General features: G+C 36.0%; 2 protein-coding genes across 2 annotated transcripts in view; one reads left to right on the forward strand and one right to left on the reverse strand.

Annotated features, from left to right (window-relative positions):
* Positions 1–1,758: 1,758 nt before the first annotated feature.
* Positions 1,759–38,468, reverse strand: LOC137023732 (glutamate receptor ionotropic, kainate 2). The gene is made up of 14 exons (XM_067390780.1): positions 38,362–38,468; positions 31,828–32,009; positions 29,143–29,196; positions 28,458–28,631; positions 14,740–14,883; positions 12,599–12,706; positions 12,399–12,512; positions 11,968–12,174; positions 10,261–10,484; positions 7,603–7,721; positions 7,144–7,361; positions 4,490–4,715; positions 2,064–2,314; positions 1,759–1,923 (listed from the first exon to the last, which is right to left on the reverse strand). The coding sequence occupies exons 1-14, from the start codon at positions 38,390–38,392 to the stop codon at positions 1,759–1,761; spliced, it is 2,217 nt and encodes a 738-aa protein (XP_067246881.1). The 5' UTR covers positions 38,393–38,468.
* A 29,908-nt stretch (positions 38,469–68,376) lies between these two features.
* Positions 68,377–72,089, forward strand: part of sim1b (SIM bHLH transcription factor 1b) — an 11,938-nt gene continuing 8,225 nt past the window's right edge. Inside the window, exons 1-2 of the mRNA XM_067390781.1 lie at positions 68,377–68,489; positions 68,678–69,020. Of these exons, the coding sequence (XP_067246882.1) occupies positions 68,846–69,020 (175 nt within the window). The 5' untranslated portion in view covers positions 68,377–68,489; positions 68,678–68,845. The remainder of the gene's footprint in view (positions 68,490–68,677; positions 69,021–72,089) is intronic.

Here is a 72,089-nt window from a genome sequence, read left to right on the forward strand (position 1 = left end):
TTGTGTGACAAAACTAATCAAAACTGTCTCTAATGTTTATTTTTATTTATAAAACTAGAGTTCCAGGAACTTTCTCTCAAGGTTGTGTGTCACAAACGTTCTCAGAACGTTGCAGGAAGGTTTCTGTGAGACAAAACTAATAAGAACTCATACAGAACGTTATATAATGGTTAAAGAAACATTTCCAGAACGTTGTTTTTTGGGTTATGTTCTCTTAAAGGTTCTAGTTTATGTGACAAACGTTCTAAAAACATTGCAGGGAGGTTTTTGTGTAACAAAACCAATAAGAACTTTCTTTAGTTTTTTATAGCTTTTATAACCAAAAACTAAAGTTCCACAAATGTTATCTCAAGGTTGTGTGTCACAAACGTTCTCAGAACATTGCAGGAAGGTTTCTGTCAGACAAAACTAATAAGAACTCATACAGAACGTTATATAATGGTTACAGGAACGTTTTGTTTTTTGTTTGTTTGTTTATGTTCTCTTAAGGTCCTAGTTTGTCTGACAAAGGTTCTCAGAACGTTGCAAGAATGTTTTTGTGTGACAAAACTAATGAAAACTGTCTCTAATGGTTATTTTTGGTTATAAAACTTCGTTCCTATAACGTTCTGTCAAGGTTGTGTGTCACAAACGTTTTCAGAACTCATACAGAACGTTATATAATGGTTACAGGAACATTTCCAGAACGTTCTATTTGTTTGTTTTTTTGGTTATGTTCTCTTAAAGACTCTAGTTTATGTGACAAAGGTTCTCAGAACGTTGCAATAAGGTTCTTGTGTGACAAAACTAATCAAAACTGTCTCTAATGTTTATTTTTATTTATAAAACTACAGTTCCAGGAACTTTCTCTCAAGGTTGTGTGTCACAAACGTTCTCAGAACGTTGCAGGAAGGTTTCTGTGAGACAAAACTAATAAGAACTCATACAGAATGTTATATAAGGGTTAAAGGAACATTTCCAGAACGTTGTTTTTTTTGGTTATGTTCTCTTAAAGGTTCTAGTTTGTGTGACAAACGTTTTAAAAACATTGCAGGGAGGTTTTTGTGTGACAAAACTAATGAAAACTGTCTCTAATGTTTATTTTTATTTACAAGACTAATGTTCCAGGAACGTTCTCTCAAGGTTATGTGTCACAAACGTTCTCAGAACATTGCAGGAAGGTTTCTGTGAGACAAAACTAATAAGAACTCATACAGAATGTTATGTAATGGTTACAGGAACATTTCCAGAACGTTCTCTTAAAAATTTTCTCTTAAAGGTTCTAGTTTATGTGACAAACATTCTAAAAACATTGCAGGGAGGTTTTCGTGTGACAAAACTAATAAGAACTTTCTCTAATGATTATTTTCAGTTTTATAGCCATAAACTAACGTTCAGAGAACGTTCTGGGAACCTGTCATTATCAGGCGCTCTTGAAGGCAGCAATAAAGGCAGCATATGATCATTTCTCTTCAGTGACGTGAGCATCAAAACTGATCCGTTTAAAACATTTACTTAGTTTCACAGCATCCTACGTGTCTTTCACAGAGAAAACAGAGAGAAGCAACACAGAATGAGAACACAACGCATCGCCGAACGTCAGAGAGACTGACGTCTCTGGTGTTTGGGACTCAAGATACAAGCCGATAATCGAATGCTGCTCTGTGAGGGGATGTGGTTTGCTCACGTATCCGGATTTCCACAGGAAACATCTTTGTGTCCTTCGTTTGGACGAGAGTTACAGGAGAGTCCCGCAGGATTTCGAGGCTTTTAGTCCATTCAGGCCATGGTCTCTTTCCCCGGGAGCCTCCTGTCGTTAAAGGTATGCATGTTAATAACCTCCTCTGTTTTGACGATGGCGGGCGGTTGAGGTTTCTGTTTCCGCCGCCGCTGGCATTTCAGAGACACCCTGAGCTCGTCCACCATCGCGCTGCAGAACGAACGCTAGGACAGAGAGAAGATCAACACTTCAAACCTCCTCTTCAGATCAAGCCCGTGTTATTGGTTATACTTTTAAAATAATGTGTGTTTAAATTCTGTAAACATGATTTTTCTTAAATAAACAAAGCAAGTGTTGGCGATACCTTCTCGATCTGAGCGTTCTGCTTGGATTTGTACAGCACCTCGCCGACGGCCACGAACACGGACAGCACCAGCCCGGCGGCCAGGACGATGAAGATGCCGCCGATGTTCTGCACGCCGAGCGCACTGGCCTCCTTACTCTCCTCCTCCGGACAGCCGTTCCCTCTCCACCACTTCTCCTTCATCATGTGCAGCTTGCCCTCCTCCTGCAGCTGCAGGATGGCGATGGTGATCTTGTCTCGATACGGGGAGCCTGCGGAGGGAGACGGAAGAGGGCTGAAACTCATCTAGTGAGTTTAAAACCGTTTGAAGTTTCAGCATAAATCAAGCTCTGCGTGACAAAAATATTAGAACTTATTCAGAATCTTCTCTAATGGTTATTTTTAGTTTTAATAATCAAAAACATTCCAGAGCCAAACCTTAAGAAACATTTTAAAATATGAAAGAATTAAATCATTTTTATTCTTAAAAATGTTATTTTAGTGGTAAAATCTAAATCGTTCTTTTAGTGTTGTGAGTGCTGATGAACTATATTCTTTTTTAAAGTTGTTTTGTTTTACTTTCAGTGTATAATGACTTAAATTGTAGTCTGTACCTAAAAAAAAATGTATTTATACAATTTTTTGTGTGTTGTCATGTTCACTTCAATTGTCAGTTTTCTTTATTATGTTAAATAAATAAAAAAAAGTAAAAACACAAATAAGAATAAGCAAATATAAAATATACACAACAAATAAACAAATAAATAAAAAGTAACTAAAATAAATGTAAATAACAAGTACATACACAATTAATTAATTAAATATAATACAGGTAAATAGTCAAATAAATAAATATAAAACAAGTAAATACATAAACATAAATAAATAGATTAAGGAATTAATATAAAGTAATAAAATAAATAAATATAAAAACAAAAATGCAAATAAACAAATAAATAAATATTTAAAAATAAGTAACTAAAACATAACAAAAACAAGTATATAATGATTAAATAAATACACAAAATAATAAACACAATAACCAATAAATACACAAACAAACACAAATAAAAACAAATAAATAAATAAATATAAAAACATGCAACTAAAAAATAAAAATAAAAAACAAGTTCATACACAATTCATTAATTAATTAGATATTAAACAAGTAAAAAGACAAATAAATAAAAAATAAATAAATAAATATAAAAACAAGTAAACACATAAATAACTAAATAATGAATTAATATAAAACAAGTAAATCCATAAACAAATATAAAAAACAAATACACAAATAATACATAAATATTAAAAACAACTAAAAATATTAAAAACAAGTAATTACAATAAATAAATATAAAAAATACACACACAATTAAATAAATAAATAGGTAAATAACCTATAAATACACAAACAAACACAAATAAAAACAAATAAATAAATATAAAAACATGCAACTAAAAAATAAAAATAAAAAACAAGTACATACACAATTAATTAATTAATTAGATATTAAACAAGTAAAAATACAAATAAATAAAAAATAAATAAATAAATATAAAAACATGCAACTAAAAAATAAAAATAAAAAACAAGTACATACACAATTCATTAATTAATTAGATATTAAACAGGTAAAAAGACAAATAAATAAATATAAAAACAAGTAAATACACAAACGCATAAATAACTAAATAATTAATTAATATAAAACAAGTAAATACAAAAATCCATAAACAAATATAAAAATATATTGAAAAACAAGCAACTAAAAAAAATATAAAAGAAGTAATTACAATAAATATAAAAAAGTACACACACAAATAAAAAAATAAATAGGTAAATGAATGCACAAAAATAAACACAAAACCAATAAATACACAAACATAAATAAATATAATGAGTCTAAATGATTTTCAGAGCTAATCAACATAATGACACAAATGCTGAACATCCTGCACTTCAGTCCTCATTTCCGTCTCCACGCTTCAAACATCATTACATGAGATGTATTATTTTATGAAAGCACTGATGTTATTCCAGGAATGTTTATTTTGTCCCGCAGAACGAGCGGCAGTGAGTCAGATGTAAAGCCTCAATCCGCAGCGGGACGCGTCAGATCAAAGCGTGCGAATCTCGAACACCCAGCGCTCGGCTGCCAGACGCCATTCAACGCCTATTAGCCGCGAACACAGATTCTGGAGCGAGTTTGCGTGTCGTACGAGTCTGAAGCATGTGTGCGCTTAACAGGATTACCCAGATGGGAGTGGGAAGAGGATTTGCACAGATAAAGATGGATAAATATTTCCTTTTCTATTTTCTCCACCCCCACACAACTCCTTACAAGATATTAATGTTTATATAAAGCCTCTCGTCAAGAGCGCTCAGATCATCTGCTGTCGAACGGGAGAATCATGGGAAATGAAACTAGATAAGTCTGTTTTACCCATGGGCGTTCCCACGCCGTACGCCTTGGAGTCGATGAGGCCTCCGACCTGCGTGAGGTTACAGTTGCGCTGGGTGACGAACTCGATGGCCGTGGACTCCATCAGGAAGGCGTAATCGGACGTCAGCACTCGATGGATTCCCTCCTCCACGCTCTTCACTATCACTGACTGACGACGGCTGTTCATGAACTCCCACATCTTATCGTACGTGGAGATCTTGGTTTTCTGCAGCCGCAGAGACACAGATTACTCTCAAACACTTAATATTCAGAAATGTTATCCACATAATGACACATAATGTCTTCTGCAGAGCTGCTTTACAGCTGAAGTTCATAATTGATGAATTCTGCAAGATTGATATTCAACTCAAATTAATTAAAATGTACCTGAATTGAATCAGCATTGAACTGGATTGAGCTGAATGACTCTTTTTGTTTGGTAGAGCTGCTTTATAGCGGAATTGAATGTTTCAGAATTGATTAATTTTGCAAAATTGACTCTGATATTCAACTCAAATTAATAAAAATTTAACTGAATTGAATCAGCATTGAACTAAATTGAGCTGAATGACAATATGCTTTATAGATGAATTGAATGTTTTATAGCTGATAAATTTTGCAACATTAAAACGGTTGTTGAACTAAATTGAATAAAAACTTCAGTGAATTTTGTTGAATAATGAACTATTGTCTTCTGCTGCTTTACACCTGCAGCTGCTTTACACCGGAAATTGTTTAATAATTGATGAATTTTACATTGACACTGATATTCAAGTTGAAATGAATCAAAATTGAACCAAACTGAATCAATATTGAAATGAATTGAGTTGAATGACTCTTTTTGTTTTGTAGAGCTGCTTTATAGCTGAATTGAATGTTTCAGAATTGATAAATTTTGCAACATTATAACTGTTATTGAACTAATTTGAATCAGCATTGAACGATTACGTTGAATAATGACGCTATTGACTTCTGAATAAAAATGGAACAGAATTAGGTTGAATAATAACAATATTATAGAGCTGCTTTACAGCTGAATTGAATTTTTCATAATTGATTAATTTTGCAAAATTGATATTCAACTCAAATTAATAAAAATTTAACTGAATTGAACTAAATTGAGCTGAATGACAATATGCTTTATAGATGAATTGAATGTTTTATAGTTGATAAATTTTGCAACATTAAAACTGTTATTGAACTAAATTGAATCAGCATTGAACTGAATTGAGTTGAATAATGACGCTATTGACCTCTGAATACAAATTGAACAGAATTACGTTGAATAATGACAATATTGTAGAGCTGCTTTACACCTGAAATTGAATTTTTCACAATTGACAAATTTTTCAGCTCAATTTTTTAACTGAATTGAATCAGCATTGAACTAAATTGAGCTGAATGACAATATGCTTTATAGATGAATTGAATGTTTTATAGCTGATAAATTTTGCAACATTAAAACGGTTGTTGAACTAAATTGAATAAAAACTTCAATGAATTGAGTTGAATAACGACACTATTGTCTTCTGTAGAGCTGCTTTACAGCTGAATTGAATGTTTCAGAATTGATCAATTTTGCAACATTATAACTGTTATTGAACTAAATTGAATCAGCATTGAACTGAATTGAGTTGAATAATGACACTATTAACCTCTGAATACAAATTGAACAGAATTATGTTGAATAATGACAATATTGTAGAGCTGCTTTACACCTGAAATTGAATTTTTCATAATTGACAAATTTTTCAGCTCAAATTAATAAAAATTTAACTGAATTGAATCAGCATTGAACTAAATTGAACTGAATGACAATATGCTTTATAGATGAATTGAATGTTTTATGGTTGATACATTTTGCAACATTCACACTGTTGTTGAACTAAATTGAGTAAAAACTTCAATGAATTTTGTTGAATAATGATCTATTGTCTTCTGTAGAGCTGCTTTACACCGGAAATTGAATTTGTTTAATAATTGATGAATTTAAAACACTGACACTGAAATGAATCAAAATTGAATCAACAATGAACTGAATTGTGTTGAATAACGACACTTGTCATTATATTGCTCTATAGCTGATTTAAATGTTTCATAATTGATAAATTTTGCAATATTATAACCTTTATTGAACTAAATTGAATCAGCATTGAACTGAATTGAGTTGAACAATGACGCTATTAAGTTGAATAATGAATATTGAATATTGTCTTCTGTAGAAATGCTTTACACACTGGAAATTGAATTTGTTTCACAACTGATAATTTTTACATTGACACTGATATTCAAGTTCAAATTAATGAAAATTGAACCAAATTGAATAAAAAAAATTCATAATTGATGAATTTTGCAATATTAACGCTGTTATTGAAATGAACTGAATAAAAATTGAACTGAATTGAGTTGAATAATGACATTGTCTTCTGCAGAGTTGCTTTACACCTGAAATTTAATTTAATAATTGATGAATTTTACAACATTGACACTGATATTCAACTGAAATGAATCAAAATTGAAACTAAATTGAATCAACACTGAACTGAATTGAGTTGAATTGTAGAGCAGCTTTACACCTGAAATGTTTCTGCTCTGAATCACTCTGAACTGTATGAAGCGCTACAGAAATCAACGCGAATCTCCACCTGCAGTACCTTAAAGAAAGTCATGGTGGCGCCGTCCTCCACCAAGCCGTAGAGGATCTTGGTTTGCTTGGCCAGATCATCCGCCGAGTCGATGGGCGACTCCATGCGCTCCACGGTCAGGAAGGCGGCCAGGTTTGCCGTGTAGGAGGAAATGATGATGAGCGTGAAAAACCACCAGATTCCTCCGACGATCCTGGTGGACAGAGCCTTCGGCATGAGCTCCGACCCTGACGAGAGAAAAAACGTCAAGATATTTTCTTCCCTTGGGATTTTAAATTCATATTTCAATCATTTAAAACACGTTCTCTGATGACGGCTGATGGTCACATGACATGCATGTAAACAGATCAAATAGAACACGATTAAAGATCAGAAAACTCTGAACAAACACAACTTCAGTTTCATGAAGACCTTCATTAAGCTCTGGTGTAGCAGCTCGGCTCCAGCAGGAGGCGCTGAGGGACTCACCTTGCCGCATGAGCGCTCCGACACCAAACCAGAAGCTGTTGAGCAGCGTGAAGTTATTCTCCACCACGTCTGAGTCGGGGTTGCAGGGGTGAGGGTTATACCACTCGTACGGACTGAACCTGAGTGTACAAACTGACGTATTTACTGTCACAGCACACACACACACACACACACACACACACCCTCACATCAACACACACACCAGACATTAAGACACTACAGGCAAAACACTACAGCGTTTTATTCATTTCTGAGACAAGATATTTTGGCAGCATTTGTGGCACACTTTCATCTGAACACTGACACTAACATGGACAGATATCAGCTGATCAATCACCACACAATCCTCACAGAGCAGAACGACAACAAGTGTTTATTTTCTGATCTACTGACGCTGCTTTTAGTCATGTTTCTCTTTCTATGTCTTTGTGTGCGAGTCTGTTTGTTGTAGTGTGTGTGTGTGAAAGAGAGAGTGCGTTTTAAATTAAAGTTCTGAATGATTTAAAACAAGTTATATGACATTATATAATTATTGTGCATTATTTCATAGATCCCGTCAGTCCCGACGGCACGCGTGTGTGACGCTCCAGGAATGTCTGTGTGTGTGTTTGGGATCTGGAGGGACTGGTGTGTGTGTTTAGAGCTGAATTGGGGCTTTTCTAATCAATACAGCAGTTGAAAACGTCAATATTACAATTACAGAGCCGAGCGGAAACTCAATGACTTCCAGTTCAACAACACAAATAAAGCTGGAATCATCAGGCCTCAGGAGGAAACTTACCCAGAATGCCTCACTAACACACTGTGCATATTCCAAACTAACTTAGGTGACAGTCGTGGCTTTTCTTTCGTGTCGTCTCGCCAATAACATTAAACATCGACGCCGAGCGTAAAAACCTGCGGGGCGTTTGAAACGGCATCAGCGTCCCGGAGGTCTTTAGATCAGGAAACTGATTTCATTAGTGTCACGAGACCCGCTGTGAGATGTGGCCATAAACTGAGAGAGATATTACAGAGAGAGACACTCATGAGAGAGGATGAAGGTGGGAAGTAAGTGATTATGGGATATCCAGAGGGTTTAACAGACACACGAGGAGCTGACGCTCAGTCACAGGAAACGCTGCCGATTCTGGACGTCATTATTTCACTCTGGTTTAAAGTGAAGTTTGTCTTCCTCAGAACATCAACATCATGTGCAGAGCTGAACTCGCTTGTACTGTAAACATCACGCCTTCACTACATGAGTGTGTGTTTATATATAGATATATTGAGAAAATGCAGAATTTGGGTTATTTTTATATATTTTATATATTTATTTTTCTTGCCAGTAAATATAACAATTGGCTGTAAATAATGTGGTATGGAGCAATTATATTTATTTTATGTTTCTTGCCACTAAAAACAATCACATTGGCTGTAAATAAATATATTATTATTATTATATAATATGTTTTTTCCCTCTTGACACTAAATATAACAATATTCTCTGTAATTAATGTGGTGTGATGCAATTATATTTATATTTTATATTTATTAAATTTGCCACTAAATATTATAATATTGGCTATAAATAATTCAGTGTGGTGGAACTATAATTATATTTAATATTTTTTTTTACATTTTTTTGCCACTAAATATAACAATTTTGGCTATAATTAATGTGGTGTGATGCAATTATATTTATTTTTTATATTTATTTTATTTTTTTTGTCACTAAATATAACAATTTTGGCTATAATTAATTTGGTGTGATGCAATTATATTTAGTTTTAATATTTATTTTAATTGTTTTGTCACTAAATATAACAATTTTGGCTATAATTAATGTGGTATGATGCAATTATATTTATTTTTAATATTTATTTTAAATGTTTTGCCACTAAATATCATAATATTGGCTATAAATAATGCAGTGTGGTGCAATTATAATTATATTTAATATTTATTTAAAAAATGTTTGACACTAAATATAACAATTTTGGCTATAATTAATTTGGTGTGATGCAATAATATTTATATTTTATATTTATTTACATTTTTTGCCACTAAATATCATAATATTGGCTATAAATAATGCTTAATTATATGTATAATGTATAATTATATTTAATATTTATTTCACTTTTTTTTTTAATAAATATAACAATATTGGCTGTAAATAATGTGCTGTGGTGCAATTATATTGATATTTTATATATATTTAATTTTTCTTGCCACTAAAAACAACAACATTGGCTGTAAATAAATACATATATTTTTATTATTATTTCGCTTGCTACTAAATATATAGAAATATTGGCTATAAATAATATGGTGTGATGCTTTTTTTATATATATATATTTTATTTTCTTATTCTTGTCTCTAAAAACAGCAACATTGACTGTAATTAAATTGCTATATATATATATATATATATATATATATATATATATATATACACACATATATATCATTATGCTTGCCAGTAAATATAACAACATTGTTTGTAAATTATGTGGTGTGATGCAATAATATTTCACAAGTTAGGCTACTGAAATCTCATGTTTTTATTAAACTGCAGAGAATTTGAGACACACGGCCCCGTTTCCTGAGAGCGAGGATGGATGAGGATGAAGACGGACGCGTGGTCAAACACTGACGCGAGGGTCACATGTTACCTGGCTATGACAAACAGCACACAACTGACACCCAAGCAAGCCAGTAGAATATACATCCAGATATCAGGGGAGAGAGGGTTGAGGAAGGAGAAGACGCCGGGGTTGGTGCCGTTGGGTTTGCGGTACAGGATGCTGATGCCCAGGGTCATGAAGGGTTTGGAGAAGTCAATCACCTTCTCTCGGACGTACGTGATGGTCAGCGGCGCCACGGCCAGGTCTGCTTTCTGTCAATCACCAACACAACAGTTAACAGTGTTTCAAACTCATCCGGACACTTTATTAGCCAGAAAATCCTTTCCTGGTCAAAATCACAAGAACACAAAACAAGGGTTAGACTGAGGTTTCAAATGGGATTATGAACGTAAAGGCCAGCGAATTTAAAATCCGTGCGCGGGATCAAACCGAACGTGTGGCGCGGCTCGCGGCGCTGGAGAATCTGATCATTAATTCATGTTGAGCATGTCCCTCGATCGCTGTCATCTCCGGTTCTTACACACGAACAAGCTCAGACTACAGCGTCCGTTAATAAGACCTCCGGAGACACGCGGGCGGCTCCCAGAATCTCCAGACGGATCTCGGCTTCTTTTCCAAGTGAAATCACTTCAGAGTTTCTCTCACACTAGTGACATGTTGTTTACTCATATGATGATCACTCACTGCTATTAACTAAAACTTCAGTGTAAAAATATCAGTGTTCATTGAAATAAAGCTGAAATAATATTTAAAATTTATTAAAAGAAATTTAAAAATTTAAAAATACTTCTGAGAAAGGAATTCATGCTTATAAATTTTAGATGAAACAAACTAAATAAAAAAAAAATAGAAATAAATTAAAGTGAACTGAAGCACTAAAATTACTAATTGGAAATTAATAAAAACTAAAAATGAACTTAACAAAATAAATAAATTAAACCTAAATAGAAATATTTATTAATAATAATAATAATAATAATTTGTTAATTAAAATAAGGCTGAAATAAAATAGAAATATAAGATGAAAAAACTAACAGGAAATAAATAAAAACTACAACTAAAATAAATATTAATTAAACCTAAATATAAATATTTAAAGAAAAAAATAGTAATAATGACAAAAACAATTAATTTTGTTAATTAAAATAAAGCTTAAATAAAATATAATATAGAAATATTAGATGAAAAACTTAAAATAAATGAGTTGACAACTGAAGGACTAAAATTAATTAACAGGAAATAAATAAATAACTAAAACTATAATAAAAAGTAAAAATTAAACCTAAATAGAAATATTTAAAAATAATAATAATAATTTGTTAATTAAAATAAGGCTGAAATAAAATAGAAATATAAGATGAAAAAACTAACAGGAAATAAATAAAAACTACAACTAAAATAAATATTAATTAAACTTAAATATAAATATTTAAATAAAAAATAGTAATAATGACAAAAACAATTAATTTTGTTAATTAAAATAAAGCTTAAATAAAATAAAATATAGAAATATTAGATGAAAAACTTAAAATAAATGAGTTGACAACTTAACAAAACTAAAAGTAAAATAAATATAAATTAAACCTAAATATAAATATTATATTTTATTATTTTTACTACTAATAAAAATGACTAATGAAAATTAATAAAAAATGTAAATGAAAATTAAAAACTAAAAATAAAAGTGAATTCAGAATATTAATAAAAACTGTAATATCGAACAGTTTTACTCACGTGATCCATGAGCTCGCGGATCATGCCGTTCCACTGGCCGGTGCTCTCCTCGAACGCCCCGTATTTCCCGTCCTCCACTAACCGGATCTCGTAGCGGAAGCCCAAGATTCCCGAAAGCTCCCGAAGCAGGTCCACACAGAATCCCTCGAAGCGGTCGTTTCCGTACAGGGGTTTATCCGACTTCTTAAACATGACGTACGGCTCCTCCTGAACACACAGACGGAAGAAACAAAACATCATCGTGTTTATTAGTTCGTGGATTTTTTCAAAGTGAGTTAAAAATCAAAGCAGGAAAATATTAGCTCATCCCAAAAGGTCATTTTTAGGTTAACTGCTCAAACAGCAACATTACACACTGAAGATGAAAGATGAACATGGAAAAAAGCAGAGTAGGTGTGTGTGTGTGTGTGTGTGTGTGTGTGTGTGTTTACCAGTATGGTGGACACACGCAGTGATTTGTTGGCCAGCGAGTCTGTGATGTTGGTGATTTTACTCTTGTGATTCTCTGTCATGTTCAGTCCACGCGGAGGATCCCACGTCCCAATCTGTGCAAGAAACACACACACACATGCATGAATGAACTCATATACACTTAGTCGTGCATGAAGTACACACACACACACACACACACCTTCTCGAGTCCGTTCTCTTTGAGACTGATCACGTCCAGGTCAAAGTCTGTCCTCAGGCCGTTGGTTTTGTTGAAGAGGATTCGCCCCGTCAGTCCGTCCCATGATGCCTGCGGAGACAAACACACACACCACAGGCTTTATCACACATTTACACACACACACGTTCACAAGCATCAGAGACATCGAGGGTTTACTGACGCAATCAACAGCAGAAGATTCTCATCTGAAATGATTAAACATGAACTGCAAACACATTATTTCACTAAAGAGCCTGAAGAGAATCAAATTATCCAAATTCATCATTATTCTGTAGCTGTGAGATCATTTCTGTCCCAGTGTTCCCTAAAAACATGACAAAATATACTTTCGTGCATTTAAAACAATTCTCTCTGTTTTGGTCAAGCTGTGTATCTAAAGGCTATTGTTTTTTTTTGTTTGTTTGTTTTAAAGGACAAGGCATTTAATATTTCTCAATTTCAACAGGAAATATAACAATACAGGAAAGAAAACTTCACTTGTAAAACTAATAAATAAATGATAAGTATTATCTTAATTAATATAATATTAATTAATTAATTAATATTTCTTAATAATATTTTTAAAGCTAATTAAACTCACTAAATATATATAATATTAATTAATAATATTTTTAAAACACATTTATATATTTATTTATATATATAATATTAATAATTATTATTTTAAAAACATTAATTAATAAATTAAACAAATTATTATCAAATTAAACTAATTAAATATATATACACACTGTATATATATTAATTAATAACAATAAAAACACATTAATAAAGTAAACTCAAATTACTATCAAATTAAATATTTTAATTTAATAAATAAATGATAAATGATAGATAAATGATATATATATATATATATATAATATTAATTAATAATAATTTAAAAACAAAAAATAAACTCAAATTATTATTAAACTAAACTCATTTTATATATATATATATATATATATATATATATATATATATATATATATATATATATATATATACACACTGTATATATAATATTAATGAATAATAAAACACATTAATAAATTAAACTCATTAAATAAATATATATATATATATATATATACACACACACACACACATATTTAATTTTAATTTTATTATTATTTTAAAAATTAATAAATTAAACTCATTATATATATATATATATATATATATATATATATATATATATATATACATATATATATATATACACACACACTGTATATATAATATTAGTTAATAATAAAATATTAATAAATTAAACTCATTCAAATAATTCTAATATATATATATATATATATATATATATATATATATATATATATATATATATATATAGATACACACATACACATTTAATTTTATTATTATTTTAAAAATTAATAAATTAAACTGTTAACTGAAATGTTATTGAACATTTCAGATTAATCATTTTTACTGTTGTATGTCATTTAACTGGATAATTCAAATAATTAATAATGAAATAATTAAGTCAAATTGCAAATAATTTAAAATTAATAGTTTTACGATGAATTTACCTAATTTTTTCTATTCATATCTTTAGGTATAAATGTGAGAGATGCATCTGGAATGTATCTGAATAATTTTTGTTTTTCTTTTAATATAATTCGGTCAATAAGTTATAAGGTGAAGTTTCACATTTACAGCAGAGTGTCTTTCTGTGTGAATCTTATTGTGTGTATTTCTCAGGCCTGCGAGTGAAACGTGTCTCTGTTTCTGTGAAAGACGTATTGTTCTTCACTTCAAAGACGGAGAGAAGACTGCAGGTATGAAGTGTCATTTTCCCAAATTACCCACAATGAGACCAAAGATCTGAGGAGAGACGCACAAAACACTGTCTGAATCTGAACATGATTGAGCCAAACAAACACCTCGATATCGACATACAAACAAACACACCTGCAGTGATTTATGTCTGAAATGCAAACACACACTCTTCCCGCTGACACTGACTGAACTGAGACATGTTTAGCATGTGCATGAAACACTCCACTGTAATTAGATCTAAACTCATAATTTCAGCTCACTTTGAAACAACACAGATGTTTGTAACAGTGACAGTTCCTGATATGTGTGCATGTTTGTACCTCTTTGATGAGGCTGATGAATCGTCCACCGAAGCGCCAGGGTTTGTGTCTGTTGCACTGCAGTGAGCTGACGGTGATCTGCGGCGACTGCTGGACGGCCACAGCGACCACATGAACCGCGTCGTACATGAGAGCGGCGTCCGTCTGAAACACACACACACTCTCTAACATCTGATCACAGACAGAGAGTCTCAGTCCTTCAGTCTCTTCATCCGCTGTGTTTGTATCTGCTGTTTTCTGTCCTTGAGCTCAAACAGACGTGTCATTAATCACAGACCAGCTGTGATTGTGTCTGTACCTGAGCACCTGTTATACACAGACATCTGATGGCCTTGTCTCATACATCTCATCTCATACAATGCTTTTACCAACTTTTGGGTAAAAAAAGCAGTTCTTGACTATTCAGAATGATTTCTGCCGATACTGATTATTCAGAATGATTTCTGCCTAAACTGATAGTCGATTATTCAGAATGATTTCTGCCGATACTAATAGTCGATTATTCAGAATGATTTCTGCCGATACGATAGCCGATTACTCAGAATGATTTCTGCCGATACGATAGCAGATTATTGAGAATGATTTCTGCCGATACTGATAGTCAATTATTCAGAATGATTTCTGCCGATACAATTATTCAGAATGATATCTGCTGATAGTCGATTATTCAGAATGATTTCTGCCGATACCGATAGCCGATTATTTGGAACGATTTCTGCCAATACCGATAGCCAATTATTCAGAATGATTTCTGCCGATACAATTATTCAGAATGATTTCTGCCGATACCGATAGCCGATTACTCAGAATGATTTCTGCCGATACGATAGCAGATTATTGAGAATGATTTCTGCCGATACTGATAGTCAATTATTCAGAATGATTTCTGCCGATACAATTATTCAGAATGATATCTGCTGATAGTCGATTATTCAGAATGATTTCTGCCGATACCGATAGCCGATTATTTGGAACGATTTCTGCCGATACGATAGCCGATTACTCAGAATGATTTCTGCCGATACGATAGCAGATTATTGAGAATGATTTCTGCCGATACTGATTATTCAGAATGATTTCTGCCGATACTGATAGTCAATTATTCAGAATGATTTCTGCCGATACAATTATTCAGAATGATATCTGCTGATAGTCGATTATTCAGAATGATTTCTGCCGATACCGATAGCCGATTATTTGGAACGATTTCTGCCAATACCGATAGCCAATTATTCAGAATGATTTCTGCCGATACAATTATTCAGAATGATTTCTGCCGATACCGATAGCCGATTATTCAGAATGATTTCTGCCGATACGATAGCCGATTACTCAGAATGATTTCTGCCGATACGATAGCAGATTATTGAGAATGATTTCTGCCGATACTGATTATTCAGAATGATTTCTGCCGATACTGATAGTCAATTATTCAGAATGATTTCTGCCGATACAATTATTCAGAATGATATCTGCTGATAGTCGATTATTCAGAATGATTTCTGCCGATACCGATAGCCGATTATTTGGAACGATTTCTGCCAATACCGATAGCCAATTATTCAAAATGATTTCTGCCGATACAATTATTCAGAATGATATCTGCTGATTGTCGATTATTCAGAATGATTTCTGCCGATACCGATAGTCGATTATTCAGAATGATTTCTGCTGATACTGATAGTCGATTATTTGGAATGATTTCTGCCAATACCGATGGCCAATTATTCAGAATGATTTCTGCCGATACAATTATTCAGAATGATATCTGCTGATTGTCGATTATTCAGAATGATTTCTGCCGATACCGATGGCCAATTATTCAGAATGATTTCTGCCGATACAATTATTCAGAATGATATCTGCTGATAGTCGATTATTCAAAATGATTTCTGCCGATACCGATAGTCGATTATTCAGAATGATTTCTGCCGATACTGATAGTCGATTATTCAGAATGATTTCTGCCGATACGATTATTCAGAATGATTTCTGCCGATACCGATTATTCAGAATGATTTCTGCCGATACCGATTATTCAGAATGATATCTGCTGATAGTCGATTATTCAGAATGATATCTGCTGATACCGATAACCGATTATTCAGAATGATTTCTGCCGATACTGATAGTCGATTATTCAGAATGATTTCTGCCGATACAATTATTCAGAATGATTTCTGCCGATACCGATTATTCAGAATGATATCTGCTGATAGTCGATTATTCAGAATGATATCTGCTGATACCGATAACCGATTATTCAGAATGATTTCTGCCGATACTGATAGTCGATTATTCAGAATGATTTCTGCCGATACAATAACTGATTATTCAGAATATCTGCTGATACCGATAGCCAATTATTCAGAATGATATCTGCCGATACCGATTATTTAGAATGATTTCTGCTGATACTGATAGCTGATTATTCAGAATGATATCTGCTGATACAGATAGCCAATTATTCAGAATGATATCTGCCGATACCGATTATTTAGAATGATTTCTGCTGATACTGATAGTCGATTATTCAGAATATCTGCTGATACCGATAGCCAATTATTCAGAATGATATCTGCCGATACCGATTATTTAGAATGATTTCTGCTGATACTGATAGCTGATTATTCAGAATGATATCTGCTGATACAGATAGCCAATTATTCAGAATGATATCTGCCGATACCGATTATTTAGAATGATTTCTGCTGATACTGATAGTCGATTATTCAGAATGATATCTGCTGATACCGATAACCGATTATTCAGAATGATATCTGCCGATACCGATTATTTAGAATGATTTCTGCTGATACTGATAGTCGATTATTCAGAATATCTGCTGATACCGATAGCCAATTATTCAGAATGATATCTGCCGATACCGATTATTTAGAATGATTTCTGCTGATACTGATAGCTGATTATTCAGAATGATATCTGCTGATACAGATAGCCAATTATTCAGAATGATATCTGCCGATACCGATTATTTAGAATGATTTCTGCTGATACTGATAGTCGATTATTCAGAATATCTGCTGATACCGATAGCCAATTATTCAGAATGATATCTGCCGATACTGACAGTCGATTATTCAGAATGATTTCTGCCGATACGATTATTCAGAATGATTTCTGCCGATACCGATTATTCAGAATGATATCTGCTGATAGTCGGTTATTCAGAATGATATCTGCTGATACCGATAACCGATTATTCAGAGTGATTTCTGCCGATACTGATAGTCGATTATTCAGAATGATTTCTGCCGATACAATAACTGATTATTCAGAATATCTGCTGATACCGATAGCCAATTATTCAGAATGATATCTGCCAATACCGATTATTTAGAATGATTTCTGCTGATACCGATAGCCAATTATTCAGAATGATATCTGCCAATACCGATTATTTAGAATGATTTCTGCTGATACAGATAGCCAATTATTCAGAATTATTTCTGCCGATACGATTATTCAGAATGATATCTGCTGATAGTCGATTATTCCGAATGATTTCTGCCGATACTGATAGTCGATTATTCAGAATGATTTCTGCCGATACAATAACCGATTATTCAGAATGATTTCTGCCAATACAATAACCGATTATTCAGAATGATTTCTGACGATACAATAACCGATTATTCAGAATGATTTCTGCCGATACAATAACCGATTATTCAGAATATCTGCTGATAGCCGATTATTCAGAATGATTTGTCGATGCCAATAGTTTGATTTTCTTGAGGAAAAAAAATTCCCCCAACTAATACTGTAAACTATGCTCATTTGATACATTACTGTAATATAAGAGGTTACAATTAACAACAGAACCCAAATTATTATATTCCATTGCTATTTATTTTCAGATATAGTAATAATTATTATATTTTATGATTATTATACGTTGCGATTATTGGATGGGAGGCACTACAAATAATGTCTGGTGAAATTTTTGAGACAAAATTCAAGGACAAAGTAATTCCTCACCATTCGAGTCCTTTAAGAAAATGACAACAGTGTTATTGTGCTCCAGATGAATATAATAGTCAGGGTGAAATGTTTGTCTGATGACATTCACACATCCAACACACACTGAGAGCATCACAGAACGACAGCAGCACATTTACCGCAGTGACACTCAGAACAGTCGTGAATCCAGTTATTTAGATGCGATAAAGACGTCATTGTGTTTGGAAACACTCACACACTCACAGTCAATGTCAATACATGTATTTTCACTTTTATCCCTCACAGGCAGGCAATGCTCAGACTAAATAAAACTCCATCAGATGCTGCAGATCGGTTGTCACGTCTCTCAGGTCGACTCAGTCACAGGAAACACAAGAGGACGCTTGTTTACTACTGAATAAATCGATCAAACGAACCCCTGAGAGAGTGAGAGAGTCTTAAAGAAACCACAGACAGACGTGTCCCTGCTGGAAAGGGCATCTGTGTTTGTCTTACAGGTAATAAAATGTGTTTCTCTCGCTTGCACACACACACACACACACACACACACACACACACACACACACACACACATATACACACACACACTCACTATATTCTTGGTGGCTGGGCAGAATTTCTACAAACTGTGAGTGTGTGTGCAAGTGTGAGTGAGTGAGTGAGTGAGTGTGTGTGTGTGTGTGTGTGAGTGAGTGAGTGAGTGTGTGAGTGAGTGAGTGAATGACTGAGTGTGTGAGTGAGTGAATGAGTGTGTGAGTGTGTGTGTGTGTGTGAGTGAGTGTGAGTGTGTGAGTGAGTGAGTGAGTGTGAGTGCGTGAGTGAGTGAATGAGTGTGTGAGTGAGTGAGTGAATGAGTGTGTGAGTGAATGAGTGTGTGAGTGAGTGAATGAGTGTGTGAGTGAGTGAGTGAATGAGTGTGTGAGTGAATGAGTGTGTGAGTGAGTGAGTGAGTGTGTGAGTGAGTGTGAGTGTGTGAGTGAGTGAGTGTGTGAGTGAGTGTGAGTGTGTGTGTGAGTGTGTGTGAGTGAGTGTGTGAGTGAGTGAGTGTGTGAGTGAGTGAGTGAGTGAGTGAGTGTGAGTGAGTGAGTGTGTGAGTGAGTGTGTGAGTGTGTGAGTGAATGAGTGTGTGAGTGAGTGAGTGAGTGTGTGAGTGAGTGAGTGTGAGTGAGTGAATGAGTGTGTGAGTGAGTGAGTGAATGAGTGTGTGAGTGAGTGAATGAGTGTGTGAGTGAGTGAGTGAATGAGTGTGTGAGTGAGTGAGTGTGAGTGAGTGAGTGAGTGAATGAGTGTGTGAGTGAGTGAGTGAGTGAATGAGTGTGTGTGTGAGTGAGTGAATGAGTGTGTGAGTGAGTGAGTGTGTGAGTGAGTGTGAGTGTGTGAGTGAGTGATTGAGTGTGAGTGAGTGAGTGAATGAGTGTGTGAGTGAGTGAGTGAGTGAATGAGTGTGTGTGAGTGAGTGAGTGAATGAGTGTGTGAGTGAGTGAGTGAATGAGTGTGTGAGTGAGTGAGTGAGTGTGAGTGAATGAGTGTGTGAGTGAGTGTGTGAGTGAGTGTGAGTGTGTGTGAGTGAGTGAGTGAATGAGTGTGTGAGTGAGTGAGTGAATGAGTGTGTGAGTGAGTGAGTGAGTGTGTGTGTGAGTGAGTGTGAGTGTGTGTGTGAGTGAGTGAGTGAATGAGTGTGTGAGTGAGTGAGTGAGTGAATGAGTGTGTGAGTGAGTGAGTGTGAGTGTGTGTGAGTGAATGAGTGTGTGAGTGAGTGTGTGTGTGAGTGAGTGAGTGAGTGAATGAGTGTGTGAGTGAGTGAGTGAATGAGTGTGTGTGTGAGTGAGTGAGTGTGTGTGTGAGTGAGTGTGAGTGTGTGTGAGTGAGTGAATGAGTGTGTGAGTGAGTGAGTGAATGAGTGTGTGAGTGAGTGAGTGTGTGAGTGAATGAGTGTGTGAGTGAGTGAGTGAGTGAATGAATGAGTGTGTGAGTGAGTGAGTGTGTGTGTGAGTGAGTGTGAGTGTGTGTGAGTGAGTGAGTGAATGAGTGTGTGAGTGAGTGAGTGAATGAGTGTGTGAGTGAGTGAGTGTGTGAGTGAGTGTGAGTGTGTGTGAGTGAATGATTGTGTGAGTGAGTGAGTGAGTGAATGAGTGTGTGAGTGAGTGAGTGTGTGAGTGAGTGAGTGTGTGAGTGAATGAGTGAGTGAGTGTGTGAGTGAGTGAGTGAATGAGTGTGTGAGTGAGTGTGTGAGTGAGTGTGAGTGAGTGAGTGAATGAGTGTGTGAGTGAATGCGTGAATGAGTGTGTGAATGAGTGTGTGAGTGAGTGTGTGAGTGAATGAGTGTGAGTGAGTGAGTGTGTGAGTGAGTGTGTGAGTGAGTGAGTGTGTGAGTGAGTGAGTGTGTGAGTGAGTGTGAGTGAGTGAATGAGTGTGTGAGTGAGTGTGTGAGTGAGTGTGAGTGAGTGTGTGAGTGTGAGTGAGTGAGTGAGTGAATGAGTGTGTGAGTGAATGAGTGAGTGTGTGAGTGAATGAGTGTGTGAGTGAGTAAGTGTGTGAGTGAATGAGTGAGTGAGTGAGTGAGTGAATGAGTGTGTGTGTGAGTGAGTGAGTGTGTGAGTGAGTGTGAGTGAGTGAGTGAATGAGTGTGTGAGTGTGAGTGAGTGAGTGAGTGAATGAGTGTGTGAGTGAATGAGTGTGTGAGTGAGTGAGTGAGTGTGTGAGTGAGTGAATGAGTGTGTGAGTGAATGAGTGTGTGTGTGAGTGAGTGAGTGTGTGAGTGAGTGAGTGTGAGTGAGTGTGTGTGTGAATGAGTGTGTGAGTGAGTGAGTGTGTGAGTGAGTGTGAGTGAGTGTGTGAGTGTGAGTGAGTGAGTGAGTGAGTGAATGAGTGTGTGAGTGAATGAGTGAGTGTGTGAGTGAATGAGTGTGTGAGTGAGTAAGTGTGTGAGTGAGTGTGAGTGAGTGAGTGAATGAGTGTGTGTGTGAGTGAGTGAGTGTGTGAGTGTGAGTGAGTGAGTGAATGAGTGTGTGAGTGTGAGTGAGTGAGTGAGTGAATGAGTGTGTGAGTGAATGAGTGTGTGAGTGAGTGAGTGAGTGTGTGAGTGAGTGAATGAGTGTGTGAGTGAGTGAGTGTGTGAGTGAGTGAGTGAGTGTGAGTGAGTGTGTGTGTGAGTGAGTGTGTGAGTGAGTGAGTGTGAGTGAGTGTGTGTGTGAATGAGTGTGTGTGTGAGTGAGTGAGTGTGTGAGTGAGTGAGTGTGAGTGAGTGTGTGTGTGAATGAGTGTGTGTGTGAGTGAGTGAGTGTGTGAGTGAGTGAGTGTGTGAGTGTGTGAGTGAGTGAATGAATGAGTGAATGAGTGTGTGAGTGAGTGAGTGTGTGAATGAGTGTGTGAGTGAGTGAGTGAGTGAGTGAGTGTGTGAATGAGTGTGTGAGTGAGTGAGTGTGAGTGTGTGAGTGAGTGAGTGTGAGTGTGTGAGTGAGTGAGTGAGTGTGTGAGTGAGTGAGTGAGTGAGTGAGTGAGTGTGTGAATGAGTGTGTGAGTGAGTGAGTGTGAGTGTGTGAGTGAGTGAGTGAATGAATGAGTGAATGAGTGTGTGAATGAGTGAATGAGTGTGTGAGTGAGTGAGTGTGAGTGTGTGAGTGAGTGAGTGTGAGTGTGTGAGTGAGTGAGTGTGAGTGTGTGAGTGAGTGAATGAGTGTGTGAGTGAGTGAGTGTGAGTGTGTGAGTGAGTGAGTGAATGAATGAGTGAATGAGTGTGTGAATGAGTGAATGAGTGTGTGAGTGAGTGAGTGTGTGAATGAGTGTGTGAGTGAGTGAGTGAATGAGTGTGTGAATGAGTGTGTGAGTGAGTGAGTGTGAGTGTGTGAGTGAGTGAGTGTGAGTGTGTGAGTGAGTGAGTGAGTGAGTGTGTGAGTGAGTGAGTGAGTGAGTGAGTGTGTGAATGAGTGTGTGAGTGAGTGAGTGTGAGTGTGTGAGTGAGTGAGTGAATGAATGAGTGAATGAGTGTGTGAATGAGTGAATGAGTGTGTGAGTGAGTGAGTGTGTGAATGAGTGTGTGAGTGAGTGAGTGTGAGTGTGTGAGTGAGTGAGTGTGAGTGTGTGAGTGAGTGAGTGTGAGTGTGTGAGTGAGTGAGTGAGTGAGTGAGTGTGTGAATGAGTGTGTGAGTGAGTGAGTGAGTGAGTGAGTGAATGAGTGAGTGTGTGAATGAGTGTGTGAGTGAGTGAGTGTGTGTGTGTGAGTGAGTGAGTGAGTGAATGAATGAGTGAATGAGTGTGTGAATGAGTGAATGAGTGTGTGAGTGAGTGAGTGTGTGAATGAGTGTGTGAGTGAGTGAGTGTGAGTGTGTGAGTGAGTGAGTGTGAGTGTGTGAGTGAGTGAGTGTGAGTGTGTGAGTGAGTGAGTGAGTGAGTGAGTGTGTGAATGAGTGTGTGAGTGAGTGAGTGTGTGTGTGAGTGAGTGAGTGATTGAGTGTGTGAGTGAGTGTGTGAGTGAGTGAGTGTGTGAGTGAGTGAGTGTGTGTGTGAGTGAGTGAGTGAATGAGTGTGTGAGTGAGTGTGTGAGTGAGTGAGTGTGTGAGTGAGTGAGTGAGTGAGTGAGTGTGTGAATGAGTGTGTGAGTGAGTGAGTGTGAGTGTGTGAGTGAGTGAGTGAATGAATGAGTGAATGAGTGTGTGAATGAGTGAATGAGTGTGTGAGTGAGTGAGTGTGTGAATGAGTGTGTGAGTGAGTGAGTGTGAGTGTGTGAGTGAGTGAGTGTGAGTGTGTGAGTGAGTGAGTGTGAGTGTGTGAGTGAGTGAGTGAGTGAGTGAGTGAGTGTGTGATTGAGTGTGTGTGAGTGAGTGAGTGAGTGAGTGAGTGTGTGAATGAGTGTGTGAGTGAGTGAGTGTGAGTGTGTGAGTGAGTGAGTGAATGAATGAGTGAATGAGTGTGTGAGTGAGTGACTGTGTGAATGAGTGTGTGAGTGAGTGAGTGAATGAGTGTGTGAGTGTGAGTGAGTGAGTGTGTGAGTGAGTGTGTGAGTGAGTGAGTGTGTGAGTGAGTGAGTGAGTGTGTGAGTGAGTGTGTGAGTGAGTGTGAGTGTGTGAGTATGTGAGTGTGTGAGTGAGTGTGTATGAGTGAATGAGTGTGTGAGTGAGTGAGTGAATGAGTGTGTGAGTGAGTGTGTGAGTGAGTGAGTGTGAGTGTGTGAGTATGTGAGTGTGTGAGTGAGTGAGTGTGTGAGTGAGTGAGTGAATGAGTGTGTGAGTGTGAGTGTGTGAGTGAGTGTGTGAGTGAGTGAATGAGTGTGTGAGTGAGTGAGTGTGTGAGTGAGTGAGTGAGTGTGAGTGTGTGAGTGTGTATGAGTGAATGAGTGTGTGAGTGAGTGAGTGAATGAGTGTGTGAGTGAGTGTGTGAGTGAGTGAGTGTGAGTGTGTGAGTATGTGAGTGTGTGAGTGAGTGAGTGTGTGAGTGAGTGAGTGAATGAGTGTGTGAGTGAGTGAGTGAGTGAATGAGTGTGTGAGTGTGAGTGTGTGAGTGTGTGTGTGAGTGAGTGAGTGTGTGAGTGAGTGAGTGAGTGTGAGTGTGTGAGTGTGTATGAGTGAATGAGTGTGTGAGTGAGTGAGTGAATGAGTGTGTGAGTGAGTGTGTGAGTGAGTGAGTGTGAGTGTGTGAGTATGTGAGTGTGTGAGTGAGTGAGTGTGTGAGTGAGTGAGTGAATGAGTGTGTGAGTGAGTGAGTGAGTGAATGAGTGTGTGAGTGTGAGTGTGTGAGTGTGTGTGTGAGTGAGTGAGTGTGTGAGTGTGTGAGTGTGAGTGTGTGAGTGAGTGTGAGTGAGTGTGTGAGTGAGTGAATGAGTGTGTGAGTGTGTGAGTGAGTGAGTGTGTGAGTGAGTGAGTGAATGAGTGTGTGAGTGAGTGAGTGAGTGAATGATTGTGTGAGTGTGAGTGAGTGAGTGTGTGTGTGAGTGAGTGAGTGTGTGTGTGAGTGAATGAGTGTGTGAGTGAGTGAGTGTGTGTGTGAGTGAGTGAGTGTGTGAGTGAGTGAGTGAATGAGTGTGTGAGTGAGTGAGTGAATGAGTGTGTGAGTGTGTGAGTGAGTGAGTGAATGAGTGTGTGAGTGAGTGAATGAGTGTGTGAGTGTGTGAGTGAGTGAGTGTGTGAGTGAGTGAGTGTGAGTGAGTGAGTGAGTGTGTGTGTGTGAGTGAATGAGTGAGTGTGTGTGTGTGTGAGTATGTGAGTGAATGAGTGTGTGTGTGAGTATGTGAGTGAGTGAGTGAGTGTGTGAGTGTGTGAGTGAGTGAGTGTGTGAGTGAGTGTGTGAGTGAGTGAGTGTGAGTGAGTGAGTGAGTGTGTGTGTGTGTGAGTGAGTGAGTGAGTGTGAGTGAGTGTGTGTGTGTGTGAGTATGTGAGTGAATGAGTGTGTGTGTGAGTATGTGAGTGAGTGAGTGAGTGTGTGAGTGAGTGAGTGTGAGTGAGTGAGTGTGTGTGTGTGTGAGTGAGTGAGTGAGTGTGTGTGTGTGTGAGTGAGTGAGTGAATGAGTGTGTGTGTGAGTATGTGAGTGAGTGAGTGAGTGTGTGTGTGTGTGAGTGAGTGAGTGAGTGTGTGTGTGTGTGAGTGAGTGAATGAGTGTGAGTGAATGAGTGCGTGAGTGTGTGTGTGAGTGAATGTGTGTGTGTGAGTGAGTGAGTGAGTGAGTGTGAGTGTGTGAGTGAGTGAGTGTGTGAGTGTGTGTGTGAATGAGTGTGTGTGTGAATGAGTGTGTGTGTGAGTGAATGAGTGAGTGAGTGTGAGTGTGTGAGTGAGTGAGTGTGTGAGTGTGTGTGTGAATGAGTGTGTGTGTGAATGAGTGTGTGTGTGAGTGAGTGAGTGAGTGTGTGTGTGTGTGAGTGAGTGAATGAGTGTGAGTGTGAGTGAATGAGTGCGTGAGTGTGTGTGTGAGTGAATGTGTGTGTGTGAGTGAGTGAGTGAGTGAGTGTGAGTGTGTGAGTGAGTGAGTGTGTGAGTGTGTGTGTGAATGAGTGTGTGTGTGAATGAGTGTGTGTGTGAGTGAGTGAGTGAGTGAGTGTGAGTGTGTGAGTGAGTGAGTGTGTGAGTGAGTGAGTGTGTGAGTGTGTGAGTGAATGAGTGTGTGTGTGAATGAGTGTGTGTGTGAGTGAATGAGTGAGTGAGTGTGAGTGTGTGAGTGAGTGAGTGTGTGAGTGTGTGTGTGAATGAGTGTGTGTGAGTGTGAGTGTGTGAGTGAGTGTGTGTGTGAATGAGTGTGTGTGTGAATGAGTGTGTGTGTGAATGAGTGTGTGTGTGAGTGAATGAGTGAGTGAATGAGTGTGTGAGTGAGTGAGTGAATGAGTGTGTGAGTGAGTGTGTGTGTGAGTGACTGTGTGTGTGTGTGAGTGAATGAGTGAGTGAGTGTGAGTGTGTGAGTGAGTGAGTGTGTGTGTGAATGAGTGTGTGTGTGAATGAGTGTGTGTGTGAATGAGTGTGTGTGTGAGTGTGTGAGTGAGTGTGTGTGTTTGTGTGTTTATGTTTTGTGATGATGTCCACGCAAAAAGGTTCTGTCAGATTTTACTGGTCTTGTGGGGACATCTGGAGAAATTTCAACTCAAAAGGAGACGAAAATATGTAAACACACACACACACACACACACACACACACACACACACACACACACACACACACACACACACACACACACACACACGTTTGTTTTTGTGAATTGTGGAGTCTTTCCATAGGCCGCAATGCATTTTATACTGTACAAACCGTACTTTCTATCCCCCTACCCTAAACCTAACCATCACAGGAAAACTTTATTTTCTCACAAAAACATAATTTAATATTTTTATTAATTAATTTACATTGTGGGGACCGGTGGCTGGTAATATAAACAATAAACTGGTATATATAAACAAACTCACAAACACACACACACACACACACACACACACACACACACGTCCCAATTAGTGTGAGAGATCCTTCAGGCTCACAAATAGATTGAGTGAATGACAATCTAAACACACACACTGTTATTAAGAGGATGCTGCTGCTCTCATTACTGGTCTTGTGGATAATGTGTGTGTGTGTGTGTGTGTGTGTGTGTGTGTGTGTGTGTGTGTGTTACTGAGCTAATGATGGCTTCCAGCTCAGACAGAAGAACTGGAGATGATTCTACAGTGTTGTGACATCTGCATGTGTGTGACATGTTAGAATCAGCCGTGTGTGTGTGTGTGCGCGCGTCGAGCTGATCTCTGACAGATGATGATGATGATGATGATGAGCTCTTCATCACTACAGTGTTTAATTATAACCAATCGCTCTCTGCAGCCATAAATCACAGCACACATTCTCCCAAATGGACTGAAATCGCTGTGGCGACCCTCGTCCCATCACAGCCCTCCTGCCGCACGCTAGCAACAGAGATTCACCACACGAGCAACCGTTTCCAAGGCAACCCCGCCTCACTGGCAGCAATGGTTGTCAAGATGATAGAGAGAGAGAGAGAGAGAGAGAGAGCAGGTGAAAGAGGAAATTCTCTCTCTTGAGTTTCAGTGAAACACACACCTAGTTTTAACTTAATAAAAATATTAAAATCAGTTTTAACTCATCAGCATATCTGATCAGGAATGCGTTTTCAAAAGTTGCCAGATTGTGTTTTTTCACTCGCCGGCAAACAGACGGAAGAGTGTCACCATAGCAACAGCAGAACACTCCAGCATCAGAACTGACATCATTTTACCCTGTGAAGCCCGACAGATGAAATAACAAACAGAGCCGTTTATTGAACATTTAGACAAAATATGAAAAAAAAAATTTTTTTGTAGAGTATCATATTTGATACATCAGGTTTCATGGCTCATATAGAGAGTTAAGTATGTAGTATGATAAGTTTTGATCATTTGGAAATGTGTGTATGAAATATAATACAGCAGGCTTTATAGGGTTAACACATCATTATAGATTAATCATCTGATCTCACATCAGTTATTTCATCTCTTTGTTTTTAAACGATAGCAACAAACCGCAAGTGAACTACAGCCGCACACACTGAACTCATCCTGAAGGATAAGTAATAGCCCTCCTGCTAATGAATTCCATTATCCGTCCGTCTGATTACATCTGAAGAGCAGCTTTACTCATGCAAATGAGGCCAGACGAACATTTCTCCGAGAGAAAGTCATAAACATCCGTAATTCTAATGAAGCGCTTCATCAGCTCACGTCTCCAGCCTCAGATCGGTTATTTATTATTTAGCCGAGTCCTTTATCTTCTGATATTAATAATAGTTCAGCCGGCGAGATGATTTAGTGCAGATTTGAGTCGGGTTTGAGAGCAGATTCCTCCGGGAGATTCGCTTAATATCCGAACGACTCTGGGCTTTTCCAGCTCGGAAGAAACGTTTAACATCCCAAACGCAATAAACTTCTCTGAATCACTGATTGATTTTATGTGAAACTGCTGACACACACACACACACACACTCTCACACACACACACACTCAGGTTTAGCAGCTTGTGGTTTCTGACTCTTTAAACTGTGTTTCTTGAGCCGTCGTCTGTTTGTTCAAGGCTTCTCAGAACCAATCAAACACTTCACACTAGAGACACACACACACACACACACACACACACACACACTCTGAGTCTGTCTGAGAAAGCAGAACAGAACGAAAGCAAGAAGTAAGCACAAAGACGCATAAAGATCTTTCAAACGGGAAGCATCACTCTCTCTTCAGGATTCACACACACACAGCAGTGTAATGAACACACACACCGTCATGAATCCGTCCAGCAGGCCCGAGTCGGGTTTGGGCGGCGCCTGCAGTCGCTCCATAGACCATTTCTCAATGATGGACGACACCTGCGGACTCTCCGTGTTCAGGATGCGGAAACCGGTCATGTTCACTCCGCTGAACCGATACGGCTCCATATCCAGAGCAAACAGATCCTGCGGAAACACACTTATAATCAACATCTGTTTAACTAAAACTGTGAAAACATTTGTGCTAAAGCTGAAATACAATAACATAATATTATATCCATATAAACCTCACAGGAGCACAGAGTAAGAGCGTGTGTTCAGAGTTCAGACAGACGGTCAGTGAATCAAAGCTTCATGAGTCACACAGGACGAATCAGGCGGATCTGAGACTCTTTTTCTTTGAACGGATCAAAACTCCAGAGGGCTTCTGACGGCAGCCGAATCTGAGATGGGTTCAAAGTTCCTCTTTCAAAACTCTCCAGCAAAGACTTGAGTGCTTTTAGACTCCATCAGATTCTTATCGATGCGCCGTGACTCACAAAAACAAGAATTACATCTACGATTTTAACATGAATCAAAATGACACCAGGTCACCTGAAAATGGAGCTTTAAGTCAGATTCTGAAATAAAAGATTCAATATTCTCCTCTGTGAACAATGTGTGTGTGTGTGTGTGTGTGTGTGTGTGTGTGTCTCACCAGAGTTGTAAAGATGTAATGATAGTATTCAGTCACCATTCCCATTGAAAGAGCCTGCGGAAAAATAAAAAAAATTAAATAATAAAAACATGAATGGTTCATATTTCACCAAATACAAAAGAAAATAAAACAAAAAATAACATTTTACAGATTTTTATGAGATTATTTTCCTGAGAATCAAGCACCACAAACTTTGAGATTTTTTATAACTCTCATTTTTCCCAGTAAGGATTCTCTTTATATTCTCATAACTGCAATATAATTGTAATTTAAATTACCATAAATTAAATTTAGCACAACAAATACTATGATCTCTAAAAATACGTTTCTCACATTACTGTAGAGATTCACCCACATATAAACCCAGCTAACAAAATATGTTCAAAGAATATTTTGCTAACGTTTTTATTAAGTTATGGAAACGTTATTTCTGAATTTTTTTCTGAATGTTCAAAACAACCATTTTTAAATGTTTTTAAAACATTTCTTGGTTATACAAATGTTAACGTTGCATTTTATCATTCTTCAAACATTATGGGAACGTTACTTTTGAATGTTCTCTGAACATTCTGAAACAAGTAGAAACATTTAAAAAACGTTATACGAGCGCACAAGTATGATGTTTATATAATGTTTTTGTTCTAACGTTTTGAGAACATTATTAAAGATCAGATAACATTGAAGGAACGTTCTATTAACGTTACTAGACAAATGTTTGTTCATAACATTGAGAGAACCTTGCCAGAACGTTCTGAGAACATTATTAAAAATCAGATAACATTGAAGGAACGTTCTATTAACGTTACTAGACAAATGTTTGTTCATAACGTTGAGATAACCTTGCCAGAACGTTTTGAGAACATTATTAAAGATCAGATAACATTGAAGGAACGTTCTATTAACGTTACTAGACAAATGTTTGTTCATAACGTTGAGAGAACCTTGCTAGAACGTTTTGAGAACATTATTAAAGATCAGATAACATTGAAGGAACGTTCTATTAACGTTACTAGACAAATGTTTGTTCATAACATTGAGAGAACCTTGCTAGAACGTTTTGAGAACATTATTAAAGATCAGATAACATTGAAGGAACGTTCTATTAACGTTACTAGACAAATGTTTGTTCATAACATTGAGAGAACCTTGCTAGAACGTTTTGAGAACATTATTAAAGATCAGATAACATTGAAGGAACGTTCTATTAACGTTACTAGACAAATGTTTGTTCATAACATTGAGAGAACCTTGCTAGAACGTTTTGAGAACATTATTAAAGATCAGATAACATTGAAGGAACGTTCTATTAACGTTACTAGACAAATGTTTGTTCATAACATTGAGAGAACCTTGCCAGAACGTTTTGAGAACATTATTAAAGGCCAGATAACTTTGAACGAACGTTCCATTAATGTTACTAGACAAATGTTTGTTCATAACATTGAGAGAACCTTGCCAGAACGTTTTGAGAACATTATTAAAGATCAGATAACATTGAAGGAACATTCTATTAACGTTACTAGACAAATGTTTGTTCATAACGTTGAGATAACCTTGCCAGAACATTCTGAGAACATTATTAAAGGCCAGATAACTTTGAACGAACGTTCTATTAATGTTACTAGACAAATGTTTGTTCATAACATTGAGAAAACCTTGCCAGAACGTTTTGAGAACATTATTAAAGATCAGATAACATTGAAGGAACATTCTATTAACGTTACTAGACAAATGTTTGTTCATAACGTTGAGATAACCTTGACAGAACGTTTTGAGAACATTATTAAAGATCAGATAACATTGAAGGAACGTTCTATTAACGTTACTAGACAAATGTATGTTCATAACATTGAGAGAACATTGCCAGAACGTTTTGAGAACATTATTAAAGATCAGATAACATTGAAGGAACGTTCTATTAACGTTACTGGAAGAACGTTTGTTCATAACATTGAGAGAACCTTGCCAGAACGTTTTGAGAACATTATTAAAGATCAGATAACATTAAAGGAACGTTCTATTAAAGTTACTGGAAGAACGATTGTTCGTAACGTTGAGATAACCTTGCCAGAACGTTCCCTGTTCACTGGGAAGGTTTATAACTGGAATCAGATCAGAGAACACAAAAGGCTGAGCAGATGATCGGCTCCTCAGAAAGACCTCCATCAGTGCGCAGCGTTTTTAATAAGTGAGAGACGCTTCATCAGCGCTGCATCTTTAATCAGAGATCTTAAAGCCCTGCGGCCAAAACGCCTCGTTTAATTACATTCCCATTTTGGTTTGAGGCTTTTGTAATAATGTCACACTAATAGAATTTCTAACACTGAGATTTAACATGTGAAATATGATTGGAGGAGACGAACAATCATCGTTCATACTGAAGACGTGAATTAAACGGCTCTAAAAATGAGAAGAATGATCCAGGCTGAAAGAATCCCCTTACATCGAGAAGTTTCTGGCTGTATTACTGTAACGAGAATCTAACGAGGAACAACACTGAGAATAATGAGAATTACAAACAAATTCAAAAAGTAAAACATCTGGTTACAGAGAGGGAAATGAGCTTAACTGTCATCAAAATGATGCTGTCATAACAAAAAATTGGTGGAATTTTCAATTTTCCGAGCAGAACTTATCAGAAACGTCTCAGCAGTCGTCTGCAGGCGGGATGAAACGGACGGTCACCTGTTTGAGTATCCATGCGGCCATCTCGTGACTGCAGTCAAAGATAACGTGGAACTCCTTGGCTTTCTTCATCTCTTTGAGCAGCGGTTTGGCGTCCTTGGTGTCTGCGGCGAGCTGTCGGATCTTCAGGCGGATGTTGTATCTGGATGGAGCTTTAATGAGCTCCTGCAGGCGGATGAGACCTGCGGGGACACGACAGCAGAATGCTGACAGAGCACTACAACAGATCGATATCTGACAGCATGTCCCACAAACACACAATGCACACAAAAAAGCGCCTCTGCACCACAGAACAATCTAGAGATTTACACTTTACTTCACCGCTGGCTATCAGACGTGCTGTGGATTAGTGCAGAAAGTTTATTAAAGAGAAAGGCATGTTATTTAACAAAACGTATGTTTATTTAAGGGAAATGCATGTTGATTTAAGAGAAATTCATGTTATTTAAGAAACATGCATGTTTATTTAAGGGAAATGCATGTCGATTTCAGAAACATGCATGTTTATTTAAGGGAAATGCATGTTGATTTCAGAAACATACGTGTTTATTTAAGAGAAATGCATGTCTATTTAAGAGAAATGCATGTTTATTTAAGAGAAATTCATGTTATTTAAGAAACATTCATGTTTATTTAAGAGAAATGCATCTTGATTTCAGAAACATGCATGTTTATTTAAGGGAAATGCATGTTGATTTCAGAAACATGCGTGTTTATTTAAGAGAAATGCATGTCTATTTAAAAGAAATTCATGTTATTTAAGAAACATGCATGTTTATTTAGGAGAAATTCACGTTTATTTAAGAGAAATTCATGTTATTTAAGAAACATGCATGTTTATTTAGGAGAAATTCACGTTTATTTAAGAGAAATTCATGTTATTTAAGAAACATGCATGTTTATTTAAGAGAAATGCACGTTGATTTAAGAGAAATGCATGTTTATTTAAGAGAAATTCATGTTATTTAAGAAACATGCTTGTTTATTTAAGGGAAATGCATCTTGATTTCAGAAACATGCATGTTTATTTAAGGGAAATGCATGTCTATATAAGAGAAATGCATGTCTATTTAAAAGAAATTCATGTTTATTTAAGAGAAATTCACATTTATTTAAGAGAAATTCATGTTATTTAAGAAACAAGCATGTTTATTTAAGGGAAATGCATCTTGATTTAAGAGAAATGCATGTTATTTAAGAAACATGCATGTCTATTTAAAAGAAATTCATGTTTATTTAAGAGAAATTCACATTTATTTAAGAGAAATTCATGTTATTTAAGAAACAAGCATGTTTATTTAAGGGAAATGCATCTTGATTTAAGAGAAATGCATGTTATTTAAGAAACATGCATGTTTATTAAAGAGAAATTCATGTTATTTAAGAGAAATGCATGTTTATTTAAGAGAAATTCATGTTATTTAAGAAGCATGCATGTTTATTAAAGAGAAATTCATGTTATTTAAGAGAAATGCATGTTTATTTAAGAGAAATTCATGTTATTTAAGAAGCATGCATGTTTATTTAAGAGAAATTCATGTTATTTAAGAAACATGCATGTTTATTTAAGAGAAATTCATGTTATTTAAGAAACATGCATGTTTATGTAGGAGAAATTCACGTTTATTTAAGAGAAATTTATGTTATTTAAGAAACATGCTTGTTTATTTAAGAGAAATTCATGTTATTTAAGAAACATGCATGGTTATTTAAGGGAAATGCATCTTGATTTAAGAGAAATGCATGTTTATGTAAGAGAAATTCATGTTATTTAAGAAACATGCATGTTTATTAAAGAGAAATTCATGTTATTTAAGAGAAATGCATGTTTATTTAAGAGAAATTCATGTTATTTAAGAAACATGCATGTTTATTAAAGAGAAATTCATGTTATTTAAGAGAAATGCATGTTTATTTAAGAGAAATTCATGATATTTAAGAAGCATGCATGTTTATTAAAGAGAAATTCATGTTATTTAAGAAACATGCATGTTTATGTAGGAGAAATTCACGTTTATTTAAGAGAAATTTATGTTATTTAAGAAACATGCGTGTTTATTTAAGAGAAATTCATGTTATTTAAGAAACATGCATGTTTATTTAAGGGAAATGCATGTTTATTTAAGAGAATGCATGTTTATTTAAGAGAAATTCATGTTATTTAAGAAACATGCATGTTTATTTAAGAGAAATTCATGTTATTTAAGAAACATGCATGTTTATTTAAGAGAAATTCATGTTATTTAAGAAACATGCATGTTTATTTAAGGGAAATGCATGTTTATTTAAGAGAATGCATGTTTATTTAAGAGAAATTCATGTTATTTAAGAAACATGCATGTTTATTTAAGATAAATTCATGTTATTTAAGAAACATGCATGTTTATTTAAGAGAAATTCATGTTATTTAAGAAACATGCATGTTTATTTAAGGGAAATGCATCTTGATTTAAGAGAAATGCATGTTTATGTAACAGAAATTCATGTTATTTAAGAAACATGCATGTTTATTAAAGAGAAATTCATGTTATTTAAGAGAAATGCATGTTATTTAAGAAGCATGCATGTTTATTAAAGAGAAATTCATGTTATTTAAGAGAAATGCATGTTTATTTAAGAGAAATTCATGTTATTTAAGAAGCATGCATGTTTATTAAAGAGAAATTCATGTTATTTAAGAGAAATGCATGTTTATTTAAGAGAAATTCATGTTATTTAAGAGAAATTTATGTTATTTAAGAAACATGCATGTTTATGTAGGAGAAATTCACGTTTATTTAAGAGAAATTCATGTTATTTAAGAGAAATTCATGTTATTTAAGAAGCATGCATGTTTATTAAAGAGAAATTCATGTTATTTAAGAGAAATGCATGTTTATTTAAGAGAAATGCATGTTTATTTAAGAGAAATTCATGTTATTTAAGAAGCATGCATGTTTATTAAAAAGAAATTCATGTTATTTAAGAGAAATGCATGTTTATTTAAGAGAAATTCATGTTATTTAAGAGAAATTTATGTTATTTAAGAAACATGCATGTTTATGTAGGAGAAATTCACGTTTATTTAAGAGAAATTCATGTTATTTAAGAAACATGCATGTTTATTTAAGAGAAAAACGCATGTTATTTAATAAAACACATGTTTATTTAAGAGAAACACATCTTATTTAAGAGAAATGCATGATATTTAAGAGATCAAATCACGGAAAATGGATCTGACAAAAAAAAGTTTGATGTGTCCTGACCAGCCTGGTTATGACATCACCGCGAGCTCATTAACATGTGACCGCCCACATCATACACACTAAAATAACATGATGAGACACAATCTTTGAGATGGTTCAACTAGAGCTGTGAATGAACGAGACACTGAGGAAACAGGCGGAAGAGAATCTCACCTACTCGTTCAGGCGAGACGAGACGAGTGTGTGTAGGAGTGTTCAGGTCAGATGTGTGTGTGTGTGTGTGTGTGTGTAAAAGAGAGACAGACAGCTCGTCTGATGTAGGTGTGTGTGATGATTGATGCTGTGTGGGTGAATCTCACCAAAACATCTCAATCTCACATTTCACCATCAAATATAAAGAAAAAAATGTGAAATTATATTTTGCATAAATAAAATAAAGCTTTTTTGCATTGTGACATTATTTTTGTGAAAAATAAGCACATTTAAACATTTTAACAAATTTTATCAGCTGCAATTGTCTTCACAGTCTGTCAAACATAAACGGTCCTGAATCTCACACACACACACACACACACACACACACACACACACACACACACACACACACACACACACACTCCACTGCAAAGTAAAATTTGTCACGATCAGTGTGTGTGTGTGTGTGCGTGTGTGTGTGTGTGTGTGTGTGTGTGTGTGTGTGTGTGTGTGTTTCTTGGGCAGGTATAAAGTGATCTGATCACATGTGTGGACATGATGTCGCTCCGCTGGGACTCGTCTCATTGCAGCAGAGCATCCTGGGATACTCAGAGGGAGGGGCTGCGCAGAGGCTTCATGTGACCTTAACAACGGGTAACTAATGGTCGCCTGGCAACTGCCTCCTTTACTACTCTAGGTGAGATTGAGGACATTAGCAGAAGATGCAGTAAAAAATAATAGATCAAGCCTTCAGAACACACACACACACACACACACACACACACACGCACACACACGCACACACACACACATTAAATACTGCATAAATTGGGGGAAAATTAGTTTTTTTTCTAATATTTGTATTATTTTATATAGAAATAAATGGTTTTAGAGGAGAATATTCTTTAGCACAATGAAATGCCCTCAAATTACAAAGTATTAAAGAAAAAACATTATTGAATTAAAATACAGAACATCCATTGAAAGAACACGTTTTGTTCACTGATGACCGCGACCCCTGACGTGAAGCAGCACATCACACAGAACACAGCGTCTAAACCTCCACAGGCCTGCAGAAACACAGAGATGCTGCTCAGCCCACGCCGCGTGTATTTCTGAGCACGAGCGGCGTCTCCGCACACAAGAACAGGCTAATCTCCTTTCACACATCGAGCTCTCGCGCGGAGCGACCGCAGACGGCTGCCAGTGTTTTCTAAAAATACGTGTTTGATGTGGACGCCTCGGGGTCACTAATAAACACTGAATCGAGTCTGAATCCCAGCGTCACGGTGGCCGGTGCTCATGTTTACACACGCCGGGGCCCGTTTGATTTGCCAACAGCGGGAGCCGCGGCTGAATGCGTAATTAAAACAAATGATTCCAGCTCCCGGTTTGATTCAATTTGCGTGATTACAGGCAAAACGCTTGGAGAACGTAATAAAATTCTTTCTATTAATTAGAAAAGACTAATGACTGAAACGGCGCGGTGTGATTCATGAGGCGTTTGGCGCGAGTGAGTGATATCTGTAGCGCCGCTGATACGACTGTAAGCAAATGAACGGATCGCTTATAATCATGAATGCTATTCTTCTCAAATAAATCGAACAACACCTGCTCTATTTTTAAGGTTCTCTAGACTTGGTTTAATCAGTCTAATGAATTATTCACTGGTGCACATTATGCTAATTTTCTATAAGCATAAAACACCCAGATGACCTACTAGGTAGCTGATAAATGGACTTCTGTTTTCTTTTTATTTATTTAACATGGAGATTTTAGGTTAAAATTAACATATATGCATACGCGAAAATGTGTATTTTAGGTCCTGTAATATTTGTAATATTTTTGTCCTCAAAAGTAATTTTAAAAAGTCTTCCTGAGTGATAAATATATATTTTAAAAAGATTAAATAATCCAAATAATTTACAGTAAGCTGTATTAAAAATTTTTAGAAGAAATATAAACAAAAACATATTAAATAAGGGAAAATGTGTATTTTAGGTCATGTATTTTATTTTTGTCCTCAATAATAATTTAAAAAGTATAAATAATCTAAATAATATACACAAAACTATTTATATTTTTTATTTTTTTCACCAAGTGTTTAAACTCTTTATTTTTATTTACTAATTATTATATATATTTTTATTTACAAATATTTATATTTTTGATTTTCATTTATAAATTCTTTAACTTTTTTTATTTGTATTTTTTTGTCCTCAATAGTAATTTTAAACAGCCTTCCTGAGTGACAAATATATTTTTAAAAAGGTATAAATAATATATATATATATACACTAAGCTGAATTAAAAATATTTAGAAGAAATGAAAATTAAAAATGTGTATTTTAGGTCCTGTGATATTTAGAATATTTTTGTCCAAAATAATAATTTTAAACATTTTCAGAGTGACAACATTTTTTATTTTTATTTTTTTTAAAGTAGAAATAATCCAAATAATATACACAAAACTATTTGTGTATAATATATTTATTTTATAAATATATTATACAATATATATATATATATATATATATATATATATATATATATATATATATGTATATTTCAAATGTTTAAACTTTTGATTTTTATTTACAATATTTTACATTCTTAATTTTTATTTATAAATTCTTGAACTTTTTTATTTGTCATTTTTTTGTCCTCAATAGTGATATTAAACAGCCTTCCTGAGTGACAAATATGTATTTTAAAAGTTTATATATATATATATATATATATATATATATATATATATATATATATATATATATATATATATATATATGTGGTGTGTGTGTTAAATATATATGCTAAATATAAAAGTTATATAACCTAATAAAATATATAACTAAATATTTGCATTATATATATATATATATATATATATATATATATATATATATATATATATATATATATATATCAAAATTACCCAAATGATTTACACTCAGCTGGATTAAAAATATTTAGAAGAAATAAAAATATAAAAAAACAATAAAAAGCATATGTATTTCTGGACGAATCCAGAATATCATACTGTGTACCGTTTCACGAACTATTATTAAAAAGCAGTATGCAGCACACTGATGTAGTATTCCCTAGTTTCCCAGTGGGCTCATCGGCGGAGAATGTGATTGGTTGATGTACTCACCGGTGCTGTCGTCGTACACCACCGTGACCATCCTCCACCTGAAGAAGTGCACGAGGTCCAGTATGGCCCGGCTGAGCGAGGAGAAGTCCGGATACAGACTGACATAATACGAGTCTCTGTTATCCGACACCTGATGCTTCCAGCGGGTCTGAATGTGAGGGACGCCCAGAGCGTTGGAGATCGACTGCACCGCATTGGCTGACGAGCTGTGGGAGGGGCCGAAGATCGCTGCCACGCCCAGGGAGAGCTGCTCGCAGGCTAGTGATTGGACAGCAGAAAAGAACACAGGACCAATCAAACGCTGCTCGCCAGAAAATATATTTACATTCTTGGTTGTTTTTTATAATTATTAACATTTTTCATTATTATTTACAAATATTTACATGATTTGATTATTATTTACATTTTGTGTTGTATTTACAAATATTTGCCTTTTTTGTTTTGTTTTTTAACAAATATTTCCATTCTTGATTATTTACAAGTATTTACATTTTTATTTACAAATATTTAAATTTGTACAAATATTTTCATTCTTGATCAATATTTACAAATATTTACTTTTTAAACAAATATTTCCATTATTTATAAATATTTATGTTTTATTTACAGATATTTACATTCTAATTTACATTCTTGGATATTATTTGCAAATATTTACATTTTATTTACAAATGTTTACATTCTTGATGATTATTTATAAATATTTACATTTTTATTTTAATTTACAAATATTCTTAATAATAACTTTTTTATTTTATTGATTTTTATTTTCAAATATGTACATTCTTATGTAGTGGTTTCAGTAAATACATCATTTTTAGGCTTTATTTTGAAAAGTGTGTATTTTATTTTATGTATTTTATATTGTTTACTGACATTTAATGTGTTTCATTATCCAGGTGAATTTGTAGTACCAGAACTTTCTTTAAATTTGGGTCTGTTTCTCACACAAAGCGATCATATAATTCTGAGGTGATTTTTTTGCTCTTTTTAGAGTTTGACAGTATAAATCAGCATCTACTCATGTTGTGTTTGGGTTTGGTGAGTAAATGATGACAGAATTTATTCCAACATACTGTCTGAACAGACACAGAAAAGAGACGCTTCTCCCTCTCTTTCCATTGTATTTTTTGGTAAAAACACAGTTTCCACAGCAGTCGAGGTCACTAATGCACAAATTCAAATGAGGCGCTTGTATTTGTCCATTTCATCTCAGTCTCCGTTTTAAACTGGATGTTCTCTGACAGCAAAAGCACCTCACATGCTATTCCTCTAAATTGAGCCCAATTTCACTTTCCATTCCACCGTAACCGTCGCGTCTGAAAGCAGCCTGAGAAAAAAGGGTCATTAAAATTACAAATGAGGCCAGTGCTGAAGCTTCGGGTTTGAAATGACAAAGCGCAGAAAAATAGGGCAGCCTGGGAAAGAAAAAAGGAAAGTACATGAGCGTTTAAACACGTTTGAGGTGAGAAGAAAGCTCTCCCACCTTTCCTGGACGCCTCGAAACTGTCGAAGACGTTGATTCTCTGGATGTCGTACGTGAGGGTTGTGTTGGGCAGAAGCGTTCGGTTCCTGTTGATGGTGTTCAGTGCAAATTTAAAGGCCAGTTCTTCTGGTCCAGACGGGCCGCTCTCTATCGACTCGAAGATCCCACCTGCAGACAGACAGACAGAGACAGACAGGCTTCATCTTCATGCTTCTCGCTTACACACACCAGCGTCAGAGAGAGAAAACAGCATCTGGACACGAAACATCCAATTAATGAGGAAACTCCCAGTGCGCCGTCAGTCAAACATCTGCACTCTCACTGAACATTTCAAATGAGCTTTTATTTTTATATTTTCAGTTTAATTTTTAGTCATTTCATTATGTGCTTTTGTCAATTTATTAGTTTTTTGCTTTTTTTTAAATATTGCTATTTAGGTTTAATTTTTATTTCAGTATTAGTTAATGATAAGAACCATGCTTGAATTAAAATAAGCAAACTAAATACAATAAATTAAAATATAGAAAACTTAATTTTTTTTTATTTCAGGCAACATTTCCCATTTAATTTAGTTCATCTTGATGTACTAAAATAACTAAAATTAAAAATATATATATATAAATATGTGATTTAATTATTTTACAGCAATAAACAGAAAACATATAAACATAAACAAATAAATAAAAATACAAATTTAATTCATTCATTCATTAATAAAATAAAATAAAATAAAATAAAATAAAATAAAATAAAATAAAATAAAATAAAATAAAATAAAATAAAATAAAATAATTGTCCTTTTCCATTAAGGGGAAAATCATGTAGTGACACAAAATGTGAGATAGATAAATATTATGTTTTTGGTCATTAAAACAAGTTAATAAGTTAAAATTAAAAGTTAATAATTTATTATATTTTATTTATAGAATGAACTGAATGACATTTCAACAGAAGATGTCATAATTATAATGTATAATTTGATGTAAAATATAGAGCTGCAATTGATTCGAATTTCATAACTGGCGAATTTTGCAGTTATTGAACTGAACTGAATCAACATTGAAGCTATTGTGTCCTGTAGAGCTGCTTTACAGCAGAATCTGAATTTATCTAATATTTGATAATGAAGTTTGCATCACTGATTCTGTTATTTTCTGTGTTTTAGCTGCTTTAAGCTCTGACTTAACTCTGGATAAAGAATGTAAAATAAATAAATGAAACAAAATGCATCTCATCTGACCACATCTGAATGTAATGGACGGAGATCGTCCATGAGGGTGTGAATTATTGTGGAAATGAATTATGCAAGGAATTACGGAATATCGCCAATAATTTATCGCTCTCTCCTGCCTCCATTTGCATGAACGCACACAAATCCATAATCAAAACGATGGCGATAAGTGCAACACAAAGCTTGTTGCTGCTCTGTCAGTCTGAGTGGATCATTATCTTCTCCTGCTGAATTTGAGGTGTTAATGTGTGAATGTGAGATCACATGCAGCTCCGTGTGAATCTGTTAATGACACACACGCCGTTTAGAGGCACTAAATCATTTCTATCTTCTTTCAGACGAACACAATCAGAGATGTATTTAAAAAATATCCTTAGTCCTCCAAAGTTTATAATGGCAGTGAATGGGGGGGGCCGCATTTTGAAGACAAAAAAAGTGCATCCATCCATAAAAAATGAATCCATAGTGGGTTAATAAAGGCCTTCTGAAGTGAATTGATGCGTTTGTGTAAGACAAGCATCCTTATTTAAAACTTTATAGAGCAAAATTATGAGCTTCCGTATAGAAATATATGAAATATAGTATAGAAAGTCATGTCATTGTGTACTATGTTGCAGAAGTTTACCCTGGAGTCGTATTTTTTTCTTAAAAAATTTAGGCAGACATTCATTACCATTATAAACCTTGAGGATTAAGGATATTTTTAAATATATCTCCGATTGTGTTCGTCTGAAAGAAGACAGTCATATACACTTATAGTACGGCTTGAGGGTGTGTAAATCATGGGATAATTTTCATTTTTGGGTGAACTATCCCTTTAAGGAAAAAATCTCTCACAACTAATAAAGTAAATTATACTTATTAGACACATTACTATAATATTAGAGGTTAATAATTAACAACAGAACCCATGTTCAACTGCTATTTATTTTCAGATATAATAATCACACTTGGGTTGTTTGTTTACAGCTCAGCTGCACATAAGGTAGTTTTCATAAACATGGCAAAATTATTCAAACAAACATACATATATAATTGACAGTAAATAAGTTCGCCTAACTAACGAACTTTCCTGAGGTAAATAAGACGATGCTGTTTTATTGACGTCTTTCCGCGGTTAAAACACTGATTGAGCGATTATATGAGGCATGATTCATTTCAGTAAGTTCTTCTGTATCTTTAAACATACCTTTTTATGTGTTTTCCTGCTATATTATCTTAAAACAAAAGGAAAAGTCCCGCGCTGCTGCTTTAACTGAGGCGGTAACACGAACTGAGACGTCACATTTAAGAGCGCCAAAACGCCATTTAGTGTTTGAATTTCGTGATAAAATGGACATAATTTTAAAGCTGAGACTTTGTTTCTTGTCTGAAGTAAAAACGCACAAAGCTCTTTAGGATTATTGGAATTATTGCTGTTTAATTTAGGGGAAAACTTTGGCTTGAACTACGGGAGATTCAGAGGGTCAAATAGAGATTGCTGCTTGATTTTTAACCGTTAATCCGTTATTGTCGCGTTAATTTCGACAGCCCTAAATTCAACACAAGATTTTCTTCACAAACAGTATTAGTTGAAGTCTTTCCACCACTTTTGATTGACAGGATATAATCGGCCCTGATCAACGGCTGTTTTTAAAAAAATTAAATTGTAAAAAAATGGCCGATATATCGGTACATCACTAAATGAAACACACCTTAAACGATAATCAGAAACAAAATCAGTTGATTAAAACACATTTTTCAAAGCAGCTTTACAGAAAATCATGTTTATATCTTAATATCTTCATGCCTTATAGTTGCATTTATCAGATTAGAGCTGTGTTCTGTACTTTATAACAGAAAAGTTAGAAATGTAGTTTTAGTAAACACACTAATCTCTCTCATTATGTCTCTGTGTGACTGAAAGCGACACCAGCAGGAAACAGATGGTGACCTGCTTCTGCTGTTCATAAAACATCTTAATCAAACTACGGATCACATTTAGAGTCACTGCAGCGCCGGAGAGTATACGGACACTTCCTTAATTAAATCACAAAATTTAAAATCAGGTGTCAGTGATTGTAAATAAAGACACACAAACAATCAACAACAGAAACAAAAGCAAGTTTGAACTGCTAAATCATCAGATGTCGTGCTGAGGATGAAGACAGTGTTTATTTGTGGTTTGATAACACTGATAATAATCATAAATGTTTCTTGAGCAGCAAATCATCATATCAAAATGATTTCTGAAGGATCATGTGACACTGAAGACTGGAGTAATGATGCTGAAAATTCAGCTTTGATCACTGGAATAAATTAAACTTTACTATATATTCACATAGAAAACAGCTGATTTACACTGTAAAAATATTTTAAAATTTTTACTGTATTTTTGATTAAATAAAAGCAGCCTCAGTGAGCAAGAAGAGACTCTTTTCTTTCAATACCATTAAAAAATCTAAATTTCCCCAAAAGTGTACTTCCACTGATTCACAAAATCAGCAGCTGATTCAGACATGATGAATAAAAGTTATAATAAGATGATTATCAGACGTTCTCAGAAGGAAAAACTACGGTTACGGAAAGAGTTTCAGGAATTTTCCCCCTGAGCACTTTAGCACATTCTCTCTCTCTCCCTCGTCTTCCATCGCTGTGTAATTATGATAAATCTGTTATCCTACTTCAGTCTTTGTGGTGCTAAAAACAGGCCTCAGTTGTGCCGTGAGCTGGAGATGTTATCCGCCTCCAAAGGTAAAATGTCAAGCCTTTGCTCGGGGGGAAGGGGAGCACTTTCATTCAGCACAAAGCAGCAGCTCTCAGATCAGTTTTCCGAGGATATTACAGTCGCATTTCATCTGCACTTACTCCTCAGACTCGAGAACATCTGAGGCTCTGTTTCATCTGACTGCTGTCGAGGAGAAGCACCTCGTCTCTCGGCGTTCACGCTCTCGTAAGGTTAATGATGCTTCATCATGACAGATGTGCATCACGTTCAGTTTATTCGTTTATGTTAAATGCATAAATCCTACATTTAGGCCTGTGTTTTGAGAGTAAAGGCTAACCGTACGGCTGCCATCGTGACCGCTCTGACCTGTCGCCGTGTCTCTTTTTCAGTCCGGATCTGTTTAGAGAGGATTTCAGAGCGGATGAGCAGGAAGGCAGAAAGAAAGTGCCGAGACTCTGGAGATATCGATTGTCTCCTGACTGTGTGAACATCACATCTGTTTGACAAACACATCGAGACAGACATCTTCTGCTTGCAAACACGTGTGCGTGAAGGACGTTTCCTCTGGGCTGATGGATGATGTTCCTTCACAAAAAGAAACTTGTTAAATTCTCAGCTGCCGACTTCTGCCTCCGCTGCCTGATCAGAGGCTATTAAAAAATATTACTATTGATGAAATGTTAGTTTTGATCAATGGTTGGAATATTAAGAGTCCTGATTACGCCTGAGTGAACCGACACTGTACACTGTACCATTTAACGAATGTTAATATAAAATAAGGTAAAAACAAAAAATAAAATTCAAATAAATTCAAATAATAAAATAAAATATAAATTAAATAAATTAAATTTAAATAAAATAAATAAAAATAATTATTTTTTAAAAAATTGAAATGAAATAAAAAATATAATAAAAATAAAATTCAAATAAAAAATAAAATTCAAATAAATTCATATAATTAAATTAAATAAATTAAATTGAAATAAAAAACAAAAATAAAAATAATTATTTTTAAAAAAATTAATAATGAAATCATTTTTTAATTAAATAAATTTAAAAATAAATAAGAAAATAATGTAAAAATACATTTAATTAAAATTAAAAATAAATTAATTAAAAAATTAAATTGAATAAAAAATATTGTAATAAAGCTAAAATAAAATAAAATGTAAATATTAGTTGAAAAACTTAAACCAAATGAAAATTAGAAACATTGCCTTGGCAATAAACTGAAATTGAAGTTGTAGCACTAAAATTATTAACCGGAAATAAATAAAAACTAAAACTGAAATAGAAATAAACCTAAACCTAAATAAAAACTAATAAAATGACAATGTACACATGACAAAATGACTAAAAATTAAAGTAAGATTAACATGAAACAAAAGACATGAAAATTCAAAATATTAATAAAACTGACTAAAATAACATTAGGTAAAACCAAGCAAAGAAAAATATGAAAATATTCTTACTTCATTTATTTGTATGGCACTTTTCATGCATAAAATGCAGCTCAAAGTGCTTCACAAGGTAAAAATGCAAACATAAAAATAAAAACACTGACAATGTAAATTAACACAATGTGAAGATACTCAAAAGCATCTCGCCTTTTAATAAAACATGAATGCTTGAAACTAGTCTAACTCCACAAAGGATAACATTTATCGAACATTTATTATTTATTATTATTAATATTTGATATGCGTTTTCATGATTTTGAGAGAAACGTTGTTTTAACGTCTTTATTGTAACGTTGTGAGAAAAGAGTTGCGGGTCCCCCATCAAACGCAGCGTTCTGTTTCATTCGTGACCTTTCAAGCGTCTCGACACATTCAACCACTGACTCAATCATCTAACAGAAACCAACCTCTCTCTCTGGGAAGCTTTATCTAGTTGCCTCACTTGACCTTTGACCTGCAGCGCTCCCAGGGTTCAGAACATGATCCATCAAACTCTGTCTGTATCACAGCTGCTGATCTCACGGGTCTATTAAAGGAATCTTTCACAGAAAAAGCAAACGTTCTGTCATTATTTACTCGGCCTCGCGTCGCTCAAGGCTGAGGCTGTTTCCAACAACAGAGACGAATGAAGTCAACAGAAGCACTGCGTCTCTCTGACGTGAATGAACTGAAATGCACATACATGTCTCACCATTTACATACATGAAAATTAATCACAAACATATCTAAACATGCATAAAGTCAAATATGTTTTTGGACTTAATGCGTGTGCAGATGTGTGTGTTCCTGTCTGTGTGTGTGTGAACGAGACGAGACCTTCGCGAGCCGCGGCCCCTGAAACACCCGATCAATCCATCTTCCCTCCACCAGATCTCTCTCTCTCTCTCTGACTCATGTGTGCCACGCATGCTAATAGCGAATGGATTTCTTCTTTGCTCTTGAAAGCTGTAGTTATATTTTTAAACCGTGAAAGGTGCAATTTGCTGCTGGAGAAAATAGTTGAGCCCATTTCTGATGTTTGACACGGAGGTTTGAGTCTGTTTGATCCCATTTAAACTAGGTTTATTGCAAGTTTTGTCCTGAAAAAACAGCGACCCTCCTGCTCTTTCCTCATTACATCGGAACATCTCCTTTCGTTTGTTATGCCATTATTTGCTTTGAAATGCAGTGTGTTGAAATGTGATGTGCACATAAAACTGACTTGATTTGACATGTGAAGCCAATAAACATCAACATGCAGTGACAGCAGTGACACACGTCTGAAAACACACACCACCAATGCATGTCACTTACAGCCTGAGCCTAACACATCATTTATTTACTTGGAATCATATATAATATGATAATAAAAATTATTAAAAATTAAAGAATAAAATAATTATAAAAATTTAAATAAATTAAGCCCATATGATTTAATTTAATGGTGTTATATTCCATACATACGAAAAAAATAATAGTTATAATATATAAATACGATAGCATTTCTTATCTGACAGCAAAATGTGACTGAAATATAAACGGCACAAATATTTGCACAGGTAAACAGTATTCACATTTCCTTCAGAAAATGTACAAATACAAAAGCACCTTAGCAACACATAGCAACACACTTGCAACACCCTATCGTCAAGACAACACCTTAGCAACCGCGTAGCAACACCCTATCGTCGTGGCAACACCTTAGCAACCACATAGCAAAACCCTATCGTCGTAGCAACAACCTTGCAACACCCTATCATTGTGCCAATGAACTTGCACAGGTAAACAGAACTCACATTTCCTTTAGAAAATGTACAAATACAAAACACCCTAGCCACCACATTGCAACACACTATTGTCATGGCAACACCTTAGCAACCACAGAGCAATGCCCTTGCAACACCCTGTTGTCATGCCAATGAACCTGCACAGGTAAACAGAACTCACATTTCCTTCAGAAAATGTACAAATACAAAAAAACCTTAGCAACCGCATAGCAACACACTATTGTCATGGCAACACCTTAGCAACCACAGAGCAATGCCCTTGCAGCACCCTGTTATCATGCCAATGAACCTGCACAGGTAAACAGAACTCACATTTCCTTCAGAAAATGTACAAATACAAAAAAACCTTAGCAACCGCATAGCAACACACTATTGTCATGGCAACACCTTAGCAACCACAGAGCAATGCCCTTGCAACACCCTGTTGTCATGCCAATGAACCTGCACAGGTAAACAGAACTCACATTTCCTTCAGAAAATGTACAAATACAAAAAAACCTTAGCAACCGCATAGCAACACACTATTGTCATGGCAACACCTTAGCAACCACAGAGCAATGCCCTTGCAGCACCCTGTTATCATGCCAATGAACCTGCACAGGTAAATAGAACTCACATTTCCTTCAGAAAATGTACAAATACAAAACACCCTAGCCACCACATTGCAACACCCTATTGTCATGGCAACACCTTAGCAACCATAGAGCAATGCCCTTGCAACACCCTGTCGCCATGCCAATGAACCTGCACAGGTAAACAGAACTCACATTTCCTTCAGAAAATGTACAAATACAAAAACACCTTAGCAACCGCATAGCAACACACTATTGTCATGGCAACACCTTAGCAACCACAGAGCAATGCCCTTGCAACACCCTGTTATCATGCCAATGAACCTGCACAGGTAAACAGAACTCACATTTCCTTTAGAAATTGTACAAATACAAAACACCCTAGCCACCACATAGCAACACCCTTGCAACATCCTATCGTCATGGCAACACCTTAGCAACCATAGAGCAACACCCTATTGTCATGGCAACACCTTAACAACCACAGAGCAATGCCCTTGCAACGCCCTGTCGTCGTGCCAATGAACCTGCACAGGTAAACAGAACTCACATTTCCTTCAGAAAATGTACAAGTACAAAACAACCTAGCAACCACATAGCAACACCCTTGCAACACCCTATTGTCATGGCAACACCTTAGTAACTATAGAGCAAAGCCTTGCAACACCCTGTCGCCATGCCAATGAACCTGCACAGGTAAACAGAACACACATTTCCTTCAGAAAATGTTCAAATACAAAAATACCTTAGCAACCACATAGAATCACCCTTGCAACACCATGTCGTCATGGCAACACCTTTAAACAACAGTTTAAACCAATGTACTCGTTAATTTCCTCCATCATCTTCTTTCAGTCAATAATGAGCTCGTGCCCTCAGTATTCATAAGTGACGAGTCAAAATGTCACTGAATTCTTTATAGGCAGATAAGGTGGATCTGTAAATGTGTCGAGTTGTTTCTGTTTGATTACAGACGGCCAGTGTGTGTCTACATCACAGTCACTTCAGACTGACACACACTGTGATGCATTCATAAACCGAGAGAGAGAGAGTGTGTGGTGAATTCCAGATGAGCTCTGACTCAAGCTGGACAAACAGCTAATAATGACTAACACACACACACAACACAAGAATACAGCTCCAACACACAACAAACAGCAGTATTACTGCCTGACCTCCTAAACACCCAGAAATTACACATTTTATGTCATGTGCAGAGATGCATGAACATCACACACTGACCATAAACATTACATCTCACTATTCAGACAATATTTAATGTTTTCTCCTACATAGGAAAAGCTGTATAGAAGGAGGATTGATGGATATTTGCATATTCATCCATAAATGGTTTAACAGATGTTTATTTTTCAATCAGAGGAACAATCATATGAACCAAACAGCCACTGTAGTGCAGGATCAAAGTGTTTGATGCAAGAAGCTGCCAACAGGGAACATTCTCTTAATGTTCTGTCAAGGTTTTCTCAGCATAAAGAACAAATGTTCTTCCAATAACATTAATAGAACGTTTGTTATCTTTAATAATGTTCTCAAAACGTTAGCACAAAAACATTATTTATACATCGTTTTTTCTGAAATGTTTCAGTTGGACATTCGTCTAACGTTTTTTAAGTATTTCAGAACGTTCAGAAAACATTCAAAAGTAACGTTCCCATAATGTTTGAAGAATGATACGTTCACACAACCAAGAAACAACGTTGGACATCCAGAGAACATTTAGAAGTAACATTTTCATAACTTTGTAACTTTGTAACGTCAAACAAATGTTCTTCCAGTAACGTTAATACAACGTTCATTCAGTGTTATCTGGTCTTTAATAATGTTCTCAAAACGTTAGCACAAGAACATTATTTACAAATCGATCATGGAACACTTTTGTAGCTGAATGTTCGTCTAACGTTTTCTAAATGTTTCAGCTTGTTTCAAAAGTAACGTTCCCATAATGTTTGAAGAATGATACAATGGAATGTTGACAGAAATGTTTTTGAAACATTTTGAAAACTGGATATATATTCACCAGCTGAAACACCCTGATTCTCTGTGTAAGCGAGCGGACGTCTGTCAGTGAATCCTGCCGGGAGTCACGAGAAGATCTGGATATGAAGCTGATGGATGAACAAAGATGTGCTTCACACACACACACACACACACACACACACACACACACACACACACACACACACACACACACACACACACAGAGGCCTCATGCAGCAGCGCTCCGGCCGCGCCGGTGGTAGAAGCGCATCTGTGTTGCCATAGAGGCTCATAGTTGAGCGGATGCGGACTGACTCTTAAACAGACACACACACAGCCCGAATGTTCAGAGTCTGAGGAGATCCGCCTGAGCCTTCACTGAGAACGAGACCCTCAAAACACACTCACACACACACTGACCGAATCACACTAATGAAGCTTTCTGACGCCAAAGACTGATGAAGATGAGCCTGAAATGAGGATCACAGACTGTACATCATTTTCAACCGTTCATCATGTGACGACAAATACAACCGTGATCATAATATTCCTGGACCAATACAGTCAGAGTATGCAGATGCAGATGCAAGAAGGAAAACATAGTAAATGAACACAATGCAATCATATTTATTCACATGAACACTGGAAAGAGCAAAACATCTATTACTATTACTGAAATATTGATTGTGGAAGTGACTAACACTAAATAAAGTGGACAGTGTGTTCTGCCAATGCCAATAATCTCAAAATGGACATTATATCAGAAGCATATGAAACAGTGATGGTTATTTTGTAAAGCTCTCTTGAGCTCATATAATCGCCGTGACGTGCTTCACAACATCAAACTTTAGGATTATTGCTTTAACACGATCTCAGTGAGTTGACAGATGTTATTCTGAGGCCTGATGTCAAATACTGCATGAAACTGAGACATGCAGATGTGCTCGTGAGTCAATGAATCAATCACAAGGACTCCACGTCATCAATAAATAATCGATCAACTCTCACCGAATCTGAGCACGTGCGGCATCCCGCTCGAACCGGCGACAAACATCAGCACGGTCAGCCTGATCACGAGCCCCGGTAACCGGAGGAGAGCTCCGCTCCTCACCACCACCATCACCATCATCATCATCACCATCATCATCATCTCCGGCTTCACAAACACGGCTGGCGCGTCCGTGCGCGTGACACCATCACGGCATGACCGTCCCCGGTCCGCGCGGGAGTCTCCGGTCCACGGATCCGTGTGTGCGCGAGGATGCGTGCGGGAAATCCACGCATGAGTGGGGTCGATATCATCAGCGAGCCCGAGCGCGAGCGCGATACTGCACTGCCGCACCGAATCTAACGGGCATCTCACGGAGACTGCGAGTCTGCGCGCGGGCGGGGGCGCGTTCATTCAGACGCTGCTGCTCGCGAGCGCGTCACATACCTGAGCGAACGCGTCAGACCCAGAACAACACTGAACGAAAGTGCCAACAAGTGTCGGACAATAAAGCTCCTTTATCGGCGAAGAACGTTTCATCTTTCCATCACAAAAAATGATTAACATGTTCTTCACACTAAGAAAATGATGTTTGACTGAAATGTGTGTTTCAGCACCGGACAGAGACCCGCCGCTCCATGACGATCATCCTCGTCTTTATTCATTTATTAATCACATGACCTAAGAAATCTGTTCTTCACGACTTTAATGTGATGTCACTCTGACGCCATGAACGTTGCGAGAACGTTTTGCTAACATTCCAAAAACGTCCTTTTTTAAAATGTTTATTTCGAACGTTAAGGGAACATTCCATTGTATCATTTTTCAAACATTATGGGAACGTTCTGAAACAAGTAGAAACATTTGAAAAACGTCCAACTGAGACATACACAGTGAAAAAAACAAACATAAAATCTAATTTTGCGTCTGGACTCGGGTCACACACACACACACACACACACACACACTGATCTACAAGAGGTCCCTGAGGGATTGACAGTGTGAAGATGCAGATGATGAAGTTTGTCACTCAAATAACTGCAAACACACACACACACACACACACACACACAAATCCTTCAGTAAACAGAGAAATTGACTGTTTGAGACACACACCATCTGTGGCATTAGCATAATTATGGAAATAGGCTGAGAGGATGTTATGGGTCGACTGAAAGGGAAAAAATCCACACACTCACTCACTCACACACACACATTCACAAGTGTACAGCTCCATATGCCTATACTATATATATGTACACACACACACAGACTCATCGATATGCCAGTAGAAGGTGACAAATCTTTATGAGTGAATCACTGGATCATTCATTCAACCGATTAAAGGGTTAGTTCACCCAAACATTCTGTCATTTATTACTCACCCTTATGCTGAATCAGCGGTTCGGAGCGCCAAAGTCACGTGATTTCAGCAGTTTGGCGGTTTGACACGCGATCCGAATCATGTTTCGACACAAAAGACACAAAAGATTCATAACTTGAATCTTTTTAAGATCACTATATAAGTCGTTATTTTGTTTTGTTTTTTGGCGCACCAAAAATATTCTCGTGGCTTTATAATATTAATATTGAACCACTGTACTCACATTAACTGATTTAAATATGTTTTTAGTACATTAATGGATCTTGAGAGAGGAAATGTCATTGCTCAGGCCTCACTGAGCCATCGGATTTCATCAAAAATATCTTAATTTGTGTTCTGAAGATGAATGAAGGTCTTACGGGTGTAAGACAACAAGAACTGTCAAAAAAACAAAACAAAAAAAAAAAATTTATCAGTTTTGATTTGATGGTGACAAGCTTTGAGTCATTGAATCATTCATTCAACCTATTTGTTCACAAGCACTGATTCATTCTGTAACTCGTTCTGGTTTCTATAATGTCATTATCTGCAAATAAAAAGTTTTTCTTTCATGCAGGTTAAATCAATACACCAGTAAGTGGCAACAAATGACCAATGGCACAAATCTTTATGAGTGAATCACTGAATCATTCATTCAACCGATACACTTAATGTTCTCTGAATGTTCAAAACATCCATTTTTTTTTTAATTTAAACACTTTTTTCTTGGTTATGTGAACGTTAAGGGAACATTAACATTGTATCATTTCTCAAACATTATGGGAACGTTAGTTTTGAATGTGCTCTGAACGTTCTGAAACAAGTAGGAACATTTTAAAAAAAACATCCAGCTGAAACAGAAAAAAGTCCCATGTATAAATAATGTTTCTGTGCTAACGTTTTGAGAATGTTATTAAAGACCAAATAACATTGAATGAACGTTCTATTAACGTTACTGGAAGAACGTTTGTTCATAATGTTGAGAGAACCTTGTCACCACGTTCCCTGTTCACTGGGTTACTGTCTGGGAGAATTAATTGAGAGATATTAAAGACATCTGATCTGTGACTTTTCACTCAACTTCTCTCTTTCCTGTCATGCTCTTCTTCTCCCTCTTTCTCAGTGTGTTTGACTCAGTGATGCGGATACCATGGTAACAGGACACTAATTTGGTGTGAGCGAGAGAATGACACACAAACATGATTCTCAGTGCATCTGTCCTTTAACGAAGCTCTCGTTACCGTTCTGATGAACAAGCTGAGTGTAACGCAGAATAAAGCCATCATACAACAACTCTGTGTGCGTTACTCTAGTAAACGTAAAATTACACAAATCACACACATGTTGGGTAAAGTTATCCATTTTAAATTAAATAACTGAATTAACTGAATTTTTCATGTAAACATTTCTCTCAAATGAGCATAATGCATTCTGGGATTGCCTTCTAAATGATGCTCTCTTCGAATTAAGCTAAAACGCCTTTACGTCTTGAGCGTGACTGCGATGTCTTAAAGGTGCAGAAAGCAATTTATGAGAAACTCTGTTGAAAGCACCAAAACACACTTGTAGCCAATCAGCTGTAAGGGGCGTGTCCACTCATGATGCACTGTATAGCATGTTTGTGAATTTGGGGGTGGAGCTAGCAAGACAGGGGTGTAAGCCTATTGGGTAGGGGCATGTTTGTTTAGGTGATTTTTCAGAAATTGCTTACTGCACCTTTAAAACGCTGTCTGGATTTGCCGCAGATCTCATATCAGACACCTGAGTGCACCAACAGATGTGAATGTCTCAGACTGCTGTTCTCTAGAGGAAATGATTAATTTAACACCCCAAAACAGCCATGGAGATCATATCGCACCTGCTGCGCCACTGAGACCAAACATAACACCGAATTTCAGCTTGTTCTCTTTGATAGCCAATGGTCATAATTCACCAATTAAGAGCTTCAGTTTTGCTTTTAGGATCAAAAGACTTACATCTGATAATTAAATATGGATCAAAACAAGAGTTTCTCATGAAACTTTGAGTATATTGTACAACATCAAAGTGCCAAAAAAAAATCACATTATTAATAACAGTAATCAGAGTAGACATTTCTACTGCGAACATCGTTCATTAGCTGAAATGTTGACAAACAAGCAATTTATCATTCATTTATTGATATCAAATTTGTATTTTAATCTATTTTTATTTATTTACACATTAACACAATTGAAATCTCCATTAAAGTCGACATGAAACGGAAGTTGCGCTGGTCTTTTCTTCCCGTTCTGCCGAGTGAAGCGGCCTCGCGAACAAGAACAAATGTAGCGCCGGACTTGATTTAGTCTGTAGGGAACTGATTGCATGGTTGTGGTTTGCTATTGGTGGATCTCATGTGAGTGACAGGTTGCCTCATCATCAGAGAATAGATGTCGGGGAAAAAAGTTCATTACTGCATTATTCCATAAAAGAACAACAATTGTCACTGACTTAAAGCTTTGAAAGAGCAACCTCTGAGCAGTGAAACGCTCCTCTGGGAAGCTCCATGTAGAGAGTGAGAACGACCAGAACAGCTTGCACTGCAAACCGCTAACAGCTTGCAGCAAAGCGAGTTGGCAGCTAGCGCGGCTGAGGCGCTTCACAAACCCTCTGTTTTCTGCCTCTGTCTGTGTTTCTGAGCGTCATCTGTTCCAAACATCTTCTAAAACACGACGCAATAAAGGCGTGTATTAATAGCCTAACGCGCGCGCTAGAACAAATCAAGCCTCTTAATGTAAAGTGTGCGCTTGGGCGTCTTTGCGCGCTCGTGTTCAAGACTTAATGAAAATCCCGTATCTGCAGTGCTCACACACTCAAACTCACTGGAATAAAGATCCTGCCGAGCTCCCCGAGGGCTTATTGCAGTAATTACGATTTTCATAAACCCTTTTGTGAGCGTCTTAAGGCAGAGAAAAGCTCTCCGCATTGTATCTGAACCCCAAAATGGAGAGGAATTCAGCTGCGGTTCTGACCCGACTCTCTCTGAGAGGATTAAGCATCAGAACCGAGAACCTTCTGCATGAGGACACATTTCAAAGAGAAACGCTTGACAAAATGACGTATAGCGCTAACGAGAACACAAAAGAGTTATCTAGGAAATTCGTGTTCTATAATTAGATACTCGTTTATGTTTTTTGATTTGACAGATGCTTTTATCCATAATTCACAGGCAAACACACAAACACACCGAAGGGAACATAACACACAAGGGCTACATGGACAAATAGGACATGATTTCATTAAGGAATTAAGGAAAAGCACATTTTCTTGGAAAAATTTGCTCACTGTTTCACACATTAAAGGGTTAGTTCGCCCAAAAATGAAAATAATGTCATTAATTACTCTCCCTCATGCCGTTCCACACTTGTAAGACCTTCATTCATCTTCAGAACATAAACTAAGATATTTTTGATGAAATCCGATGGCTCAGTGAGGCCTGAGCAATGACATTTCCTCTCTCAAGATCCATTAATGTACTAAAAACATATTTAAATCAGTTGATGTGAGTACAGTGGTTCAATATTAACGGTGGTTTAATATTCATAAAGAAGCGTTATGAATCTTTTGTGTCGAATCATGATTTGGATCACGTGTCAAACCGCCAAACTGCTGAAATCACGTGACTTTGGCGCTCCGAACTGCTGATTCATAACGCTCCGAAGCTTCCTGAAGCAGTGTTTTGAAATCGGCCATCACTAAATAAGTCGTTATTTTGTTTTTTTGGCGCACCAAAAATATTCTCGTGGCTTTATAATATTAATATTGAACCACTGTACTCACATGAACTGATTTAAATATGTTTTTAGTACATTAATGGATCTTGAGAGAGGAAATGTCATTGCTCAGGCCTCACTGAGCCATCAGATTTCATCAAAAATATCTTAATTTGTGTTCTGAAGATGAACGAAGGTCTTACGGGTGTGGAACGACATGAGGGAGAGTAATTAATGACATTATTTTCATTTTTGGGTGAACTAACCTTTTAATGTGTGGAGCTAAATTTACTTTTCATTTCATTTATTTAAATTAAAAAATAAACCCTATATATTATAAATGATTATAACACTATATAGGCTCTATGTATGTAGTTTGTTGTCTCCAGTATTCAGTAGAACAATTTCCTGATGAATCTAACACAGTTCCACCTTCACGAGGGCCGAATGTCCCTCACTGAGCTGTGGACGGCTCAAGGACACACGCGTGTGCCGTATGACTGTGTGAGGTGTGTGCATGAATGCAGAGTGAGAGATAATAACTGAGGAAGAGGAGCTCAGAACACAGCAGGAGGAAGAAACTTCACTGCTTCACAGAGAACAACATTATCAGTGTCAGTGAAACTCATACTGACACAGTTCAGAGAATATCTGAATATAAAGACACTCGTGCTGTCGATAACAAGAGAACAGAGAGAGAGAGAGCTGAGTAAAAGACTCCAGCACTGATCACAGTCACAACCAGAGTCATGTGATCCGAGCGGCCTACAGTACAGCTCAAACTGCTTTATATATGAGTATACAGTACCGCAGCTGAGGAACATGCTGTTTTGTTAACGTTCCCATTAAATTATGTAAACATGAATGTTCCAAAATGATGACATAAAAGGTCAAAATTGATATTTAAAGTAAAATTTGTGACAAAACGTCAAAATTATGACATGACTAGCTAAGATTAAGACATAAAATGTTGAAATAATGTCAAAATTGACATACTAAATCGAAATTATGACATAAAAAGTCAAAATTATGACTACTAAGTTATGATTATGATATATAAGTTGAAATTGACATTCAAAGTCCAAATTATGATAAAAGTTGAAATTGCATTTAAAGTCCAAATTATGACAAAAAAAAAGTCAAAATTATGAAATACTAAATCAAAACGATGAAAAAAGTAGATAGAAATTAGGACGGTTATGATTATGACATAAGTAGAAATTATGACAAAAAATGTCAAAATTGACATGAAATGTTAAAATTATGACTAAGTTAAAATTATGACAAGACAAACTTGACATACTAAGTCAAAATGGACAAAAATTCTAAATTATGACATACTAAGTCAAAATTATGACAAAAAGACAAAATTATGACTAAGTTATAATTATGACATAAGTCGAAATTGACATTTAAAGTCGAAATTATGACAAAAAAAGTAAAAATTATGACATACTAAGTCAAAATTATGACAAAAAGTCAAAATTATGACAGAAAGTTGAAATGATGACAACTAAGTTATGACTATGACAAGTCGACAAAAAGTCAAAATTATGACATACCAAGTTGCAATTATGAAATGTCTAAATTACGGCATATTAAGTCATAATTATGACAAAAGTCGAAATTGACATTTAAAGTCGAAATTATGACAAAAAAGTAAACATAACATACTAAATCAAAATTATGACAGAAAGTTGAAATGATGACAACTAAGTTATGACTATGACAAGTCGAAATTGACAAAAAGTCAAAATTATGAAATACTAAATCAAAACGATGAAAAAAGTAGATAGAAATTATGATGGTTATGATTATGACATAAGTATAAATTATGACAAAAAATGTCAAAATTGACATGAAATGTTATGACATACCAAGTTGCAATTATGAAATGTCTAAATTACGGCATATTAAGTCATAATTATGACAAAAAGACAAAATTATGACTAAGTTATAATTATGACATAAGTCGAAATTGACATTTAAAGTCAAAATTATGACAAAAAAGTAAAAATTATAACATAAGAAGTCAAAATTATGACATACGAAGTCAAAATTATGACAGAAAGTTGAAATGATGACAACTAAGTTATGACTATGACAAGTCGACAAAAAGTCAAAATTATGACATACCAAGTTGCAATTATGAAATGTCTAAATTACGACATATTAAGTCATAATTATGACAGAAAACATCAAAATTGTGACGTTATAATTATGACATAAGTTGAAATTGCATTTAAAGTCCAAATTATGACAAAAAAAAAGTCAAAATTATGAAATACTAAATCAAAACGATGAAAAAAGTAGATAGAAATTAGGACGGTTATGATTATGACATAAGTAGAAATTATGACAAAAAATGTCAAAATTGACATGAAATGTTAAAATTATGACTAAGTTAAAATTATGACAAGACAAACTTGACATACTAAGTCAAAATGGACAAAAATTCTAAATTATGACATACGAAGTCAAAATTATGACAGAAAGTTGAAATGATGCCAATAAGTTATGACTATGACAAGTCGACAAAAAGTCAAAATTATGACATACCAAGTTGCAATTATGAAATGTCTAAATTACGACATATTAAGTCATAATTATGACAGAAAACATCAAAATTGTGACGTTATAATTATGACATAAGTTGAAATTGACATTTAATCAAATTTGACATTATGACATAAAAAGTCGAAATTATGACTAAGTTATAATTATGATGTAAAAACTGACATTCAGAGTTGAAATTATATGAAAAAGTATATGACTACTAAGTTATGATTATGACATAAAAAGTTATTTTTATGAAATTATTGTCATATTATGTCAAAGTCAATTATGTCAATTTTACCAAAGCATGATGTGGTGGAAGTGAGCTTCTGTAGCGTTGTGTTAGTAATTTAATTCAGTTTGTTTTACACACTTTTCTCATGTTTACCCGTCTCTCAGTGAACGTGTCTGAAACACTGTGTGTGACGCGAGGACACAGCGCTGCAGATTCACTGTTTGGCCCTTGAAGAGCGTGACTCCATTTCATTGGCAGCGATGGCCCTGTGCTGTCATTCATTAGTGTTAAATGTGTCTGTGCCCACAGCGGAGCGGATATATCACACACACACACACACACACTCGCTCAGCCCTTGACTCCAGGACAGAGATGACAAGCAGACCTACAGTCATTCATCATCCTGCGCTCTCTTTCTTTATCTCTATCTCTCTCTCTGTAAAGCTGCTGACTTTGAATATTCAGCTCTATATGTGCTATTTCTCTCCACACACACACACACACACACACACACACACACACACACACACACACATGCACAGCACCAATTTAAAACACTCAAAACTAATGCAAACTGTGTGAATAGGAACAGCGCACGCTACTGCGACCTTCTGACCTTGAACCAGAGGCAAAGGTCAGGTGACTTCACTCAAGTATATACTACCAACTTTATGTGGAAACAATAAGTAATGCAGTATAAGTAGTTTGGTGAGCAGCAAAGCTGGTTTGACAAAGAATGATAAAACATTCAAAACATGATAAAATGAAGAGAGGATTTTACTTTTTTACTCTATTTGCATAATTGTTAGTTCACTTTTCCACACTGAAATTAAATTGAAATTGAACTCAATTCCACACACTAACAGAACTCAATAACAGAGATTAAAATAAACCATAAAAACATATGGTGATCAATTCTTCTGTGTATTAAAGGAAATATTGTATTTTATGATGTAATATTTGTTTGTTGATCTGTTTATTTTCTGTATTATAACCGTGTCTCTCTCTCTCTCTGGCCAACACTGAGACACTGAGACACTGAGACACTGAGACAGAGAGAGAGAGAGAGAGAGTTTTGCAGGTGTTCCTCCACTCAACATCCATTTCACATCTTGACAAGCAATCAATCAAATCTGGCCGCCGGAACCCTGTGACGAGACTCCTCAAATGGACAGCTGTTACCACGGAAACCCCGGCAGCACGACGCCCAATCAGAGAGAGAAAACAATGATCTGTACGCAGGAGAGCGTGTGCCGCTGTTACCGACACGCCTTTCTTTCATGACTGATCATCTGATTGTTTGTGAAGCAGCACTTCATTAATCCACCCAGATAAAGAATATTCTGTCATGGTTTACTCACACTTTCTTTCTTCAGTTTACAGTGAAACCTGATTCAAGCAGGCCTTTCTGAATCTGAAGAGTGAAGAAACTTATGTCTGTTCCTCACATAAAACTATCATGAGTCACATAAACTGCTGTTAAGACACTTTTATGGCATTTTTGCTTTTTGGAGCTCATTAAACATTTTGCAAATGTTCTCATTGAATTTCAATATTCAAAATGTCCAGTTTTTTAAAAAGTTTTTTTTTTTTCTTGGTTATGTGAACGTTAAGATAACATTCCACTGTATCATTCTTCAAACAACAACGAACGTTCTATTAGGCAAGGCAGTTTTATTTGTATAGCACATTTCACACACGATGGTAATTCAAAGTGCTTTACATAAAGAAGAATAATAAAAACAGAACATAAGGAATAGAAATAACAGTAAAAACAGAGAATTTTGCTATCTGGATGGATGAGCAAGGAAGTTACTGGAAGAACGTTTGTTCATAACATTAAGAGAACCTTGCCAGAACGTTCTGAGAACATTATCAAAGACCCGATAACATTGAACGAAAGTTCTATTAACGTTACTGGAAGAACGTTTGTTCATAACATTGAGGGAACCTCGCCAGAACGTTCTGAGAACATTATCAAAGACCCGATAACATTGAACAAACGTTCTATTAACGTTACTGGAAGAACGTTTGTTCATAACGTTGAGGGAACCTCGCCAGAACGTTCTGAGAACATTATCAAAGACCCGATAACATTGAACAAACGTTCTATTAACGTTACTGGAAGAACGTTTGTTCATAACGTTGAGGGAACCTTGCCAGAACGTTCTGAGAACATTATCAAAGACCCGATAACATTGAATGAACGTTCTATTAACGTTACTGGAAGAACGTTTGCTCATAACGTTGAGGGAACCTTGAAAGAACGTTCTGAGAACATTATCAAAGACCCGATAACATTGAATGAACGTTCTATTAACGTTACTGGAAGAACGTTTGTTCATAACGTTGAGGGAACCTTGCCAGAACGTTCTGAGAACATTATCAAAGACCCGATAACATTGAACGAACGTTCTATTAACGTTACTGGAAGAACATTTGTTCATAACATTGAGAGAACCTTGCCAGAACGTTCTGAGAACATTATCAAAGACCCAATAACATTGAACAAATGTTCTATTAACGTTACTGGAAGAACGTTTGTTCATAACGTTGAGGGAACCTTGCCAGAACGTTCTGAGAACATTATCAAAGACCAGATAACATTGAACGAACGTTCTATTAACGTTACTGGAAGAACGTTTGTTCATAACGTTGAGGGAACCTTGCCAGAACGTTCTGAGAACATTATCAAAGACCAGATAACATTGAACGAAAGTTCTATTAACGTTACTGGAAGAACGTTTGTTCATAACGTTGAGAGAACCTTGCCAGAACGTTCTGAGAACATTATCAAAGACCCGATAACATTGAACGAACGTTCTATTAACGTTACTGGAAGAACGTTTGTTCATAACGTTGAGGGAACCTTGCCAGAACGTTCTGAGAACATTATCAAAGACCCGATAACATTGAATGAACGTTCTATTAACGTTACTGGAAGAACGTTTGTTCATAACGTTGAGGGAACCTTGCCAGAACGTTCTGAGAACATTATCAAAGACGCGATAACATTGAACAAACGTTCTATTAACGTTACTGGAAGAACGTTTGTTCATAACGTTGAGGGAACCTTGCCAGAACGTTCTGAGAACATTATTAAAGACCAGATAACATTGAACGAACGTTCTATTAACATTACTGGAAGAACGTTTGCTCATAACGTTGAGGGAACCTTGCCAGAACGTTATCTGTTATCTGGGTTGAACATGCTGCTAAACATCTGCTGCAGGTCTGAAACAACACAAGGGTGAGTAAATGATGACAGAATCTTATATTAATTATTTTTTAATTATTCTGTCAATATGAAAGTGATCGACAGAATGCCCAGTGCCGGACGGGGTTTGACGACAGACTCTGCTTTGGATCCTATAATTAGAGGAAGTATTTTCTCGTTGTCATTCTAATGACAGCTTTCCCACGGAGACGCTCGCAGCCTAATTACCCGAACCGGAAGAAGCGTTAAAGTCGTCCCAGGGCGCCGCGCTCATTGATTTAAACTCATTCCTGTGGTTTTGGCCTTAACGAACGAGCAGAATTCCCCGAGCGGCGCGTCTCTGATCGTGAAGGTGCTCTTCAGGTATTTAGTTCAAGGTGTGCCGGTGAGGCTCAGATAATGAGATTTCGCAGGTCAGAAGTGGCGTCTTCATTTCTGCTCCGCTCTCAAGAGGATTAACTGTTCGTTCTGTTCCTGCATCCCTCACTGCTCTTATAGAACTCTAGGGTTCTTGCCTCAGTTTTAAAGAGCACTTAATTCCAAAGCGACTCTATATAAGGAACAATGTCTTAAAGGTAGAGTAGGCATTTTTTTAAAGGGTTAGTTCACCCAAAAATGAAAATAATGTCATTTATTACTCATGTCGTTCCACACCTTAGTTTACCTTCAGAACACAAATTAAGATATTTTTGATGAAATCCGATGGCTCAGTGAGGACTGAGCAATGACATTTCCTCTCTCAAGATCCATTAATGTACTAAAAACATATTTAAATCAGTTCATGTGAGTACAGTGGTTCAATATTAATATTATAAAGTGACGAGAATATTTTTGGTGCGCCAAAAAAAACAAAATAACGACTGGCCGATTTTAAAATACTGCTTCAGGAAGCTTCAGAGCGTTATGAATCTTTTGTGAGTCTTTATCTGCTGTGCGCGTTCATGTGTTTTGAAGGAGGCGTGGCTTTGGAGATGCTCTGAAGGGGTGGGATCTCATGTTTTCAAAGCTAGCTTGCTATTGCTAGCCTCTGCGAAATTGCCTACCCTACCTTTAAAAGTTATCTGGTCTTTAGAACATTAGCACAGTCGTTAGCACAAACTTTTTTTAGTTGGATCGAGGTGTGTGAAACAAAATCAAAATTCAAAATCACGGCCAAAAAAACCCGCAAACTAAAAAAACAACCCGCGGCAAGAAAAATCCACAGGAAAATTGGCAACACTGGTTAGATGGTCATCTGTTTTTTAAATGTTACAACTTGTTTCAGAATGTTCAGAGAACATTCAAAAGCAACGAGAGGAATTATCAAAATGATTGTTTCTTTAACGTTCGCATATTCAAGAAAAACATTTTTAAGACATTTAAAAAAGACGTTTGTCATGCTAATACAGTGAAATGTGTGTGAAGGGTTAAGCCGTGTGTGCGAGTTGTTGAGTGTCAGTTCTGCTCGGTCAGTGTTGTCTGTGGCAGTTATAAATGGACGCGTGAGATATTGATGGATGTGTTTCCGTGCTGTCGGCCGCTCTCATCTCCGGCTGGCTCTCGGCAGACAGCAGCGTAATGAGCTCGGGACTCATCCGTTCCCGCTGACAGCCACTGCGGCCCGTTCAGCCGGTTGGCTCGGGGTTCGCTTCTGTCTGCCCAAAAGACACACTGGCACGTCATATGTGGCTGACTGCACTTTTAGACACAAACAAACACTACACAGCTACAAAATACTCATCAGGAAAATTGGCAGCTTTTAATTATAATGCCCAGAAGAGTCTTCATCTGTCTCTGCCAAACACACACAGAATCGAGAATGTTTGTGGCGCCCTCTGTGGGACAAACAGGTGAATTACAACCATGTTTCTACTACTACATTTTCCATAACTATACAGATAAATGATCATAATAATAAGACAAAGTAGATATAAATGTCATTTCAGTCTCACAGCATACTTTCACGTTTTTAACCAAAATGTCATTTTTGAAACTGACTTTCAAAAACAGTAAACAATGTGCATAAAATGTTATAATAAATAAATAACAATATAAATATTCAGTTATACATTATTTATTTTTATATATTATTATATTTAATAGGCCTAATCGATTTCAATCAATAGTTAATAAAAATGTATATTAATTTAAAGGTAATTCGTTGAGAGTGTACAATCCATTAAAAAAGAAACTGGCTTGCAAGAACAGTAAATAATGTTCAAAAATATATTATAATAAATAAAAAAGAATATTAATATTTTAATAAGTATCATTCAGCTATACGTTATTTACTAAAGCTAAATGTAGACGAGCTTTATAGTCGGTATTGTTTGTGTGTTTCCCTCAAACGGCCACTAGAGGGCGCCGCTGCTGTATGATTCACACTCATCATTATTCATGACGCTGAACTGTTCAAATCACTGCACTGATGAATATTTCTGCCTTTGTCCATACAAGCACCCTTCAATTTTTTTTATTCGTTGCTTATTTCGAATTGCTCAGTCTGACAGCATCCCAGCTAACAAGAAAGTTCTGAAAGTTTTTTTAAAACGTTTTAAACGTTTTTTTCCTTGCTTACACGAACGTTAATGGAGCATCGCATTTTATCGTTCTTCAGACATAATGTGAACGTTACTTTTGAATGTTCTCTGAACGTTCTGAAACAAGTAGAAACATTAAACAAACGTTAGATAAAAACGTTTAAAAATGTTCCATTTTTGTATTATTTATTTATTTGTTTATTTTGTTTTTTGCTAACATTATGATAAAAATATTAAAGACTAGATAATGTTGAAAGAACGTTCTATTAATGTTACTGGAAGAACGTTCGTTCGTAACTTCTGTCATGTTCGCTGGGATGATCTTTATCAGCAGAAGCCGCAGCTCTCTCTCTCTCTCTGTTAATGAGTCTCCTGTATGCCGGGCAGCTCTCTCTGCATCACCAATCATCTGGAGCTCAAACAGGAAATGGCTGTGCGCTGTGACTTCCTGCGGCGCATGCCCTGTGATGACCTCCTGTTTAAAGCGTGTGTGCTGATAAACGCGCTCAGGATGATTTCAGTTCACACCCTCAGACTCACTAATGGAGGAGACACAGGAGAGCCAGCGTGACCCTTCACCTGAATCACACACACACAAACCCGCGCTCACACACACACGACACACTCACACAAACACACACACACTTGTACTCAACATTGCTGTCAAATCGATTAATTGCAGTTAATCGCATCTAACAAAAGTTTGTAAATATACTGTGTGTATATATGTATTCACATTTACACATTAATTATATATATATATATATATATAATATGTACACACACACACACACAAACTTGTTAGATGTGATTAATTGTGATTATCAATTTTACAGCACTAAAAAATGTATTATATTTTATATTATGTTTTATATGTATAAAATAAATAATTTTGTAGTGTGCCTTAAAAATGAGCAAAATAATACATAATCACAATAATTATCAAATATTGAGGGCACCATGTTATGAAATATCACAATTTTTGAGCACAGACTAAAAACTACATTTAAAAAGTTCAGTTTTACTGTCAGAAAAGGACATGATGTCAATGCTGAAGGAATTATATATATATATATATATATATTTATAGTTTTGTCATTCATTTTGAAAATAACAGGGATTTTTTCATGGCGGCCAGAGATGCAAACGAATGTCTAGTTTGAAGAAAAACACATTCAATAGTCACATGATGCACTAAAAAACATGAAGAAAACTGACTGACCACATAAAAGATGGACTCATGCCACAAGCTAAACACCCTGAAACTCCACCCACATTCCCCAAACATCCAATCACACGGTCCCAATGCCGTGACTGACAGCTCCTCCAGACTCTGAAATGAACCATTCAGGAACCACAGAGTTTCTAAACACACAAACAGCTGCGAATGCAACTCAACACAACCTCCCTGAACTCTGAGCGTTAAATAACCAGAGCTCACACACATCACGACACCAGAGCTCCTTCATTTCTGACGTCTAGACACCGACACACACCTGTCCGCACTGAAACAAACCACTGCATTTCATCTACGAGCTCAAATTAATGAGCCGTGAAGAGAAGTGACCACGGTAAAGAAGCTTTAGACATTCACTATAGGCCTTATAGCGCAAATGAAACCGAGATTTGAACTTTAATCTTCAGAGAGACCAAATCTAGCTTTTCATCTCAGTAACATTTTACATTCTCTCTCTTTCCTAGAGCAGCCTTGATGTTGAACTTCAGTGTAATCGGCTGCATGTCTCTCATTTCACCCTCAAAGCCACAGAGAAACTGACACTCGCTTCTCATTTCTCTCTCCGCTCTGTGCTTCAGGGCACATTAATGGTCAATGCATTACCATGGTAACGGTGAGATCTGCAGCCTGAGCGGCTCACAAAGGGTTAACGAGCATCACTGATAATGCTGTGAGGAGACCGGGGCTAGTTGTCACAGGCTTTTTGCAAATGGGGCATGTTGTCACACCATAATGTCAGTCTGCAATTCCATGACTTTGTATTGAAAAATATTTAGCTAACAGATACTCTAATTAATCGATTATATGAAATCAGATTTTGATTATGGAAAACATGCTGGAGACAACATGCATTTGTGTAATTGGATTTTTGACATGATTTTACATTATGTTTCTATACGTGAAGTTCACTCTTAAACACTGGTCTGAAATCAGCAGAAATGCTCCGGAATGGATCACATGATGTGCCTGTAAATGAAAAGACGCACATGTTTCTGTGTTAACCTCGGCGCGTTCTGAGGGGGGTGCGCGCGTTCTCGCCCACCGCACGCGGCCTGCTAATGACACGAGCGTATGCGCGGCCGCGCTCCCATCAAACACACACAGATTAATGTGATGATTAATATGATCGACAGATTATGAGCTGTTTCCACATCTTCAAAACCTCTCCTTTCACACACGCGTGTGATGTGTGCAAAACATCTCGAGCGACAATAAACATATTTATAATTATTATTATTATATTAAATTATGTTTTATGTTAAATTAAATCACCATATGCGGAACCAAATATTTTATTTTTCTCACAAGCGATCATTTTAATTAGGCCTAGCTATAGTTAGTTATAAAAATAAATAACATGATATTAATTAGCCTACAATAAACAAATAGCATATGAATAATTATCAATTTTTCCAGTGTTTGGGTCGTTTTTGTGTTACTCAGATCCTGGGTCAGATGTAAGAGTTATTTATCACGGGGTTTTTGCGCCCTCTTCAGGACAGAGCAGTGCAGCGCTGTCAAATTGGTGCATGACTTGGGTAAAAAGCAGGTTTGTGCACGTTTTATTTTATCTAAAAATTCGTTATTGTTCTGTATATCGTTTATTTTATGCAAAGCAACAAACAGAGGCGTGATGTGAGTCACCTAAACAAGTGTCGCCTGATGCATTGCATAACATTTTACAGAATATAAATCCTTAAGATGTTAAAATGTGTTCTCAGAACTGCAAACTGATTATTTACGGACAGGTTATGGAGTCAGTCACTGCATTTGTCGGCGGTCTGAAGTTATCAGTTCCCCCGCCGAACGCGAGTCATCTCCGGCACGAGATACGCTGACTGATCATTACTTCTAAAAGTTTCATTTTTACTTCTAATATATGAAAGGCAATATGTATAAAAAACGCTATAAAATATGATTGAAAATAAAGGAATTATCATGCAAACCAGTGGTTGTGTGGAGCATTTAAAAAAGGTTAGAGAATTTAAGTTAATCAGTAACATTAATTCATGTATGAAAGAAAAAAATAAGCTAATATTATAGTAAATGCTGGGTTAAATAGATAAACCCAATTCGCTGGGTAAAATGAACCCAACCTGTGTTCTGTCCTATATTTACCCAGCCCTTGGGTTGTTTTTAACCGTGTTTTTTTATGCAGTATTTTTATGCAAGTCAGGTTGCTTTCCAAAAATATCTCAATCATTTCCTGCATGTGAAAACAGTTCTGAGAGGGATTTTGTCATGCACGTCCAGGGAAAAAAGGAAAAGGAAAAGCCTGATGTTTTCCTGTGAAAGTAAAAGGCTTTTGTTGGTGATAAATAGTTCCTGTGAGGTTAAAGTGTGTCAGCGCGAGCGTGATCTGGAGCTGCTGCGCGTGATTTTCTCTCTCTCTCTCTCTCTCAGGATTCATTTCTACAGCCTAAACCAAAACAGCCTGTCCACAATATAATCCTATCTTCTTCTTCTCCTTAGTTTTCTCTATTTCCCCATTTATTTTGAATTCTGACCATTTCAAAAAAGTCTGAAAAATGCATAATTGCACAGAGCAGCTGAAATTCGAACATTTTTAAATCCTAGTGCAGTAAATTTCTATCGTTATTTTGTAAATGAATTGATTGCTTTGCAGACAAAATGTGCATGCGCATAATCTAGATCTAATTCGAATATAGATAGATTACAAAACATTTAAAATTCTAAATTGACAAAGTATAATTAAAACATAAACATACTATGAAATATCGAAACTCTTCATTTTATACACTTGTTTTGTATGAAAGGCTGTAATTGGTCTGTCTGTCGACGCAGATGATTAGAGAGTCCATAAGTTTGTCTTTTCTCACACACTCACGCGCGCGCGCCTTCAGAAGCTCTGACCAATGAGCGCGTGAGTGACGGTAAGACCGGACAGCACGGGACCGTTTCAGACACACACACACACCCGGTACCTGATGATGAACGATCACCGGAGGAGATGCAAGCTGTAGAATAGAATAGAATAGAATAGAATAGAATAGAATAGAATAGAATGTTGTGGAAATATTGATGCCAAACAAAAGCTGGTGAGTAAACGTTAATATTAATATGTTTTTGTGAGCTTTACTGTGGAATAATAATAATATTTTTTAGGCCTATAGCATTTTTTATTATCATAACAGGATGCTAAATGAAATGTTTGGGTGTAGTAACGTCTTGTGTAATTGTGTAGTCTGATAATAAATAAATATATTATCCATCTGCATCTGTTTAGAGTTTTGGCAAACGGAATCACATTCGTAAAGTTTCGCTGCTGTCTGAGGCCTGCGCGGGTCAGATGCGCGTCCACGCGTCTCTTGTACACCTGTCCGGTGAGCTCCGCGTCTCTCCCGCTGGATGTATCGAGACTTTTAAAGGGATTTGAACTCAATTAAACGGCACGATGAAGGAGAAATCGAAGACAGCGGCGAGGACGCGCCGGGAGAAGGAGAACAGCGAGTTCTACGAGCTCGCCAAAATGCTGCCGTTACCGTCCGCGATCACGTCTCAGCTGGACAAAGCGTCCATCATCCGCCTGACCAGCAGCTACCTGAAGATGCGACTGGTGTTCCCGCAAGGTCAGATCACTTCATTAACACTCATTCACTAATTAAGCACGCTGGGGTTACGCGCTGAAAAATAAAGAACCTTTAACATTCCATTCCACAGAAGATGCTTTATTTATAGTGCAAAGAAATATTATTATTATTATTAACACTAAAAAACAAAAATGATCACTGAAAGGTTCTTCTCGTCACACACCCGTTTGGAACATTTATTTTTAAGAGCGCGCAATAATTAATAATAATAAGGATTTTTTTTTCCGCCGCTATATTTCTTAGGCAAAAAGTTCATGATGTTTCAATATCATATCAGAGTCAGAGGAGGAAATGTACATAATAAATTCTTCTGTTTTCTATCAGTTTATATTTTTTATTAGGCCTAAATTATGTGTTTCTGTCTGAGAAACACGCGCTAAAAATATGAACTAGAACGAAATTACTCATTTTCTGTCACTTTAATATATATATATATATATATATATATATATATATATATATTAAAAAAGCGCTATAAACTTGACTTAAAAAACATTGAATGTGGCAGAACAAATTCTATTCTATTCTATTGATTATTACAAAGTGCATTAGGCCTAAACTATAAAACTATTTGCGCTTCAAACCACGTGTTTATAATTACGACAATATATTAAAATATTATGGTAAGAAATGCAATATCAAGCAGCATAACGAGCTAAAAATAACTGGAACATTCAATGCACAAATAAGGTGGACTGGATATATGATATATTTTGTCTTTCAAATCGATTTCAAATAATTGTTCAGATTCGAAATGAATTCGAGTTAAATTATTTTGAGTGTGTTTGAGATGATCGGAAATAAAAATTCTGTGTGTTTAAAGAAAAACAAAGCGGTTTTAATGAGAGACTCGACTTTGAATCACTTTTTTTGTATCTAATTATTTTTAAGAGTGACTGACTGTAAGTCTCGAGGCCTGAATATGATAGATAGATAGATAGATAGATAGATAGATAGATAGATAGATAGATAGATAGATAGATAGATAGATAGATAGATAGATAGATAGATAGATAGATAGATAGATAGGGCTGGTATAAGTGGTGTTTGTGAGAGGATCGAGTTGCTCTGAGGGTCGTCCTCTCGCGGTCACGAGCGTGACTGCGCACCCGCCGCGCTCATTACACCGGGGGCGCGTGCAGACCTGCTGTCTGGACAGCGCGAGCACGAGTCACTTAAGAGCAGATGAATTTATAATTGATGCTCGAGCGGGTGATTTTTTTTCTCTTCTTCTCTGAACGGGCTGAACAGTCTGCATCTGACAGAAACATAATTTTCATTTAATTAAGCAGCTTAATTTACAGCGATGCCAAGAAAAGTAACGTGAAGTGTGATAATTAAAGCAAATTGTTGTTGTTGTTTTTCAGTGTTCGTCACATCATAATGCTGTGTTTACAGTTATCCGAAGCTGTGGAGAATAAATGTTTGATCAGAGATTAAATGAAAACAAACTTTAAAAACTCATATAAACAAAAACACTTCATTTTGTTTCCTGCGGTATTTGAATATTTTTTTCTGTGTCTGTAATCTAATAAAAACAGAATATAAACGTTGCCTTTTCACCTTCATATTCATCAGCTTTGGAATAATGCAAAATAATGCAAACTGAATAAAATCCACTGAAAGCCTATAATTATAGTATTGTTATAGCCTAAAATAATATAATATCATAATAATAAAAATTATAGATTTCTTTGTGTGTGTGTGTGTGTGTGTGTTTATAGGCCTACATGTGTCATATAGTGTCGATGAAGAAATCAAAGTTCAACAATGCATTCTAATATTTTACATAATTTCTTTTCTATTCTAATTTTATTTTTAAACAATCGCATTCTTGTAAAATCTATAATAAGATGATTAATAACTTTGTCCATGTATAGCGCGCGACATTGAAAGCTCGTGAACTGTATTAACATGTCAGTCACGCGGATCCGCGCGTGTTTGCGGCTCATGTCCGTGATTTGCTTTCCTGACGGCACTGTTTGTTCACGAGCTTAGATTCACTCACACCATCGATATGATTACTGTCTCTCACACATGCACGCGCGCGCGCACACACACACACACTATAAGCCAATATATGATCATTTATCATAATAGGTTAAGTGAATGTTATTATAATAACGATACACATTATACAGTTATAGTTAATAATGATAATAATCATCATAATAAAATATTATAAAGGCTATTTTATAACAGATAGCTGAATGAAACTTCTTGAAAAAATGTGTCTTTTTCCACAAATTTTGTAGTATGGAAATTGTTTAATATCAAAGGTACACATCATAGTAATTGTGCAGTTAATTCTCATATTGTATTTTCAGAAAGTTTTGGAATATTTTTCCTCTTCCCCAAATTTGTCACTACCGAAACACAATAATTAATAATTTAATAAGAAGGGTTACATTGACCTATTAAGATTTTGTTCACATCTACCTTGTAAATATATATTTTTTGCTATTTAAAAAAAAGTTAAATCAATAACAATTACAATTTTAACAATATTTCAAGTGTAATTTATGAGATTTGTTGTTTTTTGAATCCAATCTTTCTTTGTAAAACTCATAAAGTTTATCAAACTGATTTCACAGTGAAGAATTCATTAGTTTGAATAAACATTGAATCAAACACTATAATAACATCTGAATTGATCATTCAATATGCTTTATTTTTCACAAAACATCCCATGTTTCGGTCGTGATGTACAGTTTCAGTAGTGACAGTGATGTGTTGGTAGTGACCACATCACATGACACAATTTTACTCACATACTAAAACATATTAAAACACTAATGATTTGCATAACTGTACTAAAATGTTTTTTATTTCCCCCAAATAAATGATAATGTGTTCCCTTTGATCACTACCAAAACAATGATGTCATTACCGAAACAATGACGTCACTACCGAAACAATGATGTCACTACCGAAACAATGATGTCACTACTGAAACAATGATGTCACTACCGAAACAATGATGTCACTACTGAAACAATGATGTCACTACTGAAACAATGATGTCACTACCGAAACAATGATGTCACT

This window comes from Chanodichthys erythropterus, chromosome 8, assembly GCF_024489055.1.
Source record: "Chanodichthys erythropterus isolate Z2021 chromosome 8, ASM2448905v1, whole genome shotgun sequence".
Classification (NCBI taxonomy): domain Eukaryota; kingdom Metazoa; phylum Chordata; class Actinopteri; order Cypriniformes; family Xenocyprididae; genus Chanodichthys; species Chanodichthys erythropterus.

Bases quoted from the DNA above. Each gene is read 5' to 3' on its own strand.
- LOC137023732 (XM_067390780.1), bottom strand. From the start codon at position 38,392: ATGGTCACGGTGGTGTACGACGACAGCACCG. The intron at 14,884-28,457 runs GTGTGTGTGTTC...TGTGTGTTTCAG, and splicing joins TGCTGGACGGATTCATGACG to ACGGACGCCGCTCTCATGTA. The intron at 1,924-2,063 runs GTATCGCCAACA...TCTCTGTCCTAG, and splicing joins AGAACGCTCAGATCGAGAAG to CGTTCGTTCTGCAGCGCGAT.